Raw genomic sequence first — 54,296 nt, 5'->3', positions numbered from 1 at the left:
GCGCGTGATAGGTCGAGCGTAGGTTGTGGTCGGTACTGGGGCAGGGGCGGGTCTTGTGTGAGGCGCGCCGCAGGATAGGCGGAGGGTGCTCTGGGGTCCGGCCTCGGCGTGGCCGCGCGGAAGGGGTGGCGTGTCTCGGGTGTCTTCTGGGTGGTGGTCCCAACACAACTGTTGAGAGTGGTTATATTTCCTTGTTGAAGTCATCAAAGTTGGAGGATGATTCACGTCATCCTAACTTTTAAGTGGGAGCAATGCCTAGTCCTCACGGAAGTGGCCAATGGCGTACGGACTCCCTGGACGCAAGGAAATCGCCGCCCGCCGCGTTCCCGGAGCAGCTGACGTCACTTCCGGCCGTTGGCACGCGAGGGCAGAGGAGGGGTAGTGTGAGCTGCTGGGACTGTGGTGCTTGAAACGCGGGAACTCCGGGGCGCTGGCTTTAATCTTGCGAGTGTTAGACCGTTTTCTAGAGTCTTTGTGTTCGGGTTTAAAGCTGCTTCGGGTCCTCTGAAGACACAGGAGCTGTCTAGCGTGGCTAAGGGCGTGTCGCGGAGGCCCAGGAGGCCGCGTGTGCACCTGCCGGCGGCACCCCCTGACGGGGTGACGCGGTGACGCGCTGCCACCGGCAAGGCTGTGGGTCCGCGAGCCGGGGTGGCCTCCGCCCTGGGTGGGCTACCGCGTCCTGGCTCCCGTCGCGGGGCCGGCACTGCCACCGCTGCCTCCAGCACCTGGAGGTCCAGCCGCCCCCACTCCTGAGTCCGTGAGGACCTGTGGTCACTGCGGGGGCGAGACGCGCGCACCCCTGTTCGCTACTTCCGCGACCTGTCTGCAGCCTGTGCGACCTCACAGACGAGTGGATGAAGAAGATGAGAAGGACACCTGCAGTACCGCGCATGGCCCGGAGGATATTGCGCACAGGGAAAGACACATACCCTATGATCTCACTAATACGAGGAGCCTAAAGTCCTCAAGCTACCAGAAACAGAGCGGATGGTGGTTGCCATGCTTGGGGGGGGCGGAAGCTGTGGGTCAGAGGTGGGTCTGCCCTGCAGCGTGGTGACGAGCCAACGGTACTGTGATGTCCATCTTCAGTGTTCTCACCGGAGCAACCGCAACGGCCACGTGGGGTGAAGAATGTGTCATATGTCAGTTATATCTCAATGCTGGGGAAAAATTACTTCCCTGAAGACCTCGTCTCCAACACAGTCACCTTTCGAGGGACCGGGAATCGGACATAGGAATTTTGGGGCGATGCAGTCCAGCTTATAACACATGCCACGCTCTGCACTAGGCTCTTGGAGTGCCGTTGAGTACAACCAGCCGGGTCTCTCCTCGGTGGGGCAGATGTCACGACAGGGGAAGCATGGGGGGCCGTGGAGGCAAAGGTAAGCACACCTGCCCTGCCCAGGTCAGAATGCCCCAGGAAACCCAGCTGGCCAGGAGCAGGGCTCATGTGAAGCCTTTGCTGAATGGCATAAGCTTAAAGTTGGATGTTAGAGAACGAGAAGCCGGAAGCACTGTGAGCATGTCCCGAAGGAAAGGGACGGAGCAGCAAGAAACCAAGAGCCGTTTCATCCCCAGGACGGAAGGCCGCCGGGACTGCTCGTTCTCTCCAGAGGACATCATACGGGCGCCAGGCCTGGGATAAGAACATTTTCTCTGGGGCCAGATGTACTCAGGACCCAGTGTGGAACACACTGCAGGTGCCGGACTGGTCAAGATGCCAAGTACTATGTTGGACGTGCCTGCTGTTACCAGACAATTGGCAAAAATAAAAGAGGCTTGAGCCAGAGGACCGATGCTTCGGCTCCTGGAGAGTCTTAGCTCCCTGCTTTCCAATTCTCTCACCACCCCACCTTTAGGACCTGTCTACAGTTGACATTCTGGAAATGGATGTTCCAGAATTGCGTTGAGGCAGGAACACGCTTTCTGTTTTCCCATGAGGAGGGCAGCATACCTGCCAGAGAGGACAGGCGGGCAGGAATTGTACTCATTCAAGTGTCTAATCAGGGCTGCCTCAGGGCCTCGAGATTGTGAGTTGTCATCTCAGCTGTCCGAAGCTGGGTAGTGTGGTTGTATTACTCTTAGTAACTTAGGTTGGAGGCTAATTTATTTACTTGGGGGGAAGTTGCATGGAACACCCAGATGATAGATGCCCAGTTCCATCCGTCACAACAAACCCGAGTGCCCGGGGGACCTGGAGAGACCACGGCCCTGCTTTCTGTCCCCGTGGGTAGTGTTGCAGTCCTAGAACCTGACACGTGCAGACTCATTCTGCAGATGCCGGTGCATAGGTGTGTTTATGTCGGGCTCCTCAGCACGCTGACTTTGAGACCGTCTTTGTTACTGTTGTATCCCGCGTGTGGACGGGCCAGTCTGTTTACCCGTCCACGGCCACCTGGGCTGATGCCAGGTTTGGGCTGTGACAAAGGTGGCTTCTCTGGATATCCTTCTGTAAGGCTTTTTCTGAACATTCTTCATTTATTGTGGTCAGCAGGCATGGAATGGCTGGGTGGCAGGTTAGAGAGTCGGCAGCTTTTCAAAGTGCTTGGAAGAGCACATCAGTCATGATCAGTTACCGATTTGTCTTTTACTCCCGTATCGAGCTGAGGCCACTGTGAGCCCCCTCCTCCACTCTGGGGCTGTGTTATTGGTGCAAAGTAGAGCACCTTATAATTACTCGGGCCCTCAAAACACCTGATGCTGGAAAAAGGGGGCTGTGAGTACCAACCCATCCCTCAGAGCCTCCTGCCCCTGGGCCGTGAGAGTGAGGAAGTCAGTGCCAGGAAAGGACCACTGCCCCTGGAAGTTGGTCTTTTCAGCCTGTAAAACTCCACAGACACCCGAGGACATTGCCTGAGGCTGCCTCTTTGAGATTTTGGCCAGAGATGGAAGAAAACCAACAACGGTTTGTGTCCAAGTGAAGGATTTAGCAGCCACTACAAGACGGAGATTTGAAAACATTTTTGCAGCTATTATAAATTGCTGGTTAAGCTTCCGAAGCCAGGCTTGGAGCTTTTCGTGTAGAATGAAATGATTTCTCTTCTGAAAAATGTCTACTCCGCTTGACTGACAAGGGCATGCATTTCTCTGTTGCGGCAAAATGCTGCCGGACGGTCACCTCACATGGAGAGGCGTGCTCCCAGGGGGCAGGGAGGAGTGCGGGGTCCAGCGTGGCTGAGAGGGTGGCTCCACTTCCCCGAAGAACCCACCCCTGCCTCCGGGCTCTTCTTTGGTCCTTCTTGCTGCATCATGGAAGGAGATGATTCTCAGGAAACTCAAAGAGCAGTTTCTGCTGTGTTCCTCACCTCTGCCTTCAAGCGGCTGTGCTGCTTGGGGACTGGAGGCCCAGGGAAGCTGGTCGGAACCCGTTTTCCTGGCTTTCTTTCAGATCACTGGACACTGCTCTGGACACCGTGTGGAGCAGTCTGCAAGCGTGCCTGAAACCGCAGGAGTCTCAGAACGGGCGCACTCAAGATGCCGCCACACGGTTAGCATCTCTGAGGGGTGAGCCAGCCACACTGCAGCCCGCGGCCCCTTCCTGGACCAGTGTGGTCCCTGGGAAGCAAGCACCATGGGCACTTGGCCCATTTCGGTGAGCCCAGATGACAGTGCCAGTGTGGCAGAGCCAGGATTTGACCCTGACCGACGATGGGTCTCCCCACTGAATTCCTTCTCTCCAAAGTGATATTGAAAGGGCGGTTATTTTTCTGAATTTACCCCCAATTCTGGAGAGTTGTTTGAGGACGCTGCTCAGCCTCCAATGGAGACCACAGTGAGCTGGTTCCAGCTCTGGCCAGTGAGGAAGTGACTTACTCGGGGCGCCTGGGCAGCGCAGTCAGTTAAGCGTCTGACTCTTGATTTCGGCTCAGGTCACGATCTCACGGTCTGTGGAATCGAGCCCCATGTCGGGCTCTGTGCTGACAGTGCGGAGCCTGCCTGGGATTCTCTCTCTTTCTCTGCCCCTCCCCTGGTCACTCGCGCTGTCTCAAAACAAATCAACTTAAAAAGCGACTTATTCCACTGACGTTTCGAGGGATGGGGGCAGGTGGTTGCAAGTGACGTGAAGAGGGGCCTGCTGGTGGCCTCCCTCCGCCCGGGCAGGGAGGGCTCCCAGACCAAGGGGATGCTCCTTTAACTGCCCCCGTTAGCGAAACATCGAATGGCTGCAGGCTCTCCTACACGGGCTCCCTCCAGTTTGCCGTCTAAGCAAGCAAACGGCTTGGCTTCTTGACACCAGAGACCTGCGGCACCCCCCCCCCCCAGACTGTCGTCACAGCAAAGCATTAGCAGCACCTTTTAGAGTTTAAAAGTCAAAACGAAGAGACAGAACAAGACATGTACCGACCACTACCATTCAGTGGCTACTAGATTTGTTTATTGCTGAGCTCCAACCGGCCATACAGCCATGTGACAATTAACGTGCCATAAAAGTTCTCTGTTTTGAGTACTTGGGCTCATTTTAAATAGCAGGATTTAAAAAAAAAAACAAAAACAACTGTCCACAGCCCTGGCTGTCAGATGTTTGAGTCACTGTAGACATCAGTGGTTGAGCTGAAGGCTTGGAGAGAAATATAAAAGTACAGAAAATGGTTTCCCTAACTTAGTTTACGGCGCTGATTTTGTGGCTGATGATGCCGGATGGGACGCTGCGGCCTGCCGGGGTCAGCTCTGCTTGTCTAAAACAGCTGGATCATGGAATCTCTTGATTTGCCGACACCAACCCATTTCACTGAAAGGAAAAGGGTCGCTCAGCCCCAGGGTTTTGGGGCAGGGAGAGGGCGGGGTGGTGGCCGGGACTCGGGCACCCACCTGCCACTCCGACGTGATTCTCCACGAACCGGATGTAGTTCTGGGCCTGCGGGGGGAGGTCCTCCCACTTCCTGGCGCCCGTGGTGTCCGCCTTCCACCCAGGCAGTGTTTCATATTCGACCTCGACCTTCTGCAGTATCTCCTGGTTAGCTGGGGAAACAAAGGGTAGGGGCTGACCCATGTCCCGAAGATGCTGGTGTCTCAGGCTGCCCATTCAGGGGCCTGCTCGCCGTGGGGCTGAGCAGCGAGGAAGGCAGGCAGCCCTGTTTGTTCTCAGAGTTGCAGGGTGGTTTTAGGACACTGGCTGTAACCCTTCCAGACCAGGGGGGACACATCCACCCAGACGTGGGTTTGCTAAGTGCTCTGATAGAACGTACACTGGTGACTCAGCTAAGGAACTTCACGGACCCCACTCGGAAATTCTAAGGGTCCTGAAGCATGAAGGGTTCCTGAAAAACTCTTGTGTCCCGTTCCCGGGGCGAGGGCCCCGCTCTAGCTGTGTGGTTCCTGGCATGTGGCTCACAGTAGATGCCGACCACCCCTTATTGACGGAAGGTGCTGGAACAAGCCGTCTACTGCAAGGGTCCTCATTCACATGCTCCCCTGGGCCCTGGATCCCTGGACTCACACCACACTCCTGCTGTGCCCTCTCAAAGGTCGGAGACCAGTAGGGCCAGGGCACACAGGCCGGGAGGACACCCGCAGCCCCCGCAGCCAAGAGGCACTGGTGGGTGGCGGGTCTGCGCGCGCGCACAGGCGAGGGAGGGCCACTCCCCCCACCCCCAGCTGAAGGCGGGAAGTCGCTGGCAGGGGCGCGTCCAGGTGCGTAAGTAACAGATCCAAGAAAACATGAGCCTTTGTACTTTTTAAAAGATTTTTAAAAGAACGGATGCACGGAAGCAGAAACCCGTCAGGTGTTAAATGGTCTGACTGAAAACCGTGTTTTCCTGGGTAGAATAGTCCGCTTTGTGTTTGCACAGAGTCGGCCACACGGGCCGCTCGGGAGCTTCCAGTGCTCCCGGGAGCTGGGCCTCGGCAGCCAGTGCCTCAGTGTCCCCGGGGGCTGGGGCCAGCGGGGTTGGCTCCCCCCTGTCAACCCTCTCCTGGGGCCAGGCCTCCCCAGGGGTGAGAACCTGTGACTGGCAGCTGCCCGCCCAGGACTGGCCGGCTCTGGAGACAGGTGCTCACTCTGCACGTTTGACGTGCAGACCCTCCCCCGCTCCAGCCTCTTCCCACCTCGGATCTTTCTGGTACCTGGGAAATAGGGGATCCTCTTCCCGTTCAGCTTGTACGAGACACCGACTTTGACCTCGTCCAGGGCATCCAGGATGTCCAGCTTTGTTAAGGCCAGCCTGTCCAAAAGCCAACAGACCGAGGCACGCTGGAGAAGCTGTTCCGTTCGTCCGTGCCCCTTGCTTCTCTACAAAGATGAGGTGGTCCCAGGAAAACGCGGTGCAGACAGGCTAGGGGTGGGGCTTGTGCCCGTCCTCGCTCTGCTCACCTCGAGGGCCCCCCCACCGGGACCCCGTTCTGGCGGCTCTTGCCCTATTTGCCCTCCGTCATGGCTCCGCCTAAGTGCTCCTCTGCGGGCAGCTGCCCGTGACCCCAGGGACTGGTGGCCTCCCCGGGTGCCAGCTCTTTCCGGCACGGGCCCTGGGCCCCGGGCTCCGGGCTCCATCCTGTTTCCTCCGTGTTTCCCTCCTCCCTCCCTCACGGACCGGGCCGAGAAGGCTCGCAGTGGGTCTCCCCGTGCTTGTGAGTCCGTGGTGGCCTCTGTGCCCGGCGCGGACACCCCGTCTTCCACGCTTCTGTGTCTCAGCCCTCGGCGCGCAGAGCGCAGCCGCTTTGGCACTAGGTCCTACTTGGGGGCGGTGGCCCCCTCCCACGGCCCGACCCAAACCTACAGACCTAACGGAGGCGCTGACTCGGGTCCAGCCAGGCCCAGGCCGGCCCCTACTGTGCCCGTGAGGACGGCCGCGTGCGCCCCTGTGCGCAGGCGGCCCTGACGTGCCCGGGGAGGGGGGCCTCCCAGGGGGGCCTCCCTGTCACCCCCACTGCGGCCTCACCGTGGGGAAGGGGAGACCCTGTGGCAACAAACAGGCGGGAAGGGCTGCTCACGCGGTAAAGCCGTTGACCATGTGCGCGTATCGCAGAATCATCAGGTCCAACCAGCCACAGCGCCTCTTCCTGCCCGTGGTCACCCCCCACTCGTGGCCACGGCTCTGTAGCAGGTCCCCGATTTCCTGCGTGAGAACAGAGCGGGTCCATGGCGCCACTAAAGGGAGCCCGCACTTGGCTGCCTCTGTGCTCAACACCTCTCTCTGCTGCCGCCTCCTCCCCTCTTCTCCCCTCCTCTTCTTCCTTCTCCCTCCTCCTCTCCCTCTTCTCCCTCCTCCTTCCCTCCTCTTCCTCTTCTCTCCCTCTTTCTCTCTCTCTCCTCCCTCTCCCTCCTTCTCTTTCCCTCCTCCTTCCCCTCCTTCCTCTCCCTCCTCTCTCCCCTCCTCTCTCCCTCCTCTCTCCCCTCCTCTCTCCCTCCTCTCTCCCTCCTCCTCTCCCATCTCTCTCCCTCCTCTTCTTTCTCTCCTTTCTCTCTCCTCCTCTCTCCCTCCTCCTCCCTCTCTTCTCCCTCCTTCTTCCCTCCTCTCCCTCTCCTCTCCCTCTTCCTCTCTCTGTCCTCCCTCTCCCTCCTTCTCTTTCCCTCCTCCTTCCCCTCCTTCCCCTCCTTCCTCTCCCTCCTCTCTCCCTCCTCTCCCTCCTCTCTCCCTCCTCTCTCCCTCCTCTCCCTCTCCTCTCTCCCTCCTCTCCCTCTCCTCTCCCTCTTCTCTCCCTCTACCTCTCTCTCTCCTCCCTCTCCCTCCTTCTCTCCCTTCTCCTTCCCCTCCCTCCTCCCCCCTCCTTCCTCTCCCTCCTCTCCCCTCCCTCTCCCTCCTCTCCCTCCTCCTCTCCCATCTCTCTCCCTCCTCTTCTTCCTCCCCTTTCTCCCTCCTCCTCTCTCCCTCCTCCCCTCCCTCTTCCCTCAGGGGAATGCTTGAAATTACACCCCCTGACAAACCCTTCCTCACACCTGGCTTCTCCCGTTGTTCCCACGTTCTCACATCCCCGGCAGGTGTGTCTGCAGCTAAGGCTCCCCTGATCGGGCCTTGCCGACCAGTGGGGTTGTGTTCTCAATGCCTCCTGAACACACGGGTGGGGAGCATGGCAGCCTCTTGTCCCCCCCGATGGCCCGCGAGGACAGAGGGGGAGCTGGCTCTATAGCTTTGCGCCAGGGGCAAGGTTTATTTCTGGGCAAGATCCCCATCCCTGTCCCTGCTCCCCCTGCCCCGTGAGAGCCCTGGCTGCTCCTGGACGTGGCACCCTTCCCTCCCCACGCCGGTCTTCACACGCACCTGCTCGGGACAAGAGCCTGTGCCCTCGCTGCCAAGGGCACAGGGCCATGCTGAGAAAAGGCCAGTGTTTTTCTGACGGTCCCTGAGCTGCACCACACGGGGCGCCCTGAGGGGGCTGAGGCCCCCCACGCGCTTGCAGTGCGTCCCGGGGACACAGTCGGCTTGAGCTTCCACGGTGCGGTGCGAGGCCGCTATAGCGTGCAACCTTCTGTGTGCTCATCTCTGCCTGCCTCTGCCCTTGCCCTGCACATCCCTGCCCGCCCCGCCGCTGAGCGCCCCGCACCGCCTCTGTGTCCCCCCGCTGAGGCCCCACGGGGGCTGGGGACTCACGTTGATCTGCTCGGTGGGGAAGGCGCCGATGCCCACGCGTGTGGTGTAGGCCTTCACCACGCCATAGACCTCGCCTATGTTCTGTGGCGGGATGCCCAGGCCCGTGCACACGCCGCCCACGGTGCAGTTGGATGATGTCACAAAAGGGTAGGTCCCTGCAAGACAGAACCGGACGGGGGGTGTCCACCGCCCCTGCAGATCACCCCGGCCCGGGGCTGCCTCTTGGCAGAGGACAGCGGGTGGCTCAGCCTCCCCTGAGTCCCCTTGGTGGGGTCTCCAGGGCCAGTGGTCTCAGGGAACAACCTGGGGGAGCTGCCTGCAAGGGCACTGTGAGTCAGGCCGCTGTGGCTCAAGTAGGAGTCTGGGGGTGAACAGAGGAAGAAGGCTGCTCCCAGCTTGGATGGTGGGGGGCCTCCCCTGCTGTACCAGGTGGCCTTGGCTCGGGTGCGGCCACGGGGTCGGGACAGGATGTACAAGGGCCACACAGCCGGAAGCACTGGCTGTACCCAGCCTTGCGGGGAGCCCTGGGCCCAGCTCCGGACACTCTCCCTTCCTTCTAGATCGTCTCTCCCTCTTCCCCCCTCCCAGCTGAAGCAGGAAGACTGGGACGGGGGGTGCAGCGTGATCATCCTCTAAGGGGAGCCCCGCCCTGTCCCGTCAGTGGCCAGCCTGGTCCCCAGCAGGCACGAAAGGAGGTCTGCTGGGAGCAGCTGGGCTGGGGACCTACCGAAATCAATGTCAAGGAGGGCTGCGTTGGCACCTTCCACGAGGATCTTTTTGGGGGTGCCGTGGAGTGCCTCGTACATAAAGTAGACGCCGTCTCGGACCATGGGTCGGATCCGCTCAGCAAAGCCCTGTGGGGGGAGGCAGAGGGAGGCTGCAGGGGACCAGGCCACGTCCGTCCAGCTCCAGCCCCGTCTGACAGCCTGATCCTTCCAGTACATTCCTTTCCCGCGAGGGTCCTGACCTGCCAACCTGTCCCCAGATCTGGAACAGCCCCTGGCCCCACCTGAGTCTTATCTGTGACTCTCACGAGCCTCTTCCTGCTGTCATGGGCTGAACTGTGTCCCCCCAGTTAATCTGTCTGAGTTCTGGCCCCCGGCCCCTTGGAATGTGACTGCGTTTGGAAACAGGCCTCTAAAGAGGAGATTAGGGGCGCCTGGGTGGCGCAGTCGGTTAAGCGTCCGACTTCAGCCAGGCCACGATCTCGCGGTCCGTGAGTTCGAGCCCCGCGTCGGGCTCTGGGCTGATGGCTCGGAGCCTGGAGCCTGTTTCCGATTCTGTGTCTCCCTCTCTCTCTGACCCTCCCCCGTTCATGCTCTGTCTCTCTCTGTCCCAAAAATAAATTAAAAAAAAAAACGTTGAAAAAAGAGGAGATTACGTTGAGGTCACTGTGGTGGGCCCTAATCCAACGTGACTAGCATCCTCGTCGGTTTGTCCCCGTCCTCATTCACAGCCTCCAGGAAGGACTGGGAGGAGCCAAGATCCCAGCCTTGGAAACTTGTGGAAGGGCTCTGTGCTCTCCTCATCCTGTCCCTGACCCCATGCGGCCCCTCGGTGAGTCAGCAAGGCCCCCTACACCTCATGCCCCAAATAGAACGGGGACAGCCTCTTTCTCCAGTGCATCCCGGGAAACTTGCCCTGTGGGAAAGCGAGGGGCCCAAGCATCCCCCGGCCTCCCGAGGGGACCCTCCTGACCTGGCTGGCCCGAGGTCCCTAAGAAGGCCAGCCGCCCCATAAGAATGCCCTGTGACAGCGTGCCCTGCGAACGTTCCATGAACGTCAGACAGGGCGTCGCGCCTCTGGCAGGCTGCCCGCCGTGCCAGGGGTCCCTGCTCTACCTTGAGCCTTTTGAGTTGACCTTCAACATCCACTTCCAGGGTGGGGAACATGGACCGGTGCTGGTGAGCCAGGTTCTTGAATCTGCAGGGGTGACAGTGACTGCGACCCCTCGCCCCGCCTGGGTGTCCGCGCCCCTCCTCACTAGCCACGGTCCCCCCCTTGGGCTGCGGACGTCTGGGTACCTGGCGGAAAATTCATCAAAGTCCGACAGGAGGTCACAGATGCGGAGGCCCGTGCGGGCCGCTTTGGAAGAGTAGGCAGGTCCGATCCCCTTCCTGGTGGTGCCGATACTGGAAGATGGGGCGGCCGTGAACACAGGGAGCCCGGCCCCGCAGGCTGCTGGGGGCCCCGGAGAAGCCCGGACGCCCAGGGCCCCGGGCCGGCACCCCTAGACCCCGGTTTGCACCCCTACAAAAAGGGTAGAGCTGGGAGGGGCGCTTCCCGGCAGTAGCACCTGGAGTCTGGGGCCGCCTCTCCAGGATGGGGGTGTGGGGAGGGGCTGGGGCCCTGGAAGGTGGTCCTGGGCCAGCCCTAGCCCTCCCCTCGTCCCAGGCCTTGGCTCTAAGACATCCTGTCTGCGTTCGGCCCCGGCTTCCCTCTTGCGGGGCACTGAGGCTGCGGCCCTGCGTGTCGGCCGCGGGCTCGGCCGACGGGACGCTCAGCCCTGCCACCTGCTGTACCTGCGTGTGAGCGCGCGCGCGCGGTAGGCGTGCGCGTACCTGCGTGCACACGTGCGGCAAGTGAGCATGCCACGTGACGAAGCAGGACGGCCACTGCCTCACCCCGTCCTGACTTTGAGAGCCAGCCGCTGGCACACTCTCGCGAGGATCTTTGGAGGCCAGGGAAACAGCCTTTGGTGCTGGTGGGGCAAGGCTTTGGGCGCCGCGGTGAAGTGGTGGCCCGTGTGTGTGTGTGTGGCAGGGCGGGGCCGGGGCACCAGCGGTCCCGGTGGCTTCCAGTGGACCTCGGCCCCCTCTCCGCACACCCCAGGGCCCCCAGACTCGAAAGTCCCCCGGAGACACTCACTTCTTCCCCTCCTGCGCCTGTCGCTGTACTTCCTGCAGCCCGTCCACCGCCTGGTGAAAGTCAAACACTGCCCGGCCAGGCCAGGGTCCCCAGGGGGAGACAGACACAGGGTTAAGGGCCTCGCCTGCGCAAGCCCAGCCGCCCGGGACAGGTGGTCCAGTTTGAAAGGGGACATACTAGGATCTGGCCGCCGCCCAGACTCACGCGTCACCGTGAGTCCCTCGGGCCTCAGCTTCCCCATCTGTCAATGGGAACAGTGACCCCCACCCACTGCCCACCTTCAAGTTTTCGAGAAGGCCCCGTGGAGCTACGGGGCCCAGCGTCCCGGGGAGGAGGGCCGCGGCCGCGTCATCGCTCACGTGGCAGGTGGGTGGAGCTTACCCAGGTGGGCGCGGTCAGAGATGATGAGCCTTTTCTCCCAGTCCTTCAGACCTGCGGCCACGGGGCAGGCGGTCAGCCTTCAGGGGCAGCTGGCCCAGCTCCCTCCCGGGGCGAGTCCACAGAGGTCACCAGGGGTGTACCCTCCCCTCCTGGCCTCTCTCCCCGCCGAGAGCCCCGGAATCTCCTGCCCCACCCGGGACGCCCCCCACATCTCCCTGCGGGGCCTCCGTCCTGTCACTTCCTGCTGCTCACGGCCCAGGGTCAGGTTCCCGTTGACTCTTCTGGCTCCTGCCCTGAACTCGAGCCCTGAGGCCGAGGCACGCTTCCTCCTCGGACCCCATCAGGGTCTCAGGGCTGCGGCCTCTGGACAACCGTCACGGGGCGCAGTTGCCCAGACACCTGGCCGGTGGCCTCGCTCTAGCCCCTCTCCGCCTCCTGCCTCCGGAAACCACATCCTTGCCTGCAGGCGTGGCGGACCCAGCGGTCCCCAGTCCTAGCTGGGGGGCTCCAGCAAACTCCAGGTCCCAGGGCCCCTCCCTGACTTCCTGGATGTGACGCTCCAGGGCCACCTGTCTCCCGTGTCGTGAAAGCGCCTTACAAACACTGGGGCCCACAGCCAATTTGGGGCCTTAGGCCGCCCTGCTCTGTGCGTCCTGGAGCGAAGTCCGGCTTTCCGCAGGGGCAAGGCCAGCAGGAGGCGGGTGGGGGCCCGGCCGAGTCGGGGAGCCCCCCACCCCAGAGCCGGGCCAGGGTGAGCGCGTGGGGACGCGGACCCACCTTTCTTCTCATTCTTTTCTGCTTCTTCAAACAAGCCGGGTAAGTGGACGACCACCCCATTGCCTGCAACACACGACAGGAGACTGTATTGAATGGCAGACCCCGGCGAATTCGGTGAGAGCGTCATCAAGCGTGCGCGCTCACGGCAAGTGGGGTGAGAGCGTCATCAAGCGTGCGCGCTCACGCTCCCAGCGGCCGTGTTCGCGAAGCCGGGCCCCGGACGCGGTGAGCGGGAAGCAGGCTGGGCTCTGGCCGCACTGGGAGCCTGCGCAGCCGTACGAAGGGAGGACGTCCGGACCTGCTACGCACGCGGACCGCGGGGACACGACGCCGAGTGCAACAGCCCAGTCCCCAAAGGACCCACACAGTGTGGCCACTCACGCGAGGTCCCCAGAGGAGTCAGATTCGCAGAGACAGAAAGTAAAAGGGGGTGCCAGGGGCTGGGGGTGAATGTTTAATGGGGACAGAGCCTCAGGCTGGGAAGATGGAAAGTTCTGGAAACGGACCATGGTGGTGGGTGCGCTACAGTGTACGCGCGCTTCGTGCGCTGAGCCCTGTGCCTGAAGGTGGCCAAGAGGGGAAAGCTTACGTTCTACGTATTTATCACGGTAGAGACGACAGGGCCCGAGCAAGACAAAAGCCAGCACGGAGCGTTTACAGGGCCGGACAGCGTTTAGTGGTCGCTGCGGCGGGGGCAGGGCTCCAGCCAGGGGCGTGAGGGAGCCTCTTGGGAGTGATGACAGTGTCCTAGGGCTGAGCTGTGGTGGCGGCTGCGCGACTGTGGCGAATTTCACAGCACGTAGATTACACTTCAGTAAAGCTGCCAGGGTTGATTTGAGCAGCGGAAAAGCGGGAGAAATGCAGCCCCAACCGTGCCCGGACCCGACCGGGGCCTCCGGGGAGCCGAGCCTTCCCTAGCCATACGACGCTGGAGTGGGATCCACATACATGCTTTACACGGGCAGGGACCGAGGCCCAGAGTAGGAAGGTGGCTGGCCCCAGGTCACATGGCGCGTTGGTGTGGGGTCCGACGTGAAACGCAAGTCCTTTCCTCTTAGACCAGAGGCAGTGGGGCTGGGGCACCTGCTGCCTTCCCATGAGGAACCCCTCCTGGCCCGGTCCCCGCCAGGGCTGGCGGTGGCACGGGCTCGGCCAAGGGAGATGGGACACAGGTCCAGATGGGAGTGGCTCTGAGACTATGCAGTCCGTGCCCAGTACAAAAGGTCACCTAAATGCCACGGCGTCCTGAGATGACCGCGTGGCAGGGGCCCAGGCAATGTCGCAAGCTGAGGGGCAGCTGTGTGAGCTCTGGCACGTTCTGCCCCTGCCCAAGCACGCCGGTGGCTGGGCTGAGCCCTGCCGTGCTACCCGGTGACCACCCAGCCTGGGCTCCGGCTGCTGGCCCCCGCCCGCCCCAGCTCCTCAGCGGCAGGCAGAGCTCCTCCGATGAAGCAGTGCCTCCTTGGCCTTGGTTCCCGCCAAGTGGGGCCCGGGGCCTGGCTGCAGCAGGGCCTCAGCCTGCGGGTTGTCCCCGGGCTGTCCTCGGCCCCTGCAGGGCACCCGAGTCGGCACTCCTGCAGCCCTCTCCTCTGCCCAGCCTCGCCTGACCACACACAGCCCCTCAGCCCACACGTTCCCTCTTTTCCCCGACACTGTGCCCTCACTGGGCTCACACGCAGCTGCAGACTTCACTTCCCAACCGGGGAGGGGCGGATACGTCACCAGTGAGGTCCTGCTAAGTCGTGGAAGGAGCCGGAGGAAAAGTCCTGGACACCGTGGGAGGGCGTCCCGGGGGCCTGGCCGGGGCAGGGGGGCCCAGGCTAAGAGCTGAGGGCAGGACAGGCAGTCCAGCCCAGTGGCCGGGAGGGCGGGGAGGGAAAGAGAGGCAGACAGAGACAAAGAGACACAGAGCAGGAGACCCCACAGTCCTGGAAGGGCCGCGAAGGTCCCGGCCCTGAGGGCGAGCCGTGCTGTGGGGAGCGGGGGGTGAGGAGGCTGGGCCTCCACGAACGCGCACACACGCTTGCCTGCACACGTGCACGTCCCCATCCACACGGCACACTTGCTCTCACGCTCACACACGTGCAGGCGTGCAGACGCTCACGTTCACGCCCACGGTCGCAAACGTGCTGGTCCCTGCGGCCCGGACGGGCCTCCCGCCGCCCCCTCTCCGTCTGGCCCAGCCCCACGTGGCACCCCGGGCCCATCTTGCCGGCACACTCGGGACCCCAGGCTGGCGGCTGGGCACGGCGGACACTCACCGATGAAGGACACGGCCTTGGTGTTGATGATGCCGCTGGGCAGCAGGTGGAAGTCGTACTCCCTGCCGTCCACCACCACCGTGTGGCCCGCGTTGTTTCCGCCCTGGGAACAGAGACCCGGCTGAATGTGCGGGAGCCTCAGGGCTTGGCCCTTCCCTGGGAGGGCCTGCCGGCGTCACTCTGGACCGGCTGCAGACAAGGTGCTTGGGGGCTGCCTCCCCCAGGGTGCACGGGACACTGTCCACACTTGGACTTGGGGACTCTGGTGTGGCGGGTGGCTCTGATCCGGGTCTGGGGTGCATCGGGTTGGTGACCCACTCCTCGGATGAGGTACGGGGGCCTGGCCGGGGGACTGGGTTGGAGAGGGGCTGGCCCAGCCGGTCCCCCAGCCCCCCAGGACCCCCCTCGTGGGCAGGCCCCTAGGAGGCTGGCTTGGCAGAGGTCGCCCAGAGGTGCTTATAACTCCGCCCCACCTGTGACCCTCTCTGGGGGTCCCTCCTCTGATGCGGGTATGAGGGGCCAACCCTCCCAGGAAGCGCAAACCCAGACAGGCCCCCACAGCTCGAGCTCTGCGGTGGCGGACCCTGGTGCCCACCTCCGGGGCTGGGTGAGGCACAGGTGCAGTCACTGGTCAGCGGGGCCACCGCTCCCACCCCCTTAGCAGGGGCCCCTCCCTTCCCGCCCTGTCGGCCTGTGCCTCCCATCGAAGAATGAAAAGGAAAAAACAATTCCGAGGCCAGCCCTGTTCTGGGGACACCCAGGTGACGGTGGGCTCGGACTGGCTGGGGTGGGTGGCCAAGCCAGGGGAGGCCAAGCCCCAGGAGGGAGGCCCAGCCTCCTGTTCCCACCAGCAGAGGGCACTGCGGGCACCCCGGCGGCCCCTGGGGGGGGAAGCCTGCTGGCCGGTGCCCCGCCTCGCCCACCTTCCTGCCCTAATCTCCGCAGAAACACAGGCTTATCCATCGGGCCTCCCCCTGCCGGCCCCCTGTGCTCCAGCCTTGCGAAGGGGGGGGGCGGGGGCCATGGCCGGGAGCCTGGGGGCAGCGAGGGGCAGACACTGGAGACCCCCCAGGCCAGAAGCTTTCCCTCCTGCGCCTCCCATCATGCATCAGTGCCCTAGCGCATCTCCCGGACTCCCACTCGCCTTCCACCCCCACTCACCCCCGTGAGCTGTACCGACTGTCCCACACGGCCCTGCGAGAAAGCAGCTCCACGTGGGGCCCCCCGACTCCCCAGCACCCCGCTTATTTAGTGCATGTGGACGGTCTTTCTGGGTCTGCTGCTGCCCGGACACGGTGTGGAGGACCCTCTCTAACAGACCCCTGGGGTCACCACGACCCAGGACCGGGCCGTGTCCCCAGGTGCTCTGAGGCCGGCAGGGGCCGAGCTGCCCTGGGACTTGAAGGCCGGTGGCTGTGGGAACGGACCGCAGGCTCCAGGCAAATGACGGTGGAAAGGGATGGGCTGCCCTGTGGGGAGCAGACAGGAAGGGTGAAGGGGCGGTGGGGGCCTGGGAGCCCAGGGGGATGTCCCACGCGCAAGGGCAGGAGGACAACACCAGGCCGCAGGGGGCTCAGGACAGACACGGTGCTGGGAGGTGACCCGGGTGGGCTGCTCCAGAGGAGACAGGGAGGGGGCATGAAGACAGCAGATGCTGGCGGGCCGGTGGTGGGGGAGGGGAGCGGGGGCGGAGGGCTCGGCCCCAGAGGCACACGCCGTCCTTGCTCTGCCCCGGCCTCGGCACCTGTGTGCTGACCCCTCACACAGGCCCCTGCACACGTCTACGCGCACTGGACGTTCATGCCCCGTCACAACTGCCGCCACAGGAGGGGCGCCCGGGGGTGTGGTCTCCACTGGCAGATGGGGCCACTGAGGTCCCCAGAGAAGTGACCGCAGCAGGATCCAGGCTGGGCTGGACGCAGGCCCTGCTGCCTCTCTGCAGACGCCTGCCCCCCCGTGGCCGCTTCCTGCCTGCCCCTGCTGGGCCCAGACACCCCCCTCCCTCCCCACTCTCCCCGTGCCCAGCACCAGGGTCAGCTGGCCCTAGGACACACACACACACACACACACACACACACACACACACACAAGCTCCTCACGCACACCCCCACCTTTGTTTGCGGTAAACACGGGTACCTAGGAACAGGCACAGGCCGTCGTGGGCCAGTGGGCGTCAGGTGACTGCTGCCAGCTGCAGGGCCCAGGCGTCAGGCCATAGTCCTCTCCCGGGGGCAGAAGCTAGCCCCAGGAGGCCGCGCCCGGGGCCTGTTTCTGAGAGCTCCAGGGGGACTGTCCCAGAGCTGCCCCTGTCTGTCCCCCCCCAGGTCACATGCAGGCCGCTGGTGAGGTCGGGGCAGGAACACCCCACCTGCCCTCCTCAGGTGGTGGCCCAGGCGCCGTCTGTAGTCCGCAGGCTCCAGGATGGGTGGGCCAGGGGGCCGTCGGGCTGAGGGTGCAGCCCCACACACTACGGCCGGATTTGGAAAACCGCTTGGAGGGAGGAGCTTGTCTAGGGTCCAGCGAGACGGGTGAGGACACGTGGCCGGCCTGGCCGCCTCCGTGGGGACTGCCTCTTGGGCGGCCCCTCTTGGCCTCCCTGTCCCAGGGGGCAGGTTCTGCCCTGGGGGGGGGGTGAGCGAGGACCACTCCGAACCTCAGGGTGGCCGGGGTGGGGGGTGGGATTCCCAGACCTCGACTCCACTGCCTGAAGCTGGCCTCACCCTTCCTTGTGCCCCTGGGGGGCTGGCCAGTCAGGTGGGAGCTGGGCACAGAGGCAGGGCTCGGGGCGGCCTTAGTGGGCTCTGCCTGCCTCCGGGTCCTCCCTCTGTGCTCGAGCCTCAGGTCGGGCAGAGCTCCAGTCCCACTGCCCCCGCCCAGCCTGTCTGGTCACTCCTGGACACCCCTGCCAGCTGCCTCCCTGGAGGAAGAGATCTAAGAAAGGGGGGCTTTCTCACTCCTGGACACAGGAGCAGAACCAAGGCCACGGCTGGCCCGCTAGGGAGTCTGGCCAGATCTGACCTTCCCATCCCTGCAGGAGCCCAGCAAAGGCGGGGCCCAGGCCCCGCAGGGAGCCTCTCCACGGGGCTGCCTGGGCTTAGAGTGCGAGTGGCGGCCGTGGGCCGTACAGCGCAGACCCCTCTCCTGCCCCATCTAGAGAGCGGGCCCCGCCCCGTGTGCCCTCCGCCACCCTCCTTGGCATCTCAAGGCTGTGCAGCCCTGAGAGCCCGCGCCGGGTCCCCACCAGGCCCCCGAACCTGGGGGACAGAGAGCCCGTGGGAGGCATTTTCCTGGCGCCCTCGGCCCCTCCCTCCAGGAGGCCCCCGCTGACCCCCTGAGCCCCCCTGGGGGCCATTTCCGGGCCTGACGGACCTGCCTCTGCAGCTCCCCTGGGCAGGCAGCCGTGCCCTTTGAAGAGCAGGCCCCGGTGCCCAAGTCTGGTCTGGCGCCCGCGGGCCTTGGGAACGCTGAGGGGCGGGCTCTGCCGGATCAGAGGGACCATCTGCTGTTCAGGGATGTCCCCTCCTCGGAGGCAACGGGGGGGGGGGGCTGGGAGCGTAGAGGGGGGCAGTGTGAAGGGGAGAGGATGCTCCTGGGACGTCACCCCCACCCCCGGTGCTGTGGCTGCTCCTTCTCCCACACCACCCCTGCCCGGCCGCCGGTGCCTCTCCTCACCCCTCCTGGCCGCGACAGTCCACACCCACGGGGCTCCGCGTGGCCGCCCTATGGAGGGGGACTTGTCACCCACACGTGTACCGCTGCCGTCCAGCATCCGTCCCCATCCCTGCCCCCTTTCGCCAGCCCTTGGCCCCAGCACCCCGCTGACCTCTGACCTGCCAGGGCCCGACCCCTACGACCTGCTCAGCCACCACTCCTCCCGTTCTCTCTGAACCCCCAGCTACCCGGGTCCCCACGCTGCTCTGGACGGCTCGTTTGGCCATAGTGACCCCTCGGCCCCGGTTCCTGGGGAGGCACCAGCCTGGCCGTCTGCCCTGCGATGCAGCCCCCTCCTCCCCGCTCCCGCCATCATCAGCATTGAGGGCCCCAGGCCTCTTCTCCCCGCCAACGTCCCTCATTGTGTTTCTCACACAGCCTCGCCCCCATCCCTGCAGCCAGAGCCTGCCTCCCCGTCCGGCTCACTCTGGACGGGCACCGCCCCTGTCGGTCCCCAGCCCTGGTCCAAGTGCCCGACAAGTGGACAAAGGGAGGGAGTGAGCAGGGAGGTGAGCAGGGGCGGGTGGGGGTGGGGGCGGCTCCTCAGAGGCTGCGGGGCCCCTCCCGGCCTGCCCCCAGAGTGCTTGGGGTCCGCTTGGGTGTGGGTCTGGGTCCTGGGCTGCAGAGCCAGGTTTTATCAGGCTCCTACATGACACACGGCAAGGGGCCGGCCCTCAGGGGGAGACGCTGGCGGCCGCAGCCCCGCCCGTGGGGGAGAAACCCGGTTCACCCTCCTGTGCGCAGCTTCACCCCGTCTCTGTCTGCCTGCCGCAGGCAAGCTCCTTCACTCTTCACTCATTCAACCCAAACAAAGAGTTGCCCTCTGCTCAGTGAGGCTCCGGGTGGGGGCTGGGAGGAGGGAGGTCCTGGGCTCCAGGTGGGTAGGCAGGCCTCACCTGCCGGGGCCAGAGGGGGCTGTGTAGCCTGGTGGGGGGGCCCTCCAGAGCCGCCGCTGGGTGGTCAGTGCCGTCAGAGGATTGCAGACTTGCAGGGGAGGCCCGCTTCTGGAAGCAACCCCGGGCGCTCCCGGCCCCCGTCCCTGTGGAGGGCCCCGGCCCGCCTGGGGTTCGAGGTGAGGTGTCTCCTGATACCCCCCCCCCCCGGGGAGAGGGGTCCCCGAGCACCAACAAGCCGCAGGGCGTGGCCCCTCAACCACTGAGGCCACCGTGTGCAACACCAGACCTTCCACCACCGCTCGAGGCCCCCGGCCCTTCCCAGGAAGTGACTGGCTGGACCAGTGGAAACCGAGAGACCCAGCACAGCACCCTCGCTCGTACTGAGCACGTCACACACGGAGCCCCGTTTACACCGAAGCTGGAAGGAGGGAATTTTAAATCCTGACCTTGGCGGTCCTGGGCAGGGGGCCCCACAGCCTTCTGACCAGAGTAACTTGGGAGGTGGAGGGAGGGTTGAGCGGGAGCCCCTGGCTCTGTGGGCCTGGGGCCGAGTCCAGGCTGGGGGTGGGATCAAGCAGCAGGAAGGACGCTGAAAGAGGGACCCCGGAGGAGGTCTCGAGGAGGTGTGGGGGCTCGTAGGAGGGGCCAGCAGAGCTCACAGGGGGAACATGTGAACTTGCTACAGAGAGCAGAGGCCCCCGGGGCTGTTGTCACTCGGTCCAGAGGGAGCCCGCCCCGCCAAGAGCAAAGGGAGGCCCCGGGGGACCCAAAGCAGCACCCCCAGACCCAGAAGGCTGGGCGTGGACAGGCACTGCGGGGGGCGGGGCGTGAAGGCTGGGAGGGCACAGAGGCGGGCGCGAGGCGTCTGTTCAGCGTTCAAGTGGCACGGAAAGCGGCAGCGGGAGGAAGCCAAGCCTGAGACCCCGGACAGTAAGGAAGGTCGTGGGGGAGTCCTGGGGCGCCGACCACGGGCCCCACACGACAGGTGGGAGAGAAACAGGACAGCGGTGGGGGTGCAGGCGGCCTCAGACCACGAGGGCCACGGAGGGCTTCCCGGCCGTGCTGAGTGCAAGACGGAGGAGACAGGCCTGCTGGCGGAGGACGGTCGGCCAAGCAGAGGCAGGGTGGCGCCAGTCAGCAGCCCCCCCGCAAGACGGCCCCGGGCCCAAGTGACAGGCCAGGTGACCCTTCTGGTCACTGGGGCTGGCCGGCTTCAGCCCTTCCAGGCAGCCACCCAGACGGGACTCCTGGCCCGGCCCGCTGTGCCCACTGCACGTGCCCGCCGCCCGCTTCCCTGGGCCCCTCGCTCCCACGTGCTGCCTGGCTCCCGGGGTCACGGCTCCGTGTGGCTCTGTGCACCCGGTGGCCGTGACTTTGGGCTTCATGCGTTCGCACCCCGAGTAAGAGGCAGCCTTCCCCAGGGCAGAGGCTGGTGCCTCAGCATGCAGCCGGACGCCAGGGCCGTCTCCACGGGTGTGTGGCACATGCGGGGGCCCACACGCGCTGCTTATTCCCATTCCTCGACTTCTCTGGGCCTCGCTTTCCCAGCTTGTCAGGAGGCTGGAGGGGGGTGGGGTGGGGGCGCCGGGGCTCCTACAGGCAGAGACGCGGGAGATCTCTGTGTGAGAAGTCAGATGGGGGCCAGCCTGCTCTGCCCGTGGCTGGTCCCGTCCGGGACTCTTACTAGTGATGGACGGGAGAGGGCAGGGCCTGGCCTGCTGACCCAGGTGGCAGAGCAGGGAGGCCCCACTCCAGAACCATTTCCAGCACGAGGAGAGCCCACAAAGGCCCCCAGTCTCCTCAGGAGGGAGACGGGCCACAGACAGACGCGCGAGGCTCACTGGGGCCGGCAGGTTACACGGAGGGCCGCGGCGCCATGTGCCCGGGAGCAGGGGGACAGGAATGGGCTCGCTGGCCAGGCTCAGGGCACGGAGGGTGGGGGCCTCTCACGATCCCAGGAAGCACCTTCCGGGAACCCCCTGCCCGGAGGGCACAGGAGTGGGCACGGAGAGCGGCTGGCGTGTGCCGAGAGCCAAGCGTTGGGCTCACCCTTTCCCCGGGGGCATGCCCCAGCCTGAGCCCTCCCGGCAGGGGCCAGGGGATAAGGCTACAGACCAGGCAGAGGAGCTCAGGGGTGTCCCCTCCCCACATGGAGCAGCAGCATTTCTGGGCATGGCTCCAAACCGCAGCAGAGCCAAAGCACGAAGCGTAAAGCCCACCCGTCTGTGCCCTGAGCTCTAAGTTATCCGGTCAGCAGCGGGGCTCTCGCTCTGGTACAGGGGCAGTGGCTCCGAGGGAGCGGCCCGGAGGGAGCCCATAGCTGGCAGTGGCCACCCGGGGCCCTTGGGGACAGAGCCCGTGTCTGGCTCCCCGGTGGCGCTGCCAGCCCCTGGGTCACCCTGGGCAGCCGTCCTTGGCCCCTCCCTTTCCCCCTGAGTCTGGCCGGGACCCTCCTTGCCCCTGGTCCCTCTTCCTCCGGGTCCTGGCCCCCTGTCCTGCCCTTGCCTCTGCCTCCTCTTGGCTGATGCCCCAGGGCCACCCCGCTGGCCGGCCCTGTGCCAGACCCAGACAGGATGAGAAGGGAGGGTGTCTCAAACCAGACAGAAGCTGGGGGCGCCACCCCACCCCACCCCACGAGGATCGTGTGTCCCCAACTCAGCACTTGTATTTATAGCTCTGCCCTGGCCCCGGCCTTAAGGGGTGGGGCTGGGCGGGGGAGGCGGTCCCTGGGGGAGGGGGCGGGGGGGGGGAGTGTGTGCGTGTGCGAGGGTCGGGGTGTCCAGGAAGGGAAGGTATCTAGGAGGCGTGGCCAGGTCAGGGCGCGGGAGGAGAGGGTCCCCGGGCGTGGGGAGGAGGGGGTGTGCTGGGGGGGGGGCCCGCACCTGGCAGCGGCTGATGATGTCGGCGTCCGTGGCCAGCAGGTCCACCACCTTGCCTTTGCCCTCGTCCCCCCACTGCGCGCCCAGCACCACGGTCACCCGGGAGCCGGTGGCCGCCGCCTCCTGCTGCAGCCGCCCCCGCTTGACGCCGCCCGAGCCGGGGGGCCGGTCATTGGAGGAGGCTCGGGTTCCCGACATGCTGGTGCGGTCCTCGGCTGCGCTGGGCCACGGGAGGGCCTGGCCGCCGCACCATTAAAAGGAGCCGGCCCGGGGCAGGGGGCGGGCCGGGGGCGGGCCTGGCCGGTGCGGCGGCGCCTCTCGGTGACCTCCAGGCTGCCGGGTCCCGCCCCCCGCCCGCCCAGCCACCACCGGGGAGCCGAGTTGGGCCGCGGACGCTTACTCATGGAGGTGGGGGCACAACGACCGCGAGAGCGCTGCGCGGTCCAGGTTTCTCCCTCGGGAAGGCGGATGGGGACGTCTGCGCTCCCGGCTCCGAGCGGGGCCTGGGGAGCCCTCCACCGGCTCCCCACCAGCCTCCGACCTCAGGGCTTTAGCGACTCTGGGGGGCCCTCTCCAGGGTGGGGGTGCGGCTTGTAAAAGGGGAGCCGTGTCCTCACACCGCACCTGGGGGGGGGGGGCTGCATCTTGGGGGCTTGCAGCGCACCTGCCCTGAGGTGAACCTGGATCCCTGGACCCAAGCGCGCACTCTGGTGGCCAAAGAGAGAGCGCGCGGCTGTCCCCTCCCCCAGCACACCCACGCATGCTCTCAGGGGCTTGGCGTCCAGCACGGGGCAGACAGGCCCCACTCGGGCAGTGCTGCCTCTGGTCCGCAGGGCCCGAGAGTCCAGGGACACAGGACCCGCGATGGTAGGGTCACCTGGCCAGCAGAGAAACAGCCAGGGATGCTGGCCAACCCCCACACGGCCAGGGTCTCCGAGAGGCTCCACTCGAGACACCTTTCCTGACCCAGCCTGTGCAGGGACTGGGTTTCCAGACGGGATTTGCATCCCATTGCTGGGCTCCCGTGCTCCCAGCTGGGTGCCCTACGTGGCCTCCCGGAACGCGCCACATCCTGAGTGGACTCGGGTTTGGGCATGGCTCACCCCAGTGGGAGATGGGGCCAGGGATGCACCCCGGGAGGGGGGGCAGGAGCACGCTGTTAGCCTCTCACCCTGTTCCCTCTGGGGCCGGCGGGGGGGGGGGGCAGTCTCAGTACAGAGGCCCCCAGAGCCCAGCAACTAACCTGTGGCCAGGGCTCAGGGAGCGCCGGGCTCCGTGGATTCTGGCGGGGGGACCAGAGCTCCCATGGAGGAAGAGAGAGCAGACTCTGGCTGCCACACAGTCACTCACAGAGAGTCCCAGCTCACGACTGCACTGCCAACCTGCCCCTCGTTTGTCCCCTCCTCGGCCCACCCCCTGCTGGGGTCCTGGCTGGGATCCCTCCGCGGCCCAGACCCTCTTCTCTCTCACGGGGACACCGGCGGTTCCTCCTCCCGGAGTTGCTGTGGGGCAAACACCAGGGTGCAGGTACAAGTGGGGTGCGAGGGGCAGGCCTCCCGTCCTTGGCCCCCCTGGGCGACAGCCCCCCTCTGCCCTGGCTGGCAGCGCAGGGGCAGGCGGGCTGCCTTCTGGAAGGCCAGGCAGAGCAGGCTGAGGGTGGGGCCCAAGGCCTCGGGCAGCCTGGAGGGGCTGTGGCAGGGGGCTTGGGTGTTTCTGGGAGTTGGGGGCTGGGAGGGGAACTGGCTGTGTAGACACGGAAAAGTCGGAAAGGCATGGTTGTAGCAGAAGGGACCGAGAAGGCGCGAAGGGTTTGCATTTGCAGAAGGAGCCCAGCCTTCCCAACGGCCACAGGAGCCACGGAGGGGAGGGGGATGTGCGAGTCTCATCAGATGGGGATGTTTCTCTCTGCTGAAGGGGGGTGCTAGCTTGGAGCCCTTCCTGGGGGAGACTGGGGCTCAGTGGGGACAGCGTGGGGGCTCACACGGGGTCTGCAGGGCCAAACCCTGTCCGGCAGGGGCACCGACTCCCCCAAGCCCGGTCTATAAATAGCCAGAGGGCCTGGTGGGAGGGGGCGGGGTTGGGCTTTTCTATAAACAGCCCTGTCCTGGCCCAACAGCTGGGGCCCTGCCGGTCACACGGCCCTGCCTGAATTAGAACACATCCCCTCTGCTGTGGCCTGTGCACAGTGGGCCTGTCACCAGGGTGGTGGAGGAACAAGTCAGCAAGCTCGGGGGGCCTCACCGTGTGACCTCGGACTCAGCCACATGGGGTTTCCACCATCCGGGGGCCACACGGCACCCTGGAACCACAGCATACACGGTGGTCCAGGACCCAGACACCACAGATGCCTGCAGGACGCTTGTACCCTTGAGCGCAAGACTGCACGGCAGGGGTGAAGACGGTATGCGGCGGGGGCGAAGAGCGCGGGCCGCAGTTTCCTAAGACGTCGGACACGTAGCCCCAGCCTAACGAGCGCACGCGTAGGCGCAAACACAGGCGTGCGGATACGCGCAAACGCTTCGCGCCGGAACGCGGGGTCGTGCACACGAAGAGGGAGCAGGGCAAGGCCCCCCCAGACGGCAGGGTGTTACTCAGCCAGAAAAAGGGGTGTTGTCCCAACACACGCTACGACACGGAGAAGTCTCGAGAGCACGCCATGAGGAGCGTAGCAGTCACAGAAGGCCACGTATTGGGATTCCGTTCATACGAATTGTCCACAGAAAGCAAATCCACGAGACAGAAAGCAGATTTGGGGGCTGGGAGAGGGGGGATGCGGAGTGAGCGCTAAGAGAACTTTTGGGGGATGGTGGAATATTCTAGAATAGGATCTTGGTGCTTGAACGTCTCGTGCATCTGCTGAAAAGTCACTGAATTACACACCCACAGCGGGTGAGCCATGTGTCCATGAATTCTGCCCCCAAGAGCCCTACTCGCCTCACCCGCCCTCAGTGGTGTTTACCGTCTGCTCGGGCCACTCTGGGTGCCCTGTGGGCGCCGGCCCGCCCGCCCCCCCCTCCCCCCAGCGCATCACAGCTGCTGGAGGGCAGACCCCTCCAGGCACCGTCCAGCCCCTGCACGTTCGCCCGCAGCTTCTTGAAACCACGTGGCCCTCGATGGGCTGGCTCTGCTCTTTATTGTTTATTGGTCTGAGGCTCTCCAGATGCCAGCCTGGGTGGCAGGGCACACCTGGGGCGGGCGTGGGGGCGCGGGCAGGCTGGCCCTCCCGGGGTGGGCCCTGGTCTCCTCTCGGCCGGCGGGGGGGCGTGCCTGACCCCGCCGGAGGGCGTGCCCGACCCCGCCGGAGGCAGCCGCGGCTGCAGGCTGGGTCACTCTGTCGACAGGGTGGCGAGGGCTTGGCGGGGGCGGCGAGAACAGATGCCCTCCCGCCCCCAGGGCTGGGCGTGCCCGGTGTGGATCCTGTCTGCCGAGTAGGGGCACCGTGGCGTATCTGTGGCAATGCTGGCCAGCCTGCCCCTACCCAAGGCCCCAGGGTCCTCCCACCCACCTGTACCCAACTCAGCTACCGCAGGACAGCAGGAATGCATGAACAACCCTATTTCGGTGAAAAACCACTCTCTGCTCCGGCCTGGCGAAGCAGGTTGGGGGGCGGAGCGGGGAGCGGGGGACTGAGGCTCGGTAAGGAGGCAGCGGGCGGGGGCGGGGGCTCCCACGGCTCTGCAGGGAGAGGTCCGCCAGGGCCTGTCTCCAGAAGCATCTGGGCACCAGGTGGCCGGAGGGCAGGGCGCAAGCTTCAAGGTGCCCTGGGGACACAGCCACTGCCCCTCACCCCTGCGGGCGGGTGCTGGGGAGCATGCGGGCGCCGGCGTGGGCATCGGCATTCGGCAAGCAGACCACGAGGGAGCCGGGGCGTGCAGGGGGCTGGGCTCTGGTGCCTGCTGGGGTCTCGGCCAGAACAGCCCCAGGAAGCTCCGGGAGGCCCACGGCCCCGGAGGGTAAGGCACAGAGTTTTGGTTTCCCAGGGGCCCAGTCCCAGCCTGGCCCCGGAGGAGCCCCGCTCAACCGCACGTCCGGCGGCCCACGGCTGTGTGGAGGCCGGCAGCGGGCACGCTCACTTGGCTTTGGGCTTACGGCCGAGGCCTGTGGGGGGCGAGAGGAAAGCATGATTAGGAGCAGACCTGCCGGGGACAGCGCCGAGGCACCTGCGTCGGGGTCCCCAGGCTCCTGCTGTCCCATCACCACTGCCCGGTGGGCCTACTGTCTCTGGGTCCGCTCTGACCCTGGGCCCTCGCTCCTGCACAGCAGGACTCTTCCGGGTGCAAGATGCTGGGATGCCCCCCAGCCAGCTGGCTCCTGCCCACCCGTCCAGGCCGGATCTGGGCCCGTAGCACACGGTCGGCCCTCACCGATCCCCGGCACCAGCAGTGTCCCTCCTGCTCCCTTACGCTGTCCCCACCTGGACAGTTCCTGCCACCTGCATGCCCCCCCAACTGGCCCTGCAAGGTCCCCGGCCCACTAAAGCCCTCTGGTCCAGGGGCCCTCTCGTGGCACCCTGCCCGACTCCCCTCCCCCCACCCCGGCCACACCAGAGCCAGGCCCGTCCCAGGCCCCCCGAGCGTCTGCAGCAGACTTGGGTTTGGGGAGCATGCTTGAGAAAGATGGGGCAGAAAGGTCGGAAGTCATTCAAAGTGGAGCGCCTGGGCGGCTCAGGAGTCCGACTGTTGATTTGGGCTCAGGTCATGATCTGTTATGACAGCTCAGAGCCTGCTTGGGATCCTCTCTCCCTCTCTCCCTCTGCTCCTCTCCCATGCACGCACGCGAGCGCTTTCTCTCTCTCTGGCTCAATAATAAACATTAAAAAAATAATCTCAAGAAAGGGGCGCGTGGGCGGCTCAGCCGGTTAAGGGCCCGACTTCAGCTCAGGTCACGCTCTGACAGCTCGTGGGTTCGAGCCCCGCACCGGGCTCTGTGCCGACAGCTCGGAGCCGGGCGCCTGCTTCGGATTCTGGGTCTCCCTCTCTCTCTGCCCCTCCCCCAGTCGCTCACGCTCTCTCTCTCTCTCTCTCAAAAATAAACATTAAAAAGTTAAAAAAAAAAATCTTAAGAAAAAAGTCATTCAGAGCATGGTTTCTATCCCAGCCCCACTGCGGGGTGCCAGGACACAGGGCCAGGGGCGGGGGGCGCCCAGGGCACCGCACAGCAGGGGTCTCTCAAAATCACCACCGTAACCAGGTAATTGATGTGAAGGTCACTGACCACAGGGCAAATGGCCCCGAGCTCTCCTGGGGTGCTGGGGGTCGGCGGGGGGACCCACGTCCCGTGTGCAGAATTCCTGCCCAGACACCATTGGGAACCAGGTGGGCTGGGGGCAAGGGGAAACACCTGGAGTGAAGGTGTCTTCCACAACCACAATCCCAGAGCCACACAAGACAGACCGAGGCTGGATGCCTGGTCCTGGGTAGGACCTCATTTCCAAAAAGTCCAAATAACTGTGAACAGTGTGACAGGCCTGCCTGGGGACACCTGCCTGGGGCTGCACAGGACAGACCCTGACTCGTCCTGGGGGGGTGGGGGGGTGGGGAGAAGAGCCTTGCTCTCAGGAGACCCCTGAGGTCAGGTTCAGGGGCCAAGCGTTTGAAAGTCTAGAACTTTCAAATTGTTTCATAAAGTTGAGAGCAATGCTCAAAGTTGGCAGCAAATGCTGATAACTTTGCTATTTTTTGCAAGATTTTGCCATTTCGGGGTGAAGGGTGGGCGGTGTTCATTATGATCTTGCAAACTTCCTGTCGGGTTGACGTTTTTGCAAATAAAATCTCGAGCCGATGAGGAGGCTGGGATTCCTGCCTCCTGTCCCCGCCCCCCCCCCCCCCCCCCCCCCCGGGGACGGGGGGACCTGTGGAGGGCTGTGTGGCAGCAGAAGGAGCACCCTGGCCTTTCACTGGGCAGTGGGCACATGTGGCCGCAGGCCCCCAACCCACGGACCACACGGCCCACTTGTCCCCTACACCTGGGGCCGGCAGCGGGGGTGGACCCGGCTCATAAAGGACACGCCAGCCCAGCTCAGAAAGTAACCTTGGGAGGAGACAGGCGGAAGGCTGTCCCCGACAGTGAGGATAAACCGTAAAGACGGGAGCCCCTGACTTCACTCCTGCCCTTGCTTCCTCTGGGCGCCAGCTGAGGCCTAAGCCCCGGAGCCGGGAGCCGAGCCGGCCCCAGCAAGGCTGCAGGTGTGGGGAGAACCAGACGGCCCCCCCCGCCCCCCATCGTGGCACACAAGATCGGCACCCACTGACACAGTCCAGAGCGCAGCGGGGACCCCAGGCCTGTCCGTCTGCATCTGTGAGCCTGCTGGGCCACATCAGACACACGGACGGTCCTGCCCGTACCCGGGGGTCCTGGTGCTGTCGACCCAGGAGGTGCCTATCGACCCATTCATGGCCTCCAGGACCTGGCCAGGGAGGGGAGGCCCGCCCGCTCCCTGGAGAGGGCCCGTCACTCACTGCCCCCCAGGAGGACGTGTGGCCGGACCAGGGCCGGAGGAGGGCTGGGGTGTGCCCTGTGGAGGGTCTCACCCAGAGGCTGGGAGTCAGTAAACCCCATGGTCAGCTAGGCTGGTCGGGACAGGGACCCAGCGGCCCTGCTCCCCGGAGGGCACCCGACTTGGTCTCGTCCACCCCACCCTCTTGAGGCCCCTCTGCTGGGCGCACAGCTCTGAGGTCGCACCCGGCCGCGGCGGGGACACCAGCTAAGCGAGGCATGGCTCCCGCCCTTCCCGAGAGGGGGGGGCGAGGCGGAGGGCTGGCAGGTCCCACCACCAGTGGCAGAGGAGGCAGGGGGGGCTTGCTGTCAGGCCCGGGGTGGGGGGGCTGCAGGGAGCGGGTTAGCGTCCAGGAGCGGCAGGGCCCAGGCCCCGCCTCTGCTCACCGTTAGTGCAGGCACCAGGCGGGGTACGTACCTCACTGAATCACACAGAGTCTTTTTGTTTTATTATCGTCAGAGTCAGGGGCAACCTCTGCTTCCAAATAAGAGAAATGCACTCAACGGCTTATTCCTGACCCACCCTGAGCTGGGAGCTGGACGCCGAGCCAAACACGGCCGGGCCTCAGGCGGCCCCTGGCTGACGGCCCCACCTGCCACTCCCTGCCTGAGGTCGCGAGAAGTGGTTGCCAGTGGGCCAGGGGCACGGCCACTCGGCAGCGGCCCCACAGTCGCCCTTCCCACCCGCGGAAGGGGGGGCCGTGGGGACGCTCGGCGGGGGGGCGGGGGAAGAGGGCCACTCGCCCGCTGCAGAGAGAGACTCAGGGGTCTGGCGTGGGACGGATGAGCTCTGACCCCATGCCAGTGCCCCCAGGCCCTGTGTGACCTGCCCGCCCAGGTGCCCTGCTTCCGGGGCACAAAGGATGATGGGAGGGGAGCCCCAAGTTACCTTCCTGGTTCCTTGAGGGGCGCTTCTTCCTTCGCCTGCCCGTCCCCTTCGAGGCTCGCTCCCGGGTCCCGGGGAGGGTGCCAGACCCTGAGGAATCCATCGCCGCGTCCTCCGAGAAGGATCTGTCCAAGGACGTGTCCAGTGCAGAATCCGGGGCTGTGTCCTCCTGGTCCCCGTCCCCGTCCCCAGCCACGCCGGGGCCTGTGGCACCGTGGCCACGCGTGCCTGTAGCCTCCGGCCTGTGGACGGTGCTGTCGGCCTCGGCCAGGCAGGCGTCCCGAGGGCCTGCGGGGTCTTCAGCATCTTGGCTCGACCCCGTGGCCCCAGGGGGCTTGTCACCAGAGAGCCTGAGAGGCTTTAGGGCCTGAGCCCCTCCCAGCACCACCGGCCAGGCCCCCGCAGAGGGCTGGGGGGCCTGGGGGGCCTCTGCGGCCAGGAAATCGCTGGCGTCGGTGTACCAGGAAGAACGCCTCTCCAGGGGCCCGGGCCCCTCCTCCTCCGATGGCTCAGCAGTGGGCTGCGGGCCGGGGGCCGTGGCATCCGCGCGGTCCCTGCCGTGGGGCCCAGAGGTGGGGTGGCTGGTGTCTCCTGCAGGGTCTCTGGTGGCCACTGTGGACACAGGACAGGGCAGCTGAGGGTGGGGCCCAACTCCCAGGCCAGCCCGACGGCGCCCCCACTTAGGGGGTGCTGGAGCGGGGGGCCTCCCTCCGTATCTGCTTCTACTGGAACGTCCCCGCCCCCCTGCACCCCTGAGCCCCAGGGACAGATGTCAAAGGCCTGCTGGCCCATCTCTCCCGCCCGCCCGGGGGCTGTCACACCCTCGGGGAGCTCTCTGTCGTGGCAGAGACACCCCAGCACCAGAAGGGTGAGCCGCTCCTCTGGCCCCACCTCCCACGGCAAGGGAGATGAGGGCTTCCTGGAGGAGGGGAGGCTCCGGGCAGCGAGGAGGGCGGGAAATGGCGATGAGGAGGTGGGAGAGGGTCTCACCAGGCGCCTTGTCCCTCAGGGGGTCTCCGGCAGCCGCCTTGCTGCCTCCCTCCGCGTCCCCTCGGCCACGGGCCGTCTTGCGCAGCTGGAAACCCTTCCTGATGTCAGCCAGCAGGGCATCGATGACACACACGTCCTCCTGCTTCCCGACTCCCCTCCTGACTGAGAAGCCCCAGGGACCCTCAGAGACGCGGCTTGTGGGGCCCCCCCGAGCCCGCCCCGGGGACCCGGAGCCTGGAGGCGTGGGAGGTGCCGCCGGGTCTCCAGGGCAGGGAGGAGCGTGGGCCAGATGCAGGCGCGGCCCCGCGGGGGCTCCCCGGGCCCCCGGCCGGCGCCTGGCCTCACCGGGCTTCCCGTCCTCGCCCCGCGGCCCGCACGCCTCCTCCTCGGCCAGCTGCTGCTTCCTCCTCTCCGCCTTCGCCGCCTGCTCCTTCCGGTCCTGGTTGTCCTGCGCGGGACCCACACGGAGCCCGTGACCCCAGCCCCCGGCAGCCGTCCCACCTGAGGCCCGCAAGGGGCTGTGGGCCCACCTTCAGGGCGCGGAGGAAGAGGTTCCGGAAGGTCTTCATGGTGCCGAACGTGTCTTCCAGGGAGAGCTGCTGAGCATCCTCACACAGGTAGCTGGCCAGCTGCAGCTTCTTCTGCTCGATGGCCTGGAACACCTCGTCCAGCGCCCGGGAGGCCTCGATGCTGGCCTGGGGGCGTGGGCGCACGGTCACGGCCCTGGGAGGACCCCTGGGGGGGGGGGCGGGCACCTGCCGTCACAGGGACACAGCCCGGGAGGGTGATGGCCGCCGGCACACGGGCCCCCACAGGCAGTGGTCTCTCAGTGGGACCAGACAACTGGGTACCGCGGCCCCCGGGGAAAGGAGCTGCCTCGGGACCAGGGACAGCAGCGCCGCCCTGCCACGGGGCCCCTCGCCCTGGCCCCGTCCTCCCCCACACTCACCCGGCCCTGCCCGCTCCACCCTCCCGGACTGACTGGCCCACTGGCTGGAGGGGCCCGCCCCTGGACACCACCGGGCCACTGCTCCCCGAGCCCAGCCCCGCTCGCCTGGAGGCGCTGGGCGTACTGCTCCTGCACCTCAGGGATGCAGGAGGACACCTTCCTCTCCATTTCCAGAAGCTTCTTCAGGTTGGTGCTGGACTCCGAGCGGATGAGCTCAAGGTTGATCCTGAAAAGTACGCGAGAGTGCGCTGGGGTCAGGTGACAGCGGAGGTCCAGTCTCGTGGAGTCGGTGGGGGCCTCACCCTGCACGCCCGCGGGGTCACTGGGGGCCCTCACCACGTACGCCCACAGGCTTCTGGAAGCACGTCAGGGCTCTGGGAAGGGCCAAGCGGTGCTGGGGGGATGTGTCAGGACAGCGACCCCAAAGCCTCGGCCCATCCTCCTAGGGTGACCCTCCGAGAAAGGTTCTGCAGCTCTGGGACCTGATGACCTCCCATAGCAGCGTGTGCCTGGTGTTGGAAGGCCCGGGCCACGCTCCCCAGGGCTGCCCCTCTGGGCCGAGTGACCCACGTGGATGCAGCCCCACTTCCCCGGGCCTCGGTTTTTGCCATCTGTGCAACGGGCCTTGCTCACGGGCTGCTGTGAGGGTCAACCTTATGAAGGGTGGTGTCGCACTAGCCCCTGGTATGCCCACGACCAGGTCACTCCCTCCCTTTCGTGGCCTCAGCTTCCTCCCGTAAATCATCTGGGGACAGGCCATCAGGCCATGATGGGCCCGGCCTGGTCCGGCCGCCTCACTGGTCAGGACCAGGGGTGGGGGTCCCGGCGTGGGCGAGGCGGGTGGGGGGCACGTACCCCGCTGCCTGGGAGGGCCGCTCCAGGTCCCTCGGAAGCTGCAGGAGGTCTGGGTGGTTTTTCTCCACCTCCTGCAACAGAACGTGTCCGGTGAGCGCCGCCGTGGCCCCGCCCGGGCCCCGGGGATGCCCGGGCCCCAGGGGCCGCCCCGCGGGCACACCTCCAGCACGTGGTGCAGCAGCGTCACGCGGCTCTGCTGGGACTTGGTCTCCGTGAGCTTCAGCAGCGTGCTGATCTTGAAGCCGTCGGCGTCCCCCGTGTGGCTGCCCTACGGGGGTGGGGAGTGAGTGTCCTGCCTCCTGGGGCTGGGGGTGCGGCCGGGGGCGCGGCGCACTTACATAGTTGAGGAAGTTTCCTATCTTCAGGATCAGCTGGCAGAAGACGGGCAGCTGGTGGCTGGTGAGCAGGCCTGCGGGAGAGCGCCAGGGCAGAGGGAGGGGCGGGTGCTGCGAGGCGTCTGAGGCTGCGGCGTGGGGGGCAGCACCCCTCGGTCCCCTCCCCCACGCTCCCTCCCGGGCTGCAGTCCCAGCGCGGACGGCCTCCGGGGCTCGGGGAGCAGGTCTGCCAGCGTTGACGCTCACTGAACCCTCACGACCCTGGGGCAGATGACCCCTGCCCCCTTCTGTGGATGAGGGTGCTGAGAGGAACCTTCTAGAAGGTTGTAGCTGTGACCTCCCTGGTTCTCGGCTAACTGTCCCTTGGGGCGTCGGGGAGGGTGGCCCTTCTGGCCCCGTGGCCAAGAAGGGAGTGGGGGGCCACCGCACGTGTCTCTGCCCTGTGGCTGTGGTGCATTCCTGCTGATCCCTCATCTGGAGAACGCGGCGAGTCTCTGCACACGTGTGTGCCTCTGCACGTGTGCGTGCGAGTATACATAAACACATACGTGTGTACCCGCAAACGCACGCGCGCCTGTGTCTGTGCGCACGACTGCGTGCGTCTCTGGCAGGCGACCGCTCCCTCTCCTGGTGCCGAGCGCCCCGCCCCCACTCACTGTCGCAGGCGGCCAGCACCAGCTGGGCCTTGGGCTGCACCACGTCCAGCACGACGGCCGTGCCCTCACACAGCAACATGCACTCCACCCGCAGCTGGTAGCTGGGGACAGAGCGGGAGGTCAGGGGCGGGGCCCCCCACCTGCGGGTGGGCAGCGGCCGGGGGGCTGAGGCACAGAGCTCGGGGAGGGGTCCCACGGCCTGGCGCTCCAACACGCGCTCCTGGGCCTCAGCAGGACTGGGGCAGGGCCCAGAGATGGCACTTTGGACCAGCTCTGCTGCACCGGAGGGCGGCCGCCTCCCTGCGGCGGCACCCCTGGCTCTCGGAGCGGGTGGCTGCACGAGTGACCCGTGCGGCGCTCCTCGCGGAGTCCTGCGGGAACGGCCTGCACAGCCCCTCTCCCCTCCCCCCTCCCCCTCCCCCACTCGCTCACCAGGGAATGCCCAGCAGGAGGAGGTAGAACTGGTCGGCGTTGGCCAGCTTGGTCCGATCCTCCGAGAATGAGCGCAGGTTTTCAACCTGCAGACAGGAGACCACGCCTGGGGTTCCGGATCCCGTCCCTCCCAGGAAGCCCCCTGCCCTGCCTGCACCTGTGTGGACCGGCTCACCGGGCCCGCTCACGCCGGCGCCCCTCCCATCCGGCACACTCCGCGAGCCGGGAGCCCTCCCCCCCCCACCCCCCCCCCCCCGTGCTGCCCCCTCCCCCCGCCCCCGGCAGGACTAGCAAGTCTCTTTCCCTGACTCACCTCGTGCTTCTCAGGGAGGAGCTTGAGGAGTTGCTTGACTCCCCCCCTCCCCCCCCTCCCCCCCCCCCCCCCCCCCCCCGTGCTGCCCCCTCACCCCGCCCCCCGCAGGACTAGCAAGTCTCTTTCCCTGACTCACCTCGTGCTTCTCAGGGAGGAGCTTGAGGAGTTGCTTGAGGACCTCCACGTCAAATTTCGTGGTGTCCCCAGCCCGGATCATGGCAGTGACGTCCTCGTTGGAGCTGCAGGTGAGAGGGGGTGGTTGGGATGGGAGGAGAGGGGCCTCATGTGGGCTCCTGGGGACCCTGCCGGTCGGGGACTGCCCTCGGCCTGTGACATCTCTGCTGGTCACACCCGGGGCACAGAGAGGGCAAACCACCTGCCTCAGCTGCACAGTAAGGAGGCCTGGGGCCGACTACCACACTCCTTGTCTGCCAGAGCACCCTCCGCCTCCCCCTTCCAGGGGGCTGCTCACGACACCCGCCGTCTGGCTCAGGCACCCCAGGGAGCTCCGTAGCCGGAGCCACCAGAGGGGTTCCCCGCGGATGTCTGGGTCTCAAGGACGGAACGTGCAGTTCCCGGAGCGGCCTGCAGAGGGCGCCGCAGAGCCCAGCGGGAGGTGCGGGCGAGGGGGCGGGGCAGGGGCGAGGCCGTGACGCCTGTGCCGCTCACCATCGAAACTGCTTCAGGAAGATGTTGAGGTTCAGGCTCTTCTTGGAGTCCAGGAAAGTGATCTGGAAAACACCCCCGCCCTGGTGTTGGTGCCCGGGGAGCAGCAGAGGCCCCTGGCTGAGCCCCAGCCCGGCCCCACCTCCTTGGGCTCCTTCCTGGCCGGGGCTGCCACTTGCTCCTTGGGCTTGGCCTCGGGGAAGCAGAAGAGCCGCTCGATGCTGGAGAAGTCCGGCTCCACGACCTCGGCCCCCAGGCTGCTCAGCGAGGCCCACATGGAACTGTGCTCTGTGGACGAGGGGCCTCCGGTAGGGTTCGCGCCCACCCACCCAGCGGCTTGACGGACGGAGGGGGAGGGGAGGGGCGGGGAGGGGAGGCCCCCCCCCCCCCCACCGCCCCGTTGCTGTCACACCGTATGCATGCGGACGCATACGTGCCCGTAACCCGGCTGGCAGGAGGCCCCGGCCTTGACCTTCTCTGGGCATTGGCACCCAGGGGCCTGGGCGCTGTGGGGCTGTGGCACTGCAGCCACCCGTCGGCTTGCGAGGGTGCGCGTGGGAAGAGGGGCCCTTCACAGGTGGCCTGTGACCCGTTCCCGCCCCAGCCCGCCCAGATCTCCCAGGAGCTGAGTCCGGAGCAGAGATCAAATGGCCCTGGGCCCACCCTTGGAGGGGGGGGGGCGGGGGAGACACAGGGGCCCAGGTGTGAGCACATATACTGCCGGTCGGTATCGCGGGCCAGCAGGGCCCGGCACCCCCGCTCGGGCAGGAAGCCACTCACGGAGCCCGGGGGCCCCCGCCTCGCGCCACATCGGAGCCGGGCGGGGGCTCACCTTGGGCCACGTTGGACGGCAGCTTCTGCCAGTTGAGTTTCTTCATGCGCACAGTGGGGGCGTGCACGCACCGGTGGCCTGGGACCCAGGCGGAGGAGCCAAGGCTGGGGCCCACGTGGGCCACGATGCCCTCCTCCACGCCACCCGCCGCAGAGGGGCCAGAGGCACCCGGCGGGGGTGGGGGCGGAGGGGGGCCCCCGTCCAGGCCAGGCGGCGGGGGTGGCGGCGGGCACCCGGTGCCCGGGAGCGGTGGAGGTGGAGGAGGTAAGGCCCCGCCAGAGACAGGCAGGGGGGGTGGTGGAGGGGGCGGGGGGGGTGGGGCCCCCAGGCCTGGCAGTGGGGGAGGGGGGGGGAGGAGGAGGGGGCCCGGCGGTGGAGCCAGGGAGCGGGGGTGCAGGTGGGGGCGCTGGGGCTCCCAGGCCTGGCAGTGGGGGAGGGGGGGGAGGAGGAGGTGGGGGGGGGCGGGGGAGGGGGCCCCGTGGTGGGACCAGGGAGTGGAGGTGCAGGTGGGGGGGCTGGGGCCTTCAGCTGTGGAGCAGCCAGGTCCCCGACAGCGTGCAGGCTGCTGAGGTCCGCCTCGGGCCTCGGGCTCCCCACCCCCGCCTGGGGGGCGCCGCTGTTTTGGGGCACGCTGCCCCTCCGACCCTGGCCTAGGTCAGCCTGGACACTCTTGTGGGCCTTGGTCAGGGTGCTGGGGCGTGGCCGCCCCTTGACGGACAGAAGCCGCTCCATCATCTCCTCCAGGGTGCATTCCCGGACTGGGGAGGGGGTGCCGGGGTCAGGGCCGAGGGCCAGAGGAGGTGGGTAGGGGGAGGCGGGACAGGCGTGGCCACTGCCCTCAGGCAGGGGGCGGCTACCCTCCGGCAGTGGTCTGAGACCCTGCTGGCCGTGCATCGGGCGAGGGGTCAGGGCGGGAGGTGGGCGAGGGCTGTGGGCACCGTGCCCGCTGGGCCCCACCTGCTCACCGTCACTGGCCAGGAGCACGGCCCGGTTCACCAGGTTCTCCAGAGCCTCCCAGAGCAGCTGGCTGGAGGGCAGGGTGGGCTCCAGGTACAGCAGGCCCTGCAGCACGGACAGCAGCTGGGCAGACGCCGGGGAGCAGCTCACCTGGGGGGCAGGGGGGGGGGGGGCGGAGGCTGGGTCAGCGGGAGCACCTCAGCTTGCCGGGAACGTCCACCCCATCAGCACTCTACGGCTTGCAGGGCCCGGGTGATGAGCTGGGTTCACGGTTGGTTCCCTGACCGTCGCACCGGTGACATTTGGGGTGAGGCCGCTCTCCGTGCGGGGGCTTCCTTGTGCATTGTGGGATTCTGGTCCCGGCCCCCGTGAAGCCAATAGTGCCCTCTGCCCCACTGTGGCAACCCTCATGTCTCTGGATGTTTCTGGATGCCCCCTGGGGATGCTCGCGCCTGGATGAGAGCCACGGGTTCTTTGAAGGACAGAAGGTCCCAGACAGGGAGGGCCTGAGCTGGACCAGAGATCAGCCTCCTGGCCTCTCGCTGGTCCTGGGGCCCCTCAGGCCATTTGGCGGTAGCCAGCGAGCTGGGGCCCAGGACAGTCCAGCTCCCTCTGGGCAGCCCAGACCTTTGTGATGCTGTCCTCCTGGGTCCTGGGGCCCTGGCTCTGTGCCTATGACAGCCCGGACCTACCGCCAGGCGCCAGGCTCTCCCCTCTCCAGCCCCCTGACCCCTCACTGCTCCCTCGCATCTCCACATCTGGCCCACGGCTCCGCTGGGGGTGGGGCCTACCAGGGCTGGGAAGGCAGCCGTGTCCGAGCCCCAGGCCACAGTCCCGGGGGTCGTCACCTTGTGGAACACAGAAGTGAAGACTTCCTGATGGTTGTTCATGTCGACGCCGCCGCAGATGCGCAGAAGCTCCTCCGCATCCTCGGCCTTAGCCTCCTCGAAGGCCTCCAACTGGATCAGCAGGTCGGCGTCCTCCAGATCCCTGGGGCGAGGGGGCTGGATGGGCTGAGGCCGCTGCCCCCCACCCCCCAGCCTCCCCCGACCCTGGACAGACGCACGGACGACCCTCAGCGTGGCCCACGCTTCGCATGTGGCCAAACCTCAGCCTGGGGCCAGCTCAGCAGCAGAGCCACAGGCCCAGGCTCCTCCCCCTGGCTCCCCACTCCCCAGCTGGCATCCCCGGGGCTGGGGTCCCACCCAGGAGAGTGGTCCTGAGAAGGCCCAGGATGGGGGTTCTCTGCTACGTGGATTCCCCGGCACCCAAATAAGTTTGAATTTCAGATAAACGACCAGTGACCTTTGGCATAAGTATATCCTATACGACATCTGGGATATACTTACACGGAAGGAGCCCTCCTATTCAGCTAGGGGTCCTGCACTGCATGAGGCAACCCTAGCCTCCAGGGGCAGCTCCAAGGCCCCAGGCAGGGAGACCCCGCAGCGTGGCACACTGCGTTGTCAACCGGCCTGGGTCCAGCGGCAGAAGCCCTCTCCTGCCCCTCTGGAGGTGCTATGTGGGGCCCAGGGGAAGGCGAGCCTGGCTTTGGGGGACGGTGCAGGGGACTCACCGCAGACGTGTCAGAATGTCCAGCAGCTGCAGCCCTGGGAAGGGACAGGAGGAGTCAGCAGGCCTCAGAGGCTGCTGATGCCTCTCCTCTGGTCTCCCCCTGGGCTTACTCCCACCCCCCGGAAGGTGGTGCCATTCCTAAGGCACCAGGAACACTCTGGAGGGACACGTGGTCGCACCCACTAAGGGGTCATCCCACAACTGGTAGGACCGGAGCTGGGGATGGGCGTCAACACCGAGAGGCCCCGAGTCCCCCGAGGGGGGCAGGTGGGGGCCGGCTTCCCAGAGCCTTCCTCTGGGGTCCTGGGGCGGGCTGCGGGCGGTTACCGGTGAACTCCCCGCGCAGCTGGGTGCGGGTGCGGAGGTCCTCGGGGCCCAGGATGATGGCATTGATCACACTGAGCAGGGTGACGACATAGGGCACGTTGTCGCTGTCCGAGAGCTCATTCATGATGACGCTGAAGCGGTACTGTTGGCTGCACACGGTCTGCAGGGCGGGCAGGGGTCAGCACGTGCCCCGGGCCCACCGAGGCCCCAGGGTCCCCCGAGGCTCACCTTGTAGTGGTCCAGGGCGTCCAGGGTCAGCATGTGGCCTTCGGGCGAGTAGATGCACAAGGCAGCCAGCAGCTCAAACACCTGCTTCTTGACCATCACGTTGGATGTGTCCAGAGCTGCCGAGGGGCGGGGGATTGTGGGGGAGTCTCAGCGGGGGCCCAGGACCCCAGGCCCGGCTCCCCCTCTCCCCTCCTGGCGGCTGGTCCCCACCTGGGCCTGAGCTGAACTCACACTCCCGCAGGTGGACACCAGAGGGCGCCCTGCACCGGCACACCGGCCACCTCCCGGGCTGGCCTCCCCAGGTGCCCAGACCCGCCTCCGGGACCGGAGAGGCAGACCCCGCAGGCACGGGCTCACAGGCGGGGGTCCACTTGGACTGGGCCTCAGTTCTGAGAGGGGTCCCTGTTGGATCTGCCGAGGGCCACGCTGGCACATGGCCCTGGGCCGAGCCCATGCTTCCATCAAACTCAGTACCGACTGTGCCTGACAGCCTGGGATGCCCCCTCGTCCTCATGGCCCCCTGCCTCCCACCTTATCCCCCGAGCTGGCACAGGGGGCACAGCCAAGCCCAGGCTGGGTAGGGCAGGAACGAGGTGGCCTGTGGCTTGTTCACCCACACGGGCACTGGCCCACCCCACGGGCCGACTCACCCGTCACTGGCCCCTCCTGGAGCCCCAAGCATCGTGGGGCCCGGGTGCTGCCATGGAGCAGCACAGCCTGGCAGGCAGGGGACACACAGTGATCCCTGCTCACTAAGGGCCACCTGAGGTTGCTCTCAAGGGTGGAAGACTAACCCTGGGCGCAGCCTTGGGAGACTTCCTGGAGGAGGGGAGCGGGAGTCAGAACTTAAGGAGTCAGGGGCGCCTGGGTGGCTCAAGTCGGTGAAGCGTCCGACTTCATCTCGGGTCATGATCTCGCGGTTCGTGGGTTCGAGCCCCGCGTCCGGCTCTGTGCTGACAGCTCAGAGCCCGGACGGAGCCTGCTTCAGATTCTGTGTCTCCCTCTGTCTCTGCCCCTCCCCCACCCATGCTCGCTCGCTCGCGCGCTCTCTCTCTCTCTCTCCCCGTCAAAAATAAATAAACATTAAAAAAAAAATAAAAAAAAGAACTTAAGGAATCAGCAGGCACACAAAGGCAGAGAGCAGCCTGAGCTGGAGGTGAAGCCCCACGTGGTTGGAGACGGCACAGAATGGGCAGGGGCAGGGGTGTGGGGGAAGGTGGAGGAAGAGGCCGTCGGCAAGGGCTGGGGTTCCGGCTAGGCTCAAAGGGCTCGGAGCCAGGTGGAAGGCAAGCGGGACTCCAGCCGCCAGGGCCCGGGCCTGGGTGGCGGGTGGTGGGAGTGGTGTAGGCAGAGCCCGGGGGAGAGGGTGGGGCCCCAACAAGCGCAGGGCTGGGCGGAAAGGCCGGGCAGGGTCACAGGACAGACCGGGCGACCAGGTGCGGCCGGCGGAGGACCAGGGCTCCAAGGTCACCTGGACGTCCGGGACCTGGGGCCGATGCGAACCCGGTTCCTCCCCCGGGAAGCCCTCCCTGCCTGCCCAGCCGAGTTCCCTCCTGTGACCCCAGCCCTCCCGCCGCCCTCCGGGGCCTGGAGCCCCACGCAGGGTTACTAAGGGGCTGGCTGTCTGTGCCGGCCCGGCCTCCCGGCAGCCCGCGACTCACCCCGGGAGAGCTGGCGCACGTAGGCCTGGTTGCTGAGGATGTACTCGATGCCCCGCTGCGAGTTCAGGACGGCGCGCACACAGCTGATGCAGGTGAGCTGCAGGAGGGCGTCGGCGATGCGGGCCACCCCGCGGCCGGACAGGCGCGCCAGGGCCTCGAGCAGCAGGTCCAGGCCGCTCTGCTCCAGGAACTGCACCATCCAGCCGCCGTCGCTGCTCTCCAGACGCTTGCGCAGCCCCGAGTAGTTGACCACGGACGGCATCTGCAGCAGCCGGATGCACAGCTCGGGGTCGGCGCTCTCCAGGTTGGCCTCCGTGGGGTCCGAGTCCTGGGCCCCCAGCTTCTCCTTCAGCGCCGCCCACTTGCGCTGCGCGCCCTCCTTCACCGACATCTTGCCGAACTGCAGGGCCGGAGGGAGGGGAGCGTGAGTCCTGAGCCCGACTCCGCGCCCCGGGTGCCCCACCGCTGGAGAGGCCAGGGCGGGTGCGGGCGGGGGTCCCCTGCCTCAGTATCCCCACCCGCCCGCCGGGTTTGCCCTGCGGGGGCGGAGGGGGGGGATGCTGCGGGCAGACCCTCGTCCCATCTGAGCTGCCACCACCCGCGGGCTTCCTCCGTGCCAGGCGCTCCCGGCCACAGTGGCGGGGCTGACAGCAGCGCCACCCCCCACCCCCCGCCCCGCCCACCCTGTCGAGGCGGCTACACCGGCAGGAATACCACTGACCCAGCGGTGATGATGGAACAAAAGTGGCGTCTCCGGGGCTCCCTTATCTTGTCCCGGGGCACTTCCCCTGCCCCGTGGACAGGGTCAGATAGGGACAGCGGGGCAATTCCAGGCCTCAGGCGTGTGCCGGGGAAGGGGCTGACTTGAGGGTCCTGCCCGGTGCTCCCCCAATCGCGGGCCCTCCCTGCGGGGAAGCAGCCGGCCAGGCCCTGGCTTCCGCGGCCCTGCGTTTGCCCACCAATGTGGACGGAGCACCGGATGTCCCCTCACACACACCTTTCCCCTAAAGAGGACGGGCTGTGCCTCCGCCCTCGCCACCCCCGGCAAGCCCCCCTCCTCCGGCCCCTCGGTGGTGACGCCGTCCCGGACGGCGGCCTCTGGGGACCGGCCTCAAAAGTCAGGGGCAGCCCAGGCTCTCCGCGACCATGTATGGCTCAGGTTTTATATTTAGAGCCTGAGAAGGACAGCACGGGGCTGCCGAGAGGGAGCCCGAGGACCAGAGCGCGGCAGTACCGTCACGCCTCGCGCCCGGGGATGCCACAGCCCTCCAGCCCCCCGCCGCGCCCACCTGACAGGACAGGAACGGGGGAGGCACCCAGAGAAGCACGGTCACATGCCCACCGCCCCCCCGTTGGAAAGGGCAGGGCTGAGTGAGACTGGACTCCAGTCCGAGGGGGGCTGGGAGAGGCTGGCCGTCCAGCCTGGCCTCGATCTCAGGGCTGCGGGACCTGGTAAGTCGGGGGGAGACCCCACGGACCATCTGAGGTCATATGTAGGAGATGCAGGCCAAGCAGGGTCGAGAGCCCAGGGGCCTGTCCCAGGCCTGGCTCCAGGCCCTCTGTGCTCACAGTGGTGCAGCTGGAGGCCTCCCGCCCCCTCTGCCTTGGTGACTCTTGGGTATTGTCCCTTGTGCTTCCCGAGCGCCCCCCCTCCCCCCACTGGCATGGCTGGCCTGGCCTTTCAGCAGCCCCTCCTGTTTGCAGTGGGTCCAGACCCCCACCGAGCCCCTTATCCTCCTGCCTGGCTGACTGCCCGACAGGCCCCTGGGGTCCCCCAGCGGGGGCGCCGGGGGGGTGAGGAACGGCTCTGGGCCCACCGGCCACTCGAGCCGTCTTGAGCCTCCTTTCCTCGCCTGAATTTCTGCATCAGCCTACTGGGGGCATCCTGAGAGGGAGTGGGTGCGGTGTCCTTGCAGGGGGGTGGCCGGGTGGCGGTCACCGTCCCCCAGGAGCCCTTACAGCCCTGTGACCGCACAGCCCACCTGCTCCCTCAAGCCCGGCCCTCTTACCCCCTCCCTCACCGTCCACTCACCCAGATGCGCAAGACCTTCCGGCTGCCTCTGCCCACCCATTCCAGGCCCTGCCGCGGGCCGCCCCTCACACTCTCCTGGCTTCTCATCCCTGCTGACCGCTGCCGGCTGTGGCTCTGGTCCCTCCTGGGCGGCCTCCTGGTGGCAGGGGAGGGGGCCGCTCCCACCACCACGAAGAGCACAGCAGAGGGGCCTTCGCACACGCTGCCACGCACCTCGGGTGCTGCTGCCTAAAGACGCAGCCGGGACTGACCCTGCCTTCCCCGCCCCCACCCCCGCCCCACTGGCCCAAGTCCCTGTTTCCCTGGCACAGGCTGAGTGGCTGGAACATGACCTCTCCCAGGCCAGGCCTCCAGCATCCTAAGTATCTTCCCCCGCCAAGAGCCCCAGGGGTCCCCAGATGCAGAAAACAGCCTCTCAGAGCCAGCCTGCGTGGCCCAGAGCGCCCCACCGGGCTCCTGGCGGCCACGGGCTCTCCACCCCAAGGGACCCCACCTGTGGGGGCTCCCTTGGCCTGTGGGGGTGGGGTGGGTGGGACCACAGCAGCAGGTGACCGGCCCATCCACCTGCCTGTCCACGAAGGATCCTAAGCTGTGTGCCCCGGAGCTGAGTTTCACAAGCTGGCCATGCCCCACGAGGCACCGGGCTGTGGCCCAGTATGGAGAGGGCGTCCAACTAGGAGAGTGAGCTCAGCTGTGGGTAGGGATGACTTTTCTCCCTCTGTGATGCCACCAGGCTGCCTGGCCTCATCCAGGGCCCACCCGCCCTTCAGGACCAGCTCCTGAATACACGGATGGACGGCGGCCAGACACCGGGACAGAACTCGGACCCACAAACTGCAGCCACAGCCCAGGAGGAAGCCCGCTGTCTCCACAGCAGACCTGCCGGAAGTCGGACCTCGATCTCTGACGCACAACCACCCTGGGACAGTGTCCCACATGGCCGGGGCTGGATGACGGCTTCCACAGTTTTTGTTGCCACGCCCACCTGAGGACCAACCAGAAAGCGGAGCGCACTCCCCAAGCGATCACGCGGGCTGTCCCACTTCCCCAGGCCCCCAGCCCCTCCCCCGGGTGCCCCTGAGCCCCCCTTTTTCCTACAACGAAGCTTTCTATACATAGAAAACACTTTCACATATTAACATATACATGCTACAGAGCCCATGTATGTACTACACGTATACATCGTATACACATAGATATTATACGTACTACATAGTGATAATTAACGCATGTATTCTATACTATGTACATAGGCTGCACATGTACGTTAATGCACATAATATTACACATGCACAGTAAGCATATATCGTGTAACGTGTATGTACTACGTGAATACCTCATATGTGTGCACATGATATTACGCATACATGGCAACAATTATATATAAGAAGTATAGATGTGGGGCGCCTGGCTGGCTCAGTCAGAGGAGCCTCTGACTCTTGATTTCAGTTAGGGTGGTGAGTTCGAGCTCCACATTGTGTGTAGAAATTACTTAAATAAATAATTTTAATAATAATAAATAATTATACAATAAAAATTTTAAATAAAATAATTTTTAAAAATGAATGCTTAAAAAATATCCACCGCACGCATACATTATACACGTACGTCCACACTAACAGCGAACATATATACATGGAACTAAAATACGAAGTGCTCCCACCCTCCCGCCTGCCTCGAGTCTGACAAACGCGAGTGGTGACCGACTCGCTGCCTGAAGCGGCTCAGAATAAACAGCTCTTTCCCATCCGGATGGCGGTTGAGCATTTCCGCCCCGAGCCCCAGAGGGATTCGGGAGGACAGCGAGGGGACCTGCGTGGGAGGCAGCATGCTGGGAGCCAGAAGCCAGGCTCCTGGGCTCGCTCGCTGGCTGGCTGTGTGCCGCGGGGAAGTCCCTCTGCCCCTCTGTTCTCCATCTGTACAGTGACGCTTGCTGCGGGGCTGCCAGGGGAGAAGCTGGACCTGGTGGGCAGGGCGAGCGCCCGGGAGCGCTGTGGCTGTTGTAACGCCGTCCCCGGGCGTCCGGCCCTGCCCGACTCGTGGGCTGAGCGGCGGGCCCCCCAGCCAGGCCCGGCGCCGAGACAGGGCGGGGTCGCAGGGACCTTCCCAGACTCGGGCCCGCCGGGCGGGGCGTGGCCAGCCTGCCGGGGGCGGGGCCACACGCTCAGGAATGCGCTCTCGGGGCCCCCACCCGCGCGGGGGCGGGGCCAGCGCAGGAATTTGCATTCGCAGAATTTTTGCAGCCAGCACCGCCCGCCGTAGAGCACGAGGGTCTCCAGGGCCCGAGCCCCCGGAAGGGGCTGAGGCCTTACCCTGGACCTAGGGCAGCTGGGAGGTGCCCCCTCCCCAGGCAGTCCGTCCCCCCCGACCCCCAGCCCTGCACCGGAGGGACTCCGCAGAGGAAGGCGCTGGGGCTCCCGCAGGAGTGTGATGTCGCCCGAGATTCTCCAGCGTTCGAGTTTTTCTACCAATAACGTGGGGTTCCCACTGGGGCGGGGCCACGCCTCCCCCTGCAGACTCTGACTCCCGAAGGCAGGGTCTCCCTCCGAGCTCTCCTGGGTCAGCCCACGGCTCACGCGCGTTCACGGCCCGCGCTGCTGACTCGAGGACCTGGAGGAGACTGGACGCCGGTCCTCCTGGCCCCTCCTCGCACACCCATCTGCCTTTCTGCCCGCACCTACATCCCGGCGCCCACAGGCCCGGGCAGCTGTGCTGACTCACGACAAGCCACCGCCCCTGCCTGTCTGTCAAGCTATGTGCGTGGGGGCGGGGGCGGGGTCAGAGTTGCCCCCTCCCCCCCCCCCCCCCCCCCGCCCCAACCCGACCTCAGAGACCAGCCCCTGCTATGCAAATAGGGAAACCGAGCCCGAGCGGGAGAGCCTCCTGAGGCGGGCACCGGGCACCAAGCCACGTCCTGGGCACGGCTGCCGGGAGGCCCCTGCATGGGCCCAGGGGCGGGAGGGGGCTTCCAGCCAGCGTGCGGCGGCGGGCAAGCCCGCACTAAGTGCCGGAGTTCGGCGCCCTGGAGGAGGGGGTTTGGCCTTCTGCTCCTTGATCCCTGCGAGGGCTGGAGGAGGGGCTGGGGGCCCTGGGCGGGCCGTGAGGGCCAGGGAAGGCACAGGCTGGGGACTTGGGCACCTGTGAGAGGGGCGGCCCTGCCAACATCCCCACCAGGGCTGGGGTGCTTCTGGGCCCAGAGCCAGTGAGGGCGGGGGCGGGGTGCAAACAGCGAGCTTGCCTTCCTTGGGGAAGGCGGGTAAAACGGCAGGAGCGGGGTTCCGGAACTGGAGGCAGGGGCTGCCACACTGTATTTTTAGCTCCGAATTTTTCCACTGCCTGGTAACCCTTGGATTGTGTTTCCAGCGGCAATTCCCCCGGAGCCCAGGGGCAGCCGGGGCCCTGCAGGGTTGGGGAAGCCCCTGAGGCTGATCCCATTCTCCTCCCTCCAAGACCTTGGTTCCTTCTAAGCCTCGGGTACATACGACCTTACCCACCAGGCTGCAAGCCCCCACCAGGCTGCAAGCCCCCAAGGGGCTTGGGTGGGGTCACCCGCCCTCGGGCTCATCCCCGGTGAGGGTCCAGTGCACGGTGGGCCTTGGGGAAGGAGGAACAGCAGAGTGCCGACCCATCACCTGCCCACCCGCAGGCAGAGTGCAGAGGACCTTGGCCAAGGGGCAGAGTCCCCCCCCCCCCCCCCATGCTCCAACCCCCTGCTGCCTGCAGTCCCAGCACGGGGTGCAAGATCCATGCCTCCCAAGCCCTCACCTTGAATGCCCCGCTGTGTGTGAGGAGGCCGGCCGGCCGCCGGAGCATCCAGCAATAAGACAGAAGGGGCGGCTTGCAGGCGGGTGGGCGCCAAGACCTTCACAGCAGTGTTGAATTAAAAACAGAGACAGGAAGTAGGACACCAAGCCGTACTGTGTAGGATTTCAACCATAAAACATATCACACAAGACACACGCCTGAATGCTAACAGAAGTTGCATCTGGGGTGAATGTGGTCTTTGTCATAATTAGAAAGACAGAAAAGGCCCCAAATCTCAGAGGGAACAGGGCTCAGCTCAGGTCACCAGGGAGGCCAGGCACTGTGCCACCAGGATCTGGGGCAGGTGGGAGTGAGGTCAGACACAGAGCCCAGGCCGGGCCTGTTTGCATCCTCTGTGGGTCCCACCCTCCTGGGTTAGGAAAGAAGCCACAGAAAAGGCTGCCCTGGTGTGGGGGATGGACTTGGCAAACAGGAAACGCCTGTGCGGGGGGGGGGGGGCGGGGGGGGGTACTGCTGATGCTGCCCCTGCCCCTCCCCTGCCCCTCCCCTGCCCCTCCCCTGCCCCTGTTCCCTGGGAGGAGGTTCTGGGACCCGGCTGGGGTGGTCTGGGTGTCCCCCTGACCCCAGCGGATGGCTTGCTGGGTGGGGAAGGACAGGAAGGGGTGGAGGCACCCACGCCAGGAAGCCGAGCTTTCGCTTCCACCTGTGCTGGGAGCTGGCAGGGACTGGGTCTGCCCTCACCTCCTGCTGTCGCCAGGCCTCCACTCCCCCAGCTGCTTGAAGGGCAGGCCCAGTGGGAGTCCCTGGAGGGGGCTGGTCCCCTCTGACACTCCCAAGGGTCTGGTCCAGCGCCTGGTGGCCAGAGGCGTGAGGGGCGGGTGCCGCCCGCCTGCCTCAGCACAGGAGGGCGGCATGGGTGGCTGAGGAGGACAGCGGCGGCCACCGCTGCCTTCTGTGGCTGAGCCAGTTCCAACAGTGATCGCTGGAGGACAGTGACAAGTACAGACCTGTGTTGCCTGTGAGGAACCGGAGGCCCCCACGTGGCAGGGTGGCCTTTGATTCTGGGGCTGCTGGACCGCCCGCAGGCCCCGCGCCTGGCCACAGCCTCCGCCCGCAGGGCCTCTGCTGGGCCACAGGAAGACCTCAGGCCACCAGAATCCCTCCTCCCTGGGTTCTGTCCCCCAAGACCAGATGCAGCTCAGAGATGCCTCCTTCGGGAGACCCCATGTCCCTCCTCTGTCTCCCTGCCGTCCTCAGGAAAGGCCTCTCCCAGGCTGGGAGGACACTCGGTGCCCAGGGAGAAGGGCTGGCCAGAGACTTCAGGCTTTGGGCCCTGCAGTGTGTGCTTGCCGAGGCCTCGGGGTGTTGGGGTATGGCTCAAGACTGCCCACTGCCTGCCCCGGCAGTCCCTGCCCCTGGCCGGTCCCCGGTCCCAGCTGGAGGCTTCCTGCCCAGGAGCAGGGAGGACAAAGCAGCGGGTTGAGGGAGGGGGGGGGAGGGGCCGCCCGGCACTACCAGGGCCCTGAGGGCAGAGGACGGCTCAGGCTCTGGCTGGGATCAGGCTCCGCCGCTGGCTGGCTGTGTCCCTTGGACCAGCCACAGGACCTCCCAGAGCTCTGGCCGCAGTCCTCGAATGGGGATGCGCGGGTCAATGCCAACCCCTGGGCCTGCTGACAGAGCAACAGGCACCATCCGAAAGTCCCGGGAATGCGCCGGAATGCGCCGTGCCCAGCTGCCCACCCATCCACTGCGCCCCCCGCCTGCTCCTCCTCAGCCAGGCTACCAGCGGCCGACATGCGCTGAGATGCAGTCCCCCACTGGGCAGCCCCCCACTCGGCAGCCCGGGGCCGCCTGGCTCAGGCAGCCAGTGCCGGCAGCCTGGCCCGCGCCGGTGAGCGAGACCCAGTGTCCACCACAAGACCCCCCCCCCCCCCCCAGGTATTTCTTGCCAGTTGCGCAGGGCCAGGCCCATCGTGGGCTTGGTTTCCTCATCTGTAAAAGGGCCGGGATTTTCTCCGGGGATGCTGGTTTGGCTGAGCCAGCACTGCCTGCCTGGCCTGCGAGGCCCCTCCTGGGCGGGACCCCCCACCTCCTCTTACAGGTGATCTCCCGGGTCCCACCTCTGGGCATCCCTCCTATCACTCTGCCACCTCCGGGGGGCGGCCCCCCACTCCCCCGCCCCCACTTCCACGGCAGCCGGCTGGCACCAGGCAGGGGCAGTGGGGGCCTCCAGCAGGGCGGGGTCCCGCCCCGGCACTCCCGTCAGTGCGGGTGGGAGGGGGGACAGGCCGCGCCCCCTCCCCGCCGCCGGCCGGGCCAAGAGCGGACAGTTGACCTCCCTGCGGCTGTTCGAGGACGGCGGTGCCAGGCTGTACTTGGAGCGGAACCGGGCACCCGGGCACGGGGACCCGGATGGCGGCAGAAGCAGGCCGCACACTGAGGTCACACCCAGGGCCAGGCACAGTGGAGAGACTGATGCCCTCTGACACAGCTGGCCAGGGCCCCTGCTGGTGTCCACACCCACGTCCACCAGTACTCCGCAAGGCCAAGATCGAGCTCAGAGACAGAAAGCCCTGCCCCACGGGCTGTGTGTGTGCACGTAGGGGTGGGCACTGGCTCGCCCGGGCATGGCGGGGACTGGGGCAGTGCAGGGAAGCCACCACCCGGGGCTGCATGTGTGTCTGGAACTGGCCTCCTCCTCCCTGACCCAGCATGCCCTGGGCTAGCCACAAGGCTAGGCTTGGAGGTTCGGCCTCAGTGGCACCATCTGCTAAATGGGAGGCACGGCCTGCCTCCACCTCCCCAAGTGTATCTCCTGGCTGGTCTCTCACCCACGGAGGGCCCCACATGATGGCCCTCAGCAGCACTGCACACGACTCCTTGCTCACGTCGGCCCAGGCCAGCCTCATGCGAGCAGGTGGCCCTGGGTCCACCTTGCCACCTTCCAGCCTCTCTTTTCCCACGTGGGCCCAGCTCACAGGCAGGGGCGTGGTGGAGGGTGCCCCAGCAGCACACGGCGGGGAGGGTGGCCTGGCCGGGCAGAGAGCGCACACTGTCCTCAGGTAGCTCGGTGGCCTAGTCCTCCCAGTGCTGTCACCGCCCCCCTCCTGCCCCACAGCAGCTGCCTGCCCACGTGCGCTGCTAGGGAGTCACCCAGGTGGGTGCCCCGGGGCCTGCCCCGTCCCTTGTTGGGAGGCCAGAGGGTGCTGCTGGGCCAGGACGAGGCTCTCCCATTCCCAGAGTGGTGGTGACGCGGGACGGGGGATAGCCTTGGCCTCCAGGTGCTCACCGGGGCCAGCCAGTCCTCACCCTGACCCCAGGAAAGCACTTTCCGTACGCCTGCTCTGGCCCACTGGAGCAGTGAGGTGAGCCCAGAAGCCCGGGGCACACAGTAGGGGCTTTATAAATGCATCTTGCCAGAGTGACACCACAGATTCTACAAGCCAACAACCCTGTGCCTCAGTTTCCTCTTCTGTGAAACAGATGATAATCACAGTACCCGTGCCTCACTGGTTAGGCGTGAGACTTGGAGGCCGTGGGGTGGGTCCATTCACTCCTTCGTGCATTCACCCGTTCTGCACACGGACTCCACTCAGGACCCTGGGACTGCTGCAGTGCACAGGCCAGACTCGGGACTCGCTCTCAGGAGGTTCTGGCAGTGCACCCGGCAGAGGGGAGGCCCCGAGCAGCCGCACAGCTTCCTCAGTCACACCTGGGGAAGGTGCTGTCCAGCGGACAAGCAGCGGTGGCCCCTGCTGGGGGGACGGGCCCACCCTGCCCCCTGTCTTGCTGCCTGGCCCAGGAGGAGGAGGAGGCTGGCGGTCCCGGAGCGAGAGCTTCCCTCGGTCTGGAGCTTTCTCTGCGCACTGGGTAGGTGGGCAGCTGGTAAAGAGACTCCACGCCAGCTCAGGACTCAGGCTGTCTGGTGTTGAGAGGTGGGCCCGGCAAGACCCTCCTTGCTAGGGGTGAGGCTGCTGGGGGTGGGGCCTCGTGGTCAGATCCTCTCTCACACGTCCAGGGACCAGGCGCTTGCCCCAGCACAGGCACTCCTTCCTTTATAATGGGTTGAAACCACTTTCTCATCTTGGACACACAGGGTCCCCCAGGGCTGGCTCCTGCCTGGCCTCAACCTCCCGTGCCGGGCCCAGGTCCCCTGGACCCACTTCTGTCCACTGCCTTTCCCAAGCCACCGTGTCCACTGGGCCTTGAGCCAAGCAACTGCTGGACCCCTGCTGGGGTGCAGGGGGGAGGGGGCCAGGCGGCTGAGTCAGGCCTCACCCCTCCAACGGTGGGGGCACTCTGCCTCCTGGTTCCTCCTCTGGGTGCCTCAGAGAGTGCCCACACCCCAGGCCGGAGCCAGGCCGGCGGCGGCGTGCCCTGCACCCGCAGGCAGTGCCCGCCGAGGTTATCCAGCTACCACCCACCCCTCCCCCGCCCTTCCGAACCTGCTAACTTTTCCAACCTGGAGTCAACTGCGCTTTGAGGAAAGGCGAACGGAGTCTATTTAAGGTGAGGAGCTCGCGGTCCCGGAAGGTGAGGTGTTCGCAATTAGCTCCGACAGCCGTCAGCACCTCCACAAAGTGGGGGGCCCTCACCTGATGGTTAACTCTTTGCTGTAAATGGCTGGGTCCCAGGAGGGCAGCCCCACCTGATCACTCGATCCCCTGGGTCCTCTGCTCTGCAGGGCCCCTCTGCCTGTCTGCTGGCCCTGATGACCTGTCCATCGTCCCTGAGCCACTGCGTGGGGCCGGGACGGGGGACAGGGGACAGCTTGGGGCTGCTACCCCAACTTGGCTTTTTAAATTGAGAGTCGATGCTCTCCTGGTGAGGGATGGGGACAGTGTGAGGCGCCAGAGCTGGATCCAAGAGCCGATACTGGACACGCGGGGACGGCGGCACCCTCTCCCCCAGCGCTCCCTGCCCTGGACAGCACGGTGAAGGGGGTTAGGGCATTTGCTCTGGGCCCAGGGAAGAGGTCCACACCTGAGCCACTGTCCCCACCGTCAGGGTACAGATGGAGAAACTGAGGCCCAGAGAAGGCAAGCGTCCTGCCCAGGTCCCACTGCCAGGTCCCACTGCCAGAGGGAGCAGGCTGGTGGGAAAGGAGTTTCCCCAGTACAGCTCCCCTGTGGGTGTGCCTGACCCCGGGCAGGGTCGTGGCCATCTTCGCCAGCCAGTTGGGGTCTCCGTGTGTCACAGTGGGGCACTAACGCTGCGGTCACAGCTCCGGCCCCCATGCAGCCTGGGGCCCTGGGTTACAGAACCTCAGGAGGCTAGGCAGTCAGACCCCAGCCTGAACGCCACGGGAGCGGCTGCAGGCTGCTGGCGCCTCAGGTCCCTCCCCAGGAAGGGGGTCCAGGGCCGGGACTGGAGGAACAGTGGGGGAACACAGAACCGGCCTCCCACCGGGAGGAACCCAGCGCAGTGATGGGGGCTCTCGCTCCCCCAAGGCCTGCCTGCGGGGTGCCAATGCCCCGGGTGCGCCCAGCTGCTCCGCTGCAGCTACAGACACAGCAGCACTCGCGGGACCCCCGGCCCGTGCGCACCTCGTGGGGCCACCGGACTGCCGACCCGAAGTTGAAGTTTATTTTCCCAACTGTGGCTGATTCATGGTCAGGATGTGGCAGCCGCGGGAAGGGGAAATTCTGCTGGCACCGGGCGGGGCGCTGGCCCGGCTGACCCCCGGCCACCACCGCGGCCAGTGCGTTCCAGCTGCGTCTCCGCGCGGGGGTCGGCAGTCAGGGGTGGGATGAGCCCCGGGGTCAGCGGGGGGGGGGGGGGGGGAGGGAGGGGGACTCCTGGGGCCCCGCCCGGGGGCAGGGGAGCCGGGAGCCCGCCGCCTTGTGCCGCCACCCGGGGCGCACGCCGCGCTGCCCCAGCCCCCCTCCCCAACCCCAAGAGCCCCCTCGCTCGGACTCAGTTTCCCTGCGGCTCCTGGGGCGGGGGGCCCAGAGGCGCGGACTTACCGGGCTGGGGTGCAGCGGCGCTCACTCGGGTCGGGCCAGGGGCCGCGCCAGGCCGCCCACCGCGGGCTCCGCACGGCTCGCGCCGGGTTGGGCTGGGCTCGGGCTCCCGCTCCGCGGGGCGCGCGGAAGAGGAGGTGCCGCCCCGCCCCGCCGGCATGCGGCCACGTGGGGACCGGGCGCGCCCGGGGGCGGAGTCGGGGAGGGGTCGCCGAGAGGCCCCGCCCACCCCGCCCGCGGCCCGCGCGCTTTCTGGGGATCTCCTCGCGCCTGGAAATTCCCCGAAGTCGCCCCTTCCCCGCCCTGCCGGCCTCGCACCTGGCGGCCGGGGGTGGCGGTGGGTGTGGAACACGAGGAGCGGGGGGGGGGGGGGGGGGCTGGGAAACGTCTGGAAGCCATTCCCCCCCACCTCAGACCTCGCTGCGGGGCGGGCCCCTTCCTCGGGCTGCACCGCGCCGCATCTTGTCACCCCCGGCCCCTCCTCCAGGTCCAGCCCCAGGGGCGGGTGAGCCGCCTCCTTGGTGTCGCTCAAGTGCCTCTGCCTTCTACATGGGACCCCTACTCTGGCAGCTGGATTCCAAGTCCCAGGGTTCCCCGCGGGAGACTGCTCTTTCCGGTGCTCTGCGATGGAGAACGTCCCCAGCATTCCGGGCCGGCCCCTGCAGCCTCCTCCGGGCAGGCCTCCGGAAACAGCTCCCACATGGGGTCTGAGTGGTCTCCAGGCTGCCCCCACTCTGCCGGGCTCCCGGCATCCGGGACTGCTGTGCCCGTGCCCTCTGTCACCCCCTCTTCTTGCCCGGCCCAATCAATCCTGCCAGACTGCGGGACCTGGTCCCTGACCCCCACATTGGCCAGGGTGGCCTGTTCATAGCAGGCTCAGAAAGCCTGGCTGACTGGCTAGGGAGAGGCGGCCCCCAGCTCTGGAAGTCCCTTCCGACATCTAACCCTCAGTTGGAGGTCCCCGGGCTTGGAGTGCACCAGGCCTGAGGGCCCGGGGGGGCCACGGGTGCACGGGGGATGGGGGTGGGGGGTGGGGTGGGGGGAGGCAAGCAGGCAGGCCTCTGTGCTGCCCCCAGTCTGACAGGAGACACAGTCCCTGCCCTGGGGCCCTGCTCCAGCACTCCGTGAGTCAGGCTTGCACATGCCTCAGTTTCCCCACCCGTGCAGAAGAACGCCAGGAACCTCTAAAGCGTGTACCTCGGGAGCATCGCTCCACGGACTTGTCTGACAAGCCCGATGGGTGGGGAGGCGGCCAGGTGGGCAGGGCCAGGTGGACGCAGGTGCGGGGGGGGGGGGGGGTGGTGGCCAGGCCTGTTGGTGTCCCAGCCCAGATCCAGCTCCTGCCCTGGGGGCAGCCCCGCGCCCTCTCGGTGCTCACGGTGCTGCCCCTCTGCCCCTCTGTCAGGTCGGGATAAGGCCCAGAGCTCCTGGCCTGTCAATGGCCACTCCCAGGGCGAGTGCGGCCCCTCCCCGGCCCCGCAGCCGCAGGTTCTTGGAGCGTCCGCCCCAGGGCAGCAGGCCAGTACCGCATGAGGGCCCCTGCGCACCCATGAGAGCCGGCCAGGAGAGGCGCTTGCCGACTCTTGGACGTGCTCCAACCTGGAGACTCGGAGCCGGACGGCCACTCCTGGGCGGGGACGCAACAGTTCCTGGAATGCACCCAGTCCTGGCCTGGGCAAGTGTCCCTCAGCCTGGAAGGGGGGCCAGCCCTCCCCCACCCGACCCCCTCCCCTCTCCTTGACCCGCGGAGCTTCGGGGCCTCCTCTGGGAAGCCTTCCTGCCCTCCCTGGAGCTGGGTTCCAGGCCTCTCCACACTCTCCTGACTCCAGAAGCTGGTGCCCCTGGAGGCGGGTAGGAGACGTGGGCCTGGCTGACTCTGCTGTCCTGAGCTGGCGCCTGGCTGCTGCCGGCTGTGGTTAGTGGGTGTGTTTGCTGACCTCATGGATGCGAGAATGCGGTGGAGACAGGTGGGAGGATCTTCTAGCCTAAGGACTGGGCTGGGAGGGGGGGCGTGGGGGAGGTCCAGCTGGGAGCCCAGTGCTGAGCAGGGTCTCTGTGCCCGCCCCACACCTTCTCTCACC

The 54,296-nt window shown here is 66.4% G+C and overlaps 3 protein-coding genes and 1 long non-coding RNA gene across 6 annotated transcripts; 1 reads left to right on the top strand and 3 right to left on the bottom strand.

Annotated features, from left to right (window-relative positions):
• Positions 1-4,338: 4,338 nt before the first annotated feature.
• Positions 4,339-22,557, bottom strand: ADSS1 (adenylosuccinate synthase 1). Of its 2 annotated transcripts, XM_058740462.1 has the most exons (13): positions 22,302-22,557; positions 14,813-14,915; positions 12,552-12,614; positions 11,775-11,825; positions 11,394-11,460; positions 10,550-10,657; positions 10,367-10,448; positions 9,253-9,379; positions 8,526-8,680; positions 6,928-7,052; positions 6,064-6,161; positions 4,810-4,959; positions 4,339-4,729 (listed from the first exon to the last, which is right to left on the bottom strand). In XM_058740462.1, the coding sequence occupies exons 1-13, from the start codon at positions 22,494-22,496 to the stop codon at positions 4,677-4,679; spliced, it is 1,377 nt and encodes a 458-aa protein (XP_058596445.1). In that variant the 5' UTR covers positions 22,497-22,557; the 3' UTR covers positions 4,339-4,676. The 2 variants fall into 2 exon arrangements, with proteins under 2 accessions (XP_058596445.1, XP_058596446.1); XM_058740463.1 differs by lacking the exons at positions 14,813-14,915; positions 22,302-22,557 and adding an exon at positions 13,141-13,356.
• Positions 22,558-25,408: 2,851 nt separating this feature from the next.
• On the bottom strand, positions 25,409-36,359 carry LOC131518006 (inverted formin-2-like; the record flags this gene model as incomplete). Its single annotated transcript, XM_058740597.1, has 15 exons — positions 25,409-26,396; positions 29,683-30,291; positions 30,670-30,831; positions 31,015-31,117; positions 31,200-31,364; positions 31,724-31,844; positions 32,474-32,544; positions 32,634-32,741; positions 32,812-32,882; positions 33,465-33,565; positions 33,897-33,982; positions 34,346-34,448; positions 34,879-34,940; positions 35,018-35,163; positions 35,708-36,359. Coding segments are annotated over 15 exons (2,589 nt in total), but the record flags the coding sequence as incomplete, so codon positions are not given.
• LOC131517825 (inverted formin-2-like) lies at positions 36,294-42,712 on the bottom strand. Of its 2 annotated transcripts, XM_058740464.1 has the most exons (8): positions 42,488-42,709; positions 40,456-40,855; positions 38,795-38,910; positions 38,567-38,726; positions 38,241-38,274; positions 37,513-37,654; positions 36,665-36,814; positions 36,294-36,465 (listed from the first exon to the last, which is right to left on the bottom strand). In XM_058740464.1, exons 1-8 carry the CDS (start codon positions 42,572-42,574, stop codon positions 36,439-36,441), a joined length of 1,116 nt encoding a protein of 371 aa, XP_058596447.1. In that variant the 5' UTR covers positions 42,575-42,709; the 3' UTR covers positions 36,294-36,438. The 2 variants fall into 2 exon arrangements, with proteins under 2 accessions (XP_058596447.1, XP_058596448.1); XM_058740465.1 differs by lacking the exons at positions 36,294-36,465; positions 36,665-36,814; positions 37,513-37,654 and having other exon boundaries at positions 38,237-38,274; positions 42,488-42,712.
• Positions 40,798-44,234, top strand: LOC131517826 (uncharacterized). Its single transcript, XR_009264862.1, has 2 exons — positions 40,798-41,907; positions 43,258-44,234. It is a non-coding gene; the product is annotated as an uncharacterized LOC131517826 (long non-coding RNA).
• Positions 44,235-54,296: the final 10,062 nt, after the last annotated feature.

The sequence above is a fragment of the Neofelis nebulosa genome, chromosome 7, assembly GCF_028018385.1.
Source record: "Neofelis nebulosa isolate mNeoNeb1 chromosome 7, mNeoNeb1.pri, whole genome shotgun sequence".
Classification (NCBI taxonomy): Eukaryota; Metazoa; Chordata; class Mammalia; order Carnivora; family Felidae; genus Neofelis; species Neofelis nebulosa.
The sequence above is the reverse complement of the archived record's forward strand: the minus strand, read 5'-3'. Positions and strand labels throughout refer to the sequence as shown.

Bases quoted from the DNA above. Each gene is read 5' to 3' on its own strand.
- ADSS1 (XM_058740462.1), bottom strand. From the start codon at position 22,496: ATGTCGGGAACCCGAGCCTCCTCCAATGACCGGCCCCCCGGCTCGGGC. The intron at 7,053-8,525 runs GTGAGTCCCCAG...GTTCTCACGCAG, and splicing joins TCCCCACCGAGCAGATCAAC to GAAATCGGGGACCTGCTACA. The intron at 4,730-4,809 runs GTGGGTGCCCGA...TTTTCCTTTCAG, and splicing joins GAATCACGTCGGAGTGGCAG to TGAAATGGGTTGGTGTCGGC.
- LOC131517825 (XM_058740464.1), bottom strand. From the start codon at position 42,574: ATGAGAAGCCAGGAGAGTGTGAGGGGCGGCCCGCGGCAGGGCCTGGAA. The intron at 37,655-38,240 runs GTGAGTCCCCTG...CCCTCGCCCCAG, and splicing joins GACATTCTGACACGTCTGCG to GGATCTGGAGGACGCCGACC. The intron at 36,815-37,512 runs GTGACGACCCCC...CCTGCCCCCCAG, and splicing joins TCACTTCTGTGTTCCACAAG to GTGAGCTGCTCCCCGGCGTC.